This window comes from Oreochromis niloticus, linkage group LG17 (assembly GCF_001858045.2).
Source record: "Oreochromis niloticus isolate F11D_XX linkage group LG17, O_niloticus_UMD_NMBU, whole genome shotgun sequence".
Taxonomy (NCBI): Eukaryota; Metazoa; Chordata; class Actinopteri; order Cichliformes; family Cichlidae; genus Oreochromis; species Oreochromis niloticus.
Genome location: NC_031981.2, coordinates 27,982,719 through 28,054,615, shown reverse-complemented (window position 1 = coordinate 28,054,615; position 71,897 = coordinate 27,982,719). Strand labels below are relative to the sequence as shown.

Below are 71,897 nucleotides of genomic sequence, written 5' to 3'. Positions count from 1 at the left end.
TTTTTAGCAGATGAAAAAATTATCTATAATGGATTCTGTGTTTTTAGTTGGTTTAAAATCAGCCTGTTAAACTTTCACCTCTGTCTTTTGGAAAAGATAAAATTAACACAAACTGATGATGTGTACTTGTGCCATAAACACCATCATAGGTCATTTGCGTTTGTCCCCACCATTGATTGCTTTCTTTTTTTTTAGACCCCAACTCTTCATCAGAATTGAATTGAACTGGACTGGATTGATTTTTTTTTATCAACAGCATCAGATGGATGCTTCAACAGTTCATGTAACGTCATACCCCTAGGTAGTGTACCACTAGTATACTACAGTGCACTAGTGGTAGTGGTACAGCTTAAAAGAAAAAAAGTACCATTCCCGGTCAACAGGAATTTTGTTGATGAGCAATCGGAATTATTTCACCAAAGATGATAGAAAATTCTAAAGTGCAGAGATATTTCAATCTTAGCACAAAGCAGTGGTTCCCAAACTTTTTTTGCTAGGCCCCCGTTTGTTTTACAAGAAAAGAAAACTCAGTTTTTGCGTTTACGTGTGGACGAGGAATACGGAGTTTGTCACACAACGTCAAAGGTGTGTGCCTTTTTCACGTCACGCTGTGCACCACATTGTCGTTTACATGAGATGAATTTTTACAATGGCGGATAGATTCAAAATACTGTTACTTTTAATCATACTATCTGCAGTTTTTACACTCTTACATATACACACGCAGTTACTGTCCCTCCATTTAGAAAGGCAGAGGTGTCCTAGTGTAATTATTTTACGTGTTGTGGAGGTACGCACAGACCACACGGAGCTCTTAGTTCTGACTTCTGCTTTATTCCTCTCCTCATATCAACTGAACACATCGCGCCACAAAACACAGCAACACACTTCCTCAACAGTGGGTGTGAGTGGAGCCCTCTAGTGGTCCAACACACGTGCCCCCCACCCCCACCCCCGAATACCCAGCAGAATTAGTCCAGGATCCGGGTTTAAGTAAATGGCCAGAACGGCTGCACTGGGGGGGTGGATAACTGACTCAGGGGAACCCAGCCCGGGAGCAAGGCTGGCACTGGCAGTCAGAAAAAGCTGCAGACAACTCAGGCTCCGTTGGTTGTGGGGTGCTCCTGGAGGAAAAGGAAGAATCCATCAGCCCAGTGGTAGGTGGGCGGCCGCGGCGGGGGGCAAGACCAAAGCTCCGAAACAAACTGGGGGCCCCTGTCCGAGGTAATGTCAGCAGGGGGACCGAAATGCGAAACCCACGTTGACAAAAATGCCCTGGCCACTGCCTCTGCTGTCGTGGATGCCAGAGGTACTGCCTCTGGCTGGCCACCTGGTTGTGCGGTTCACCACAGTTAAAATGTGCGTGTGTGGTGTGGAGGTTAGTCGGATAACTCGAAGCCAGTCAGTTAACTCAAACAACAGACCTTTATTCGTTGTCAGCAACATAAGACCATACGGGCCAGGTCTCCACAGCTCTACTCTGTCCGTACATACATGTGCGGGGATCGGTAGTCGCCGGCGGCAGCCCGTTGGAACAGTGAGGTTTCTCCTGAGAACAGAACACGAGCAGCATGTAATGGCTGCCGCTATACTTACACACCCACTAGGAGACTCCCACAACTACTACAATAGTAGGGCAGCTGGCCAGCAATATATCGTCCAGGTACACGAAAACGAAAGTCAGCCCGTGCAAGACAGAGTCCATCAGCCACTGAAAGGTCTGGGCGGCAGCTTTCAGGCCAAACGGCATGCGCAAAAACTCAAACAAGACAAAAGGGGGTAATGGCAGCGGTTTTAGGAATGTCTTCGGCGTGCACGGGAACCTAGTGATAGTCAATTTTAGAAAAATTTTTGAAAAAATCGAGGTCCCAGCGAGATGGGCAGAAAAATCCTGAATGTGAGGGATGGGGGTAACAATCGTTCTCCGTGGCATTATTTTAACTGCAAAAATCTCCGCATGGCCGCCACTGACCGTCCGACTTGGGCACCATGTGAAGCAGAGAGGCCCAGGCACTGTTCGAACACTGTACAATGCAAGGCGCTCCATGGCTGCAAACTTCCCTAGCGACGGACAGCTTTGTGGAGAGGAGGCGGCACGCGCGCGTGCGAACACCGGGGGCCCAACTGTGGGAATATAATGCTCAATCCCATGCTTCGTTACCGCATTAGAGAAATTAGGGACGAAGGAAACTCCAAAAGCAAACGCTGAAAAGCATCCCCGGAGGTCACTACATTAGGGTAGCGAGAAAACAAGAGAGCATCAGAAAATCAGCGCCTACGATAGGCACTGAGCTAGCGGCAACAACAAAGTTCCACTGGAAATCCCAGTGTTCTGACAAACCATCCTACTTTGGCAAAACGTCCTACCGTAAGTAGTTTATGCACATTTCTGCTGTCACAGAGTAATTCCAGCACCAATTTAAGTAGGTATGACAGTTTGCCACTTAACTTTGCCCATCAGAGTATACTTGTAGCTCATATGCATACAGCCAAGATGGTTTGCCACTTCATTTTACCCGTTAAAGTATGCTTGTAGGTAACATTCACAAAGGTAGCATGGTTTGGCACTTAATTTTACCCGTCAGAGTATGTGTGTAGCTGTTATTAACAAAGGTAGGATGATTTGCCACTGAATTTTACCTGTTAAAGTATGCTTCTAGCTCGTATTCACAAAGGTAGGAACAATTCAGCATACAAAAAAAAACCTGACCGATCTCAGTGCATCGCGGCCGAAGACAATGGTATGGTGTCTCTCGGTCGGAAAATGCGGGGCTCTTACTTCTGGAAGCAGATTGAGATGAACTTTCAGGCAGTTGATAACAACTAGAGCTAATGAAGGCTAACAGTTTAGCTCCACGCGGTACTTTCTAAAGTCGCCAGAAAACTGCAGCATTCGCCTGTTTACTCACTTTGGCTAGTTTTAACATGAAAGGTAGCTGATAAACAGCGAACTTATGTGCAGCACAGTTGGTTGCAACTTATATCTAATACTTTTTCCAGCTCAAAAACTTCAGTTTCTCAGGGATCAAAGTTTTGCAGTGCAGCTCTCTCTTTCCCCTGCCAGCACGTGACTACACACGTAGCAGCAAACACAGAGCAGGTGGGTGGGACATACAGCGGCAGGCTGCTTTCCCATTGGCCAAAGCATACTAGGACCTGTGCATTTCAATTGGTTGGGCAGGCTGTCCATCTCTCCTCATATCTATCACTCCTTAAAGTGGTACCCTAATTTTATGTGGGTTACAGAAGCGCGGGGCGCACGGCCGGAAATAGAGTTGAATTCAACGATTGTATAGGAACTGTGTGTGTATTGTTGCTAAGTGTGGAAGGAAGAGTTCACTCCTCGGTCTAGAATGGGGAGGAACATTGTAGTGTGAGAAATGCTTGTATGTTGCTGCTTAGCTAAAAATTGTTTTAACTGTGATAAAGGATTGTCTCAATTTTGCTATTGTGAAAAAAATAGATGTGTGTTGAGTTCTGTCGAGTTAGTGTGAAAACAGAAAATACTAAGATAGAGAAAGGGAACTGTGTGTGTGTGTGTGTGTGTGTGTGTGTGTGTGTTTGTGTCTGGAGTAGAAGGTGACGAGCACCACGTCACCTTCTACGGGGGGAGAGGCAGTCGGTGTGACTGCACGGAAAAAGTGCCTAGAAAGTGAAGAGACAAAAAAGGGAAGTAAAAGCAAATGCTGAAAATGGCAAGGGGAAGAGGATCATTAAGTAAAATCAATATGACAAATGCACAAATTAAAAATAAAAATAAAAAATTCAAAATTTTAAAAATTAAAAGAAGAACTGGAGGAATTGGAAAAGAAGGCACGGGAATATGTAAATTAGGAACAAAAGGAAATGCAAAAAGAAGGGTAAAGAGGCGGCTAAATGGGCAAACTGGAGGTAGAAACTGAGGAAATGCAGTGTAATGAGGAGTGTGTGTGTAAGAAGTGCTGGGTGAGTGTGTGTGTCTGTGACAGGAATGTCTGCATGCAGTCTGAAGGAAACTGGCTGAGGTGAGTGCAATGAATGACGAGAAAGAGACGTTTTAAAATGTAGATAGAAGAATCAGAGAATGAAAGTGTTAATAAGTAGTGATGAAAATGATATTAAATAAATGTCCTAGTGTGTTAGTACTGGTGATGGTCCTGGATCAACCTCCTCCATGAGCACAGCGGCCAGAGCAAAATGATAGATTAACATAATTGGAACGACAAACAGGCCAGGTTTTGGCTGAAAATTTTACAGCTTCACCTCTCATCCTGTTCTTATCCTGAGAAGAAGCTCCGAGGACGGTCAATCTCTTACTGAAGACAAAAGGCAGCTCCAAAGCAACAGCGTCGACTTCAAGAATCAACAGCAGGTGAACAGACAGCAGCATGCACAAATACCATCGTTGATGGAAGCATGCGCTCTTAATCACAAGCTGGGAGTTCACCAGTGACATCATTGTGTGAATGGACCTGAGGGGACTGTCTTAGTTTCACATTTGCCATGCTGGGAGTGAAGCAGCAAAATAAGAGACTGAAAAGAGGAAGAGAGGATGAACAGAGAAGAAGAAATAGCTCATTGGGGCTCTCATTGCTGCAGATGTTGGGGAGCAGGAAGCAGCTGTGAGAAGTGAGGAGACGAGGACATGGGTGAGAAATGAAGGCTGGTGTTGTTAAAGTGAGAGCATATGAGAATTGGGTTGAAAATCGAGGCTGACCGACTTGTGGAGGTTGGGAAAGTGTCCAGAGCATCGCAACAGAAAGGTAAATAAAATAAATAAATAAACAAATAATTAAATCAATGAATAAAAGCATACATACACAAACAGAAACAAGTGAAATTCCTTTTGGAGAGAATCAGGAGCTGGGGGAGACAGTTTGAATCCACAGCTCCACGCCAAATGCATGCATCAGTCTGAATACAAACTGTAATATTTAAAGAAATTAGGTCACTGCTGAACTGTATATAACCACCATCCTTAACATTGTATTAATTATCATTTCATCAAAGTGTTTATTGAAGCTGCTGGCATTATGTTATAATTTATATTATAGGGGTTATCATAATCAAATATTAACATGTTTATTACAGGTGCAGTTATAACTACTTTAAAATGATTGAGTTAAATATATATGTATCATAACTCATATGCTGAGTATATTGGTATAGTAAAATAGTAGCTGAGCAAAGGCCTGAATGTATTCAGCTTCTTGTGGTATTTGAGTTTGCTTAGTTACAGGTGACGGAAGGATGTCCAGTCCATGGTGACCTCAAAGGCCTTAGGTCATCACCATATTCGGAAGAGTATGCCACAAGGAGGAACCTCTATGTTGCATTTAATTCTTAAAATACATGAATGTTCTGTACATGCAAATTATGTGTTTGTAAACGCAAGAAGGGGCGTTACAATACCCTGATGTTATAAAAGCAATCTAGAGTGTATTTTGGGTAGAGATGTACAACTGTTTGGCAGTTTACACCTCTCCACGCTGCGTGCATTCATTAAAATCAATTGTTTGATTGACCTCTTCTGGACCATCATTGTTTTACTCTCATCCTCAATTTCGGACCCGTAACATCTGGTGCATTGGCCGAGGGTTGAGGGAGAAAAGTTGGAGGTTGAGACTGAGAGGGTCCAAGGTGCTCAAACAGGCAGACACGAGTCAGTGGTCGAAGTGAGTGGACATAAGCCGGCTTATTCAAAGGTAAGGCACTACCTGTTGAATTATTTCCAAACAGTGCTGAATTGGTTCTGACAAAATTGAAAGTCTACTCACTGAAAATTACTGGTAAAGGTCTGTTTTGATTTTGGTGAAAATCTCATGAGAAGTTGAAGTTGAAGTAATGATAAGTTATAAGTAAAAGTGAGTTAGAGTCTCACTAAAGGTACCGGGTTAAAGTCCCAAAGGAATAAGAATAAAGAGGATTTAGAATAAAGAGGATTTAGAATAAAGAGAATTTAGAATAATAGGTAATTGGTGAAGTTTGTGACATTAAAGTCTCAATTGAATATAAAGCCGGGCTTGGACACCGATATGGTGGGTTTGTGATTTTTGGGGTGTCTTCAAAATAATTAAATTGTATAGAACGAGACTCTGGGAGTCTAACAAGTGCATTTGTCGGAAGGTGACGCTTCCAATTTGTCGGTGACGATCGACATCTTCCTCGGGGAGGGATAGTTCACTTGGCAAGTGTGGAGAACAACGACGCTCCAAAATAGCCACTGACTGGGTCAGTTTACCGTCCGGGACGGTGGTTTGCACTTTTTTGGTCAGTAGAAACCGGGTTTCGGGCGTGTAACTTTTAACTTAAAACTTCGGGGAAGCCTGGGATGTGAAATGTCCCCAAAACAGAGCTTTTCGGCAGGGGTTGAGTTGGTTGACGCTTTTAAATTGTGTAGGGTCTTAGATATGTGACCACGGCCCGGGGCCGAGACTGGTTAAATTGATGACAAAAAACTCAGGGAGTTTATCGGTCGGACCGTTAATTTAAAAATTGTCTAAATTGTGTAGGTTTTGAAATGAGAGGCCTAAAATCTGTGCAGTTGTAATCATAGGACGTCTGTGTAAATATATTAAGAGACTTGTCTGAGTCTGAGAGTCAGGCTGGTATTATTTTTAGATTGTGTGTGTGTGTGAGAATGCAAATAAGGCAGCTGAGAGGTCCATAGAGTATGAGGAAGTTTATAGAGACTGCTAGACATTGCTGATGCATGTACTTAAGACGCTGGTTTTGTTTATTACAATATGTAAGTAAAGTTTTATTTCTTGCCACGACTGTATGACTTTTTGCGGGGTTTTGAGATAGGATACATAAACTGTTGATACTTAAGACCGTTACCTGGGTTCTGAGAACTGAAATTGAATTTGAGATAATTTAATTAATAAAGATGTCTGTAAGCGATGTGTGTTTTGGGGTGTCGAAGTAAGATGTTTTAGGATTTTAGATGGGTTTTGTTTCAGTTTGAGATAATATATACAGTTACATTTTCTGTGTGTGTGTTGTTGAGTGACAACATGTGCAGTTTAAATTGGGCGCTGTTCCTTCCTCTTTTAGTTTCAAAACACAAAGGCTGTTAGATTAAAAATTACTGTGAGTAACGGTTTGACTTTTGACTAGGGAAATAATATGCTTACTTTTGGGTCTATGAAGATATTTGACCTTGAGTGATGGTATGAGAGGTTGAGTTTATTTTATGTTTGAAAGAGCTCTATTTAAAAGTGTGTATGAAAGGAAGGTGTATTGTTTTTAGACCAAGACTTAGTAAAACTAAAGAGGGTTTGTAGACTGTAAATATGAAAAAACAAGTGTTTGATTAATCTGTAGAAACAGGAAAGAGAAATAGGAAATACTGTGCTGCTGTGTGTGTGACAGGAAGGTGTGTGTGTGACTGATGATGTCAGGGGAGCACCCAGAGAAATGGACAGAGTTAAATTCTAAGAAGATGAAGCAAATCGAGGTTTTAAGATAAAAAATGAATATAATACTAATTGTATGCTTTAGTGTGCCAATACAGGTGGAATTCTCTCAACATTGAACCTTGAGTAACCGGCAGAAAGTATAGAGGAACAATTGGGAAAAACAGGCCACTTTTTGGCTGAAATTCTACAGCTTCACCTGTCACTTTGTCCCTAAACTGAGAAGAAGTTCAAAGGACAGTCAATCGCCTGATGAAGACCGATAGAACATCGTGGACGTGAAGAAGTAACGGAAGCTAAAAGACAGTGCAGGCGAAAGCAGTAACACTGACAACGACTGATGAGTCCAGCAGCATGGAAGAAAGCACGTGATGCAACATGCATGCTGGTGAAGAACAGCGTGATATGTCTGCTTGAAGGCACTGACTGTCATATTTGCCAAGCTTGGAGCAATCTTGGAAGAAAAGACAGAAAAGATGAATGGAGAAGAAAACAGAGCAAATGAAAATAAGACTGAAGGAAGAGGAAATACTGAAAGATCAAAACAGAGGAGAAACAGACTGTGTTTGCTGGGGCTCTGAAGCCCGAACAGGACACTGTGAATGGAAAAGGACCAGTGAGAGATGAAGCTGGACGAGTTTGACTGCGAGAATATAGGATATAATTGGAATAAAAATTGAAGCGGGAACTCATGATTGTTTAGTGATGTCCACCAAATCACGTTTAAAAGAGGTAAACACGAATTGAAAATACACATACACAAATTGTTCCATGTGAGATTATTTTTGAAATGAATTAGAAGTGAGATAGTTTGAATCTAAACCTCAGTGAAAAATGCATGAAGTAAAACTGATTATAATTTAAGATGCAATGAAGAAACAGCTTACACGTAGTGCACATTAACATGAATACATAGAAATGCAACGAAGAACTCAATGAATTGATTCAATGAAGAAGCAGTTACACTCAATTAACATAAAATGCAAGGAAGAACACGCTTACATGCATGGCATAATTGGTATTTCTGACCAGAGATAGAGAAATGGGTCATTTAAGCACTTGTGATAATAATGAAAATGTCTTAGTTTTGTTATTTTCAGGAGTAAAGCAGACCCGGATCAATTCTCCACAGCAGCAGTCGGAAGAAAGTTAGAGGTTAACAGCAATGGATAAGTTAAGGCAAGTTTCTGGTTGAATTGTTCACAGAATGATGTGTCCATGAACTTGAAAAGCAAGCCCTAACTCCTGGCTGAAGACCAGGAGTGCTTTATTTAAGGTGGGAGATCAAAAGTCTGGGTTAGTAATTCGGGGAAGGAGAAAACTGACTGTTTAACTGGAGGATTGGAAAGGTGTCTGACAGACTGCGAAGCCATATATGCAAAATAACACGTACACATACACATACAAACAGAGAATGTATTAACCTTACAAAGACAAGCTCATGAGGATTAATGCATAAGATAGTGATTAAAACCTGGCTAAGAACACAAGCATACGCAATGAAGATCAGCTTGCTAATTGTATGAGTGATAGAATGGTGTGAATGGTTAATAAAATAGACTTAAAGCTTGAGGTTGATTCAAAGAAGTTAGATGACAGGGGAGTGAGCTATGGAAAAAAAAAAAAAAAAAAAAAGATAAGTGATTAAAGTAGTTTAAAAAGAGTGACTTAGCAGTGCTTTTGCACTGAGTGATCAAAACAAGTGATTAGTATAGAAAGAAAATGAAAATAATTGAATAATGGCATGAGGTTTAAAAAAAAAAAAAAAAAAGTATTTCTCTTGCCAAGTTAAATTGTTGAGATATGGCTGAGTATGCAAAAAGTTTGAGAGCTCGTGTGAATGTGGACAGAGGAGCTTGCTGTGTGTGTGTGATTGAGGCCTTAAAGGAGGGGTAGATTGTTCAGAGATGCAAATTTGGTTAAGAGGTTTATAAATTAGTGTTGACATATTGTGAGAACGTGCTTATAGGTAAGGTTGAATGTGAGTTTGGTAAAATGCTTAAAGGGGGATATTGTGTACGAAACGGTGTAGCTTTTTACGTTTTGGGTGTGTTCTATGGGTGAAATTTAAGATTGTTGAAGATTTTTGAGGTTGTTGTTTTATTTTTAAAGAGGGAGTTTTAATAAACATGGACATGTTTAAGGGGTGTTGTAACAGTGCACTTATAAAGAAAAAACCTGTCAGGTGATTTTGTTTGGTACTTTGATGAGCTAATACTCAGCTCTCTTTTTTTTTTTCTCATTTTTGTTGTAAGCAGGCCTGCAAAAGAAAACAATGGATAACGGCGCTGACAATAGTCTCAGGAGAACAAAAAGTAAGGTGACCTTGTCCGAATTACAAGGGGACAGATTGTGGGTCCCTGTCTAAAAGGATTGGAGCGAGCCAATCCAGTCCAAAAGTATAAAGAACTATTTTCCTAGAAACAACTAAAAAGAAAATAGAGGAGTATATAAATTAACTGAGTTTACTGAAAGTGGAAAATGTGATTATTTGTGCGGACGTCTACCACTACCAGATGTTAATGCGAGTGAGTGAATGTGTGGGAATGGACAGGTGAATGGACGGACCAGGCAGACCATAGGTTGGACCACCTGGACACTGACAAAAGACTGGACTAAGGTTGGACACATGACTGATAATTGTTCTGTTTTAACTTTTGTTTTATAACACAGGTTGGATCATAAGTGGAGAAAGTGAGTATAAAAGGTGATGTTCTGGTTAACACACAGGCTTTTGTTTCTAGGACGTTTCAAGGATGCAGGCTGTGGATGGAGCCAAGAAAGGATTTGACATGATGATTAATTTGATTTCATTCCTTAAATACAGGTTTGAAGCTCCGGAGCATTTATACATAATATGATAGGACTAAACTTTTCTTTTAATTCCCTAACCTGAGTGAAGGATTTTGAGTTTGTAACACATGAGATGTGTCACAAAAAGGGGGGTGTTAATATATGCGATTAGCTACATGAAATGTGCTGTTTTAGGGTTACTAAGCAAATGTCTACGTGACCTTTACCTAATAACCTTTGTGATGATAAACTTGTTTACCGACTTGCTCTCTTGTAGAACATACAGACTTAGAAAAGGGGAACCTCAGCTCTGAGTTCTGAGAATAACTCTGTTAAGTTGACAGGAAACACGTCGAAACAGCAATATAGGGCAAATGTGTTTGAGCTTGTAATTAAATGTGGGACTTGAAAAGAGGAAGCAAATTGGGTACAGGACGTACTTGAGATGATCAGACGAGAGAAGGAGAAGGTCAGGAATAGTTTAAACTAAGATTGAGAAAGTAAATGGGGTAAAAGGGGGTGTAGCTTCAGGGCAGCTCACAGCCCGGCGTAAACGCAAGGTGCTGTCACACAGCCTAAGTTATTTGGGTGATTTATTTTATGACAAAATAATAAGGAGATATTGAAAATATACAACACGTTGAGAAGATCTCTTTTGTTATATTTTAGTGTTTAACATGGAAGATGCCTCTCTGGAGCTTCTCTCCTGATGCTACTCCACCAAAAGAAGTTCATTTATAGAGACTATGTCAGCTCCCAAACAGACAACAACAAACCAAGACTAGCAAAAAAAAAAACAATCTGAATATAAATAATAACAAATAAAGAACAATACAGAATCCAAATCTGAACCAAAGAACAAAATAGTGAAATGTGGATTATTGGGTTTTTCTCTGTATATATGAAGCATTTGTAATGTCTATCGGCTCATTATCTTGTTTCATGTACTTTAGTTGTGAAGGCTTGTAGAGGCCAGTTTTTACTCACAAACAAGTGCTCAGCCAGACTGAAAAACAGGAAGTTTTAGTGCACAAGGCATATTAATAAATATAGACACAAAAAGAGGAACTCCCCATATAAACAACGTTCAAAAATGTGTGAAGTATAAAGTACCGAAATAACACTATATAAGTCACAGTTGATGATTCTAATGTTAGAGAGCTCTTGCAACTGGCGTCTGAGCTGTGCAGAGGTCGATGTTGGTCATAACAGTGACATCTCTATTTACAGGTTGAGTTCATTTTATACACAATGCATATCTGTGCTTGTTTAGAGTTGATGTTCCGTCCAAAAGGGTTTTAAGCTTCACTGGTGAGAGTGTCCAGGTGATACATGTTGAGGGAAGATGAGAACATAGCAGGTTAATTGCACGCACGCTTACAAACACACATGATTTATATATAGGCCAGGCCAGAGGCCTGGACTTGATGCAGCTTTCAACTTTACAGCTCCTAACTTGCAGGAATGGCGGGGAGTGTAATGAATGAATGCAAAACATGCTTACAGACACAAACATGACAGGGGTTTATTTTACAGGGTAAAGGTGGACCACAGGTTGCTTTGTTTCTGCTTAGCAACTACTGAGGTAAAAGGTCTTAAAGATAAATATGCAATAAGTGAACAGGAAACGTGTGAGGGTGAGCCGGGTGAAACAAAATGTTGTAGATAATGGAAACTTGTCTAACGGGCATTAACAGTAACCTTTGCATGTTATGTATATGCTTGAGGCCAAAAGAGGCGTAAATCCAGATAGAAAACTTTGAAGTGTGCTTTTTAGCGGAGATTTAGGCTGACAGGGGATGGTGTGTATTTTACTCGGGTTGTGTTTAATAAAGCTAAAAGCGTTGCTCACACACATAAAGAGTATTGAGATTGAATAAAGTTAATATAATGGATAGAGCCCAGAACATGATAATACATAAGTGAAATCAAATGCAATGTTCGATTTCACTTTTATTGGGAAATAATCAGGTTAGAAATGTGAGTAACCTATGTTTAAACTGTGAAAACACCTGGGTTCATTTCCATAGAAAAACTGTAGAAAAAACAAGAACTCATGTCAGGAGGACCAAGTTAGAAAATGCACCTGAAGATGGTCTCATGAAGAGATCTGCTGTTGGTGTGTGCTGAGACTGGACGAGTATTTTAAACAAGTGAAGGAGAAATGGTTGAGTGTGTGTTTAAGTGTAGATATGCGCTTGATATGGATATATATATGTAGAGATAGGGAGTTTTGATAATTATTTTAAATGGCACCTCAATAGTTTCAAAATATAGAAAAATAAATAATTTTTAAAAAATAATTAGCCAAGAAATGTGTATTGAACTCTCCACATACATTAAAACTGTGCAACTCTGAGTGGGCCAGTAATCAAGCAACTGTTACATATCTGTATTAAACTAGCCAACATAGACTCACCACCACATGATGTTGCCCTGCAGCGGGGGCAGAAAATCATTTGCAAACCAGGGATCTTACGTTGATTATCATATCCTTACTTATGTATACACACACACACACAGAAGGGAAAAATTTCAAAACAAAACAAAAAACAACTTCCCTTATCCTGTCAAGCACAGGAGCAAAATAAAAATCTCTTTGGGCTCTGTTAAAATTTCTTTAGTAAAAGTGTAAAAGGCCAAACCTAAGAGGTTGGGCAAACAGGAAAGTCCCTCCAGTATCAGGAGTTTATAGACAGGAAACATTTTTCACTTTAACGCCTTTTTTGTGAAAAACCACTGACTCATAGATGCAGATAGACACACAAGTGCACATACATCCAGATGTGCATTTAGACATTAAAAGTGTAGAGGCATGTACACACAGATTGGCAAACCGGTACAGAGTCTAACTGAAGAGCTTAACAAAGCAGACGTGGCAGTAGGGTTTATCATTTGGCCTGATATGATATTGTGAACCAACTTTGAATAATGACAGGAACCTTAGATGAACACAGTAGGTTAGTAAGGTGTAGCAGAGAGAGGCTGTTTGTTGTTATCCCTTACAGGAGAAGATTTCCACTAGAGAGGGTAAGAGCGACATAGTGGACTTGGGAATGGTGGTTTCGGCGCCCATGGTGCCATTAATGGATGTAGAGGTGACAGAGTGGGTCGAGCGGTGACACAAGACACAGTATAGTGACCTCTTGTGGGCAAGAGGTCAAGAGAGGGGATTGTAATATTTAAAGAAATTAGGTCACTGCTGAACTGTATATAACCACCATCCTTAACATTGTATTAATTATCATTTCATCAAAGTGTTTATTGAAGCTGCTGGCATTATGTTATAATTTATATTATAGGGGTTATCATAATCAAATATTAACATGTTTATTACAGGTGCAGTTATAACTACTTTAAAATGATTGAGTTAAATATATATGTATCATAACTCATATGCTGAGTATATTGGTATAGTAAAATAGTAGCTGAGCAAAGGCCTGAATGTATTCAGCTTCTTGTGGTATTTGAGTTTGCTTAGTTACAGGTGACGGAAGGATGTCCAGTCCATGGTGACCTCAAAGGCCTTAGGTCATCACCATATTCGGAAGAGTATGCCACAAGGAGGAACCTCTATGTTGCATTTAATTCTTAAAATACATGAATGTTCTGTACATGCAAATTATGTGTTTGTAAACGCAAGAAGGGGCGTTACAATACCCTGATGTTATAAAAGCAATCTAGAGTGTATTTTGGGTAGAGATGTACAACTGTTTGGCAGTTTACACCTCTCCACGCTGCGTGCATTCATTAAAATCAATTGTTTGATTGACCTCTTCTGGACCATCATTGTTTTACTCTCATCCTCAATTTCGGACCCGTAACAAAACCCACACATGCAATGAAGATCAGCTTACACCCACGAACATGCCCCTATCTCACATCAGTGCTAAAATAGTGTAGAGTTAACAGACACTTGCTACAACAGGGTGACTTTTGTGAAAAAGGAAAAGGAGACTGGTATAACCAACCAGTGATCAGATAATAAATGTAGTCTTAAAAAAAAAAAGTAAATTGTGAGATGTTTTCTGCCGATTGAGAAACATAAGTGATTACTGTATGAAGAAAATTCTATTTTGTGGTAATATTTTGAATATGCACTTGTGTAGTCATGCCAACTTGGTGGTCGATATGCAAATTAGTTGAGTGTTCTTAGATTAGGGAAAGATGATTTGATTTCACAAGTGAATAGATTAAAACAGAGGGCTCAATGAGTGGAAACAAAAAAAAAAAAAGAGTTTCCTGTTTTGGATGTATGAGTGAAGCTTGCATTGAGAGAAACATATCTCTGACCATGTGAGAAGAATTGTTTGGTAAAATACATGACAGCATGGTACAGGATAATTAAATAAAGTGTTTGGGTCTGTGACTAAAATGGGTGCATCCGTGCAGACCTGGAGAAGAAATTTATAATCTAGTGATGAAACCTGGTCAGGTAGTGTAGAGGAAGTGGTTAATGGTGAACATTAGTGTTGTGTGAATTGCGTAGCTGCTAACAAAATTCTCTGTGTATTTAGCAGGTGGAACTATGACAGTAGACCCCAGACTCTCCAGGATTCTGGAGCACTTGTGGGCAACCGGTAAATATGATGTGGGGAAAATGAACAGATTTAATGACACTTAAGTCTGAGTTCAGACCAGATAAGCATAAGCAATTAATTAAAGCTAGAAGCAGTGACCACAGCACTGAATCTCATGGTACCGGAAGTTCTAATGCCTACATCATATTGTTTTATTGGGAGCAAAAGCTTTTCTGGTTTGTTTTCCATTTTTAAGAGAAAACAGTTGAAATTTGGACGTGTTGTGAAATCGGCCTAATATCTTATATATAACAGTGCACTTAGAAGAACCTGTCAGGAATCATCCCTTGAATGGTGATGTTTTGTGTTTTGATGATTTAATAATCAGCTATCGTTCTCTCTCTCTCTCTCATTTTTTTTCTAAGCAGGCCTGTAAGGTTGGAATTAACAGCGCTGTAAAACATTTCGTGAGAGAAAATATAAGGTGAGCTTTTCCAGATTACAATGGGCTTCGGAGAAGGTTACCTATGGGGGACCCGATCAGATTTGTAAGTCCCTGTCTAAAAGGATTGCAGCGAGTCAATCCAGTCCAAAATCATAAGGAACTCTTTTTCTTTTTAAAAAAAAAAAGAAACAAATGAATGAGCTCATATTGCTGCCAGTAGAGAATCTGATCATTTGCGCGTGAGACTCCACTATCAGCAGTAACTGGTATGAATGAGTGTGAAGGAATGTGTGTGACTGTGATGGACTGACAATGTGGACTAAAGTTCTGACTGACTTGATACTGAGACAAAGACTGAACCAACTTTAGGATTAGTAAATGTTGAGAAACAATTCACCACGCTGGTAAGAAAAGGGTGGGTGCTTTGCTTTGTTTTGTTTTTTGCAGGAGCAGGACAACAAGAGAGACCAGAGGGGGAGACTGTTTCACATGAGAGAGTGGAACTGCAGACTTAACCCTTTGGCTGCTAATTTGAGTTACTGATGTTTGCATTAAGAAAATTCTGTCTTATTGGCTGTGTTTTGATTAAGGTGTCACATTATATTGTTGGGAAAATGCCAAATGCTACAGTAAAGAAAACTTTTTATATCACTCATGACTGGAATATGTTACTATTAACCATAGCAGGCCACTGTAGAAGTCAATTAAATTTTATAGAGGAAAATAACCAAAACCAAAACAATATTTATGAATTACATAGGGGAATGGTAGATTTGTCACATTCAAAATACAGTTATTATAATAACAAACGCTGGTCCACGTGACCGAGGTTTTTGCCCGTTAAAATAGTAAATTATTAAAAATAGAGCACAACCAATAGGGGCATGTGATAGGACGTGGTACTGCAGGAAAAAAAAGAGCAAAGTAAAGAAAACCTATTTTGTTTAGCTTTGATAAATTCAAATTAAAATGTACCACTACACTCAGAGGATCAACATGAAATCAAAACATATGCAGATTTTGTATGAAGCACGTGACTGATAACTGTTCTGTCCTGAGCTTTTGTCTCTTATAGCACCCACTTGACCATTCCACCAGTTTTCACGCCAAAGGAGGGTAATTGCAAATGTTAGAGGGAAGAATATCACCAAAATTGGATAAGGTAAGCCCCGATGGGGGTGATAACACAATAAATTTAATTTATGGTCAAATTCTTGAAGTTTGACACTTGAATAAATTCTCAAAAAATTTAGAGACAGAGAGGAGTTCTGGATAAACATAATTTAGCAAACCCTAGAGGGATGGAGGTTTGGAATTTATAATGTTTTGAGAAAACACCCAATAAAATGTTGACCATGTTGATTATGTTTATACTAGTGTGCAGACATTGGCTAATCTGACCAGGGAATGCAATAAACAGGACTGTCAGAACAGACAGCGTTAAAGTCACCTTTGACAGTCCAGACTAAGATGGCGTTGGACATCCTCAGGGTGGAAAAAGGGTTGGTGTGACCAAGGTGTGGTTTGGCCTGTTTATGTACATTTCAAAATGATACAGCTCTGGATGGGCCAGTTACCAGGGCATGGAAGGATGACAGACTTTATTAAATGAGGAGAAGGAATTTTCTGGGATTGAAGATCCTCTGGGTGAGTGGTTGACTGAAACATGCAGAAAATAAAAGCTATTATTTTATTATTGATTGGTAACTGACTGATAAGTGGCCACATTCACAGCTGTATTGACTTGTGGACGCGGTCTATTTCATGTTTAAGGACTCTAATTGACAGATTGAAAAACAGTGACTAAGGGAAGAATATGCAGTGCCACACTATCAGATGCCAGTTACGGTTGGGCTCAGTGATGAATCAGGTGAGCTGGATTCATTGCTGAATCAAGACATAAATTCCCCTGCTGTGGTCAGTGAGGGAAGGACAGTGGGGAAAAACTGAGTTGAAAATGTGAAGTTCATGTTAACACAGGTTTTGTTTCTAGGCAGTTGTGCGGATGCAGGCTCTGGGCGGAGCCAGAGTTCAAAAGATTTAACATGATAATTAAATTGATTTCATTCCCTAACACAGGATGGCAGAGCTGGACCAAAGTTACTCGAGAGGAGAATTGCTGATGTTTTCTGAGAAATGAGGTGAATTGACACATGGAAGTGTGTCAAAAAGGGAGGGAATTTCAGGTTTAACATGGAACAATGGTTTCTATGATCATTTTTCTATGACTTTATGGTGATGGGTGTGATTAACAATTCAGGTACAGGTAAAACTTAAGATTATAATGAACCATAAGTTCCCAGATCTCCAGATTTTTTCCTAGAGAACCAGCGAGAAGCACAAATCATTCCAGGCATAGCAGACGGCCCAGCCAGTGATTTAGGTGAAGGGTCATGCAGTTTGGGCTCCTGCTGGTCACCTTGAGAGGATTCCAGAACCACAGCAATAACCACAAAGGGGTTGGCGAAAATCCAGGAAGCACCAGGCCGAATGCCTCTGGCCAAGAAAGGGGGACACGGCTGTGACCCCAAAAGGAACATAGATCCCAGCCAAGGGACAAAATAAATCCCCTGATCTAAGCAACGGGCCGACTGGTAGTCCACCCAGAAGGCCGAAGAAGGAATTGGAAAAGCGCAGAGAATCGCCCGTCCCGGAAGATTAGTTGTTAACTGTAAAGAAGGTCAAAAGCTCCTTAGACAGAGGTTCTAGTGTAAGCACAAAAGTAATGAAAAGTAATGGGAGGATTAGCTTTAGTAATAACCAGTGGGATTTTTATGTTATGTCAATTGCCCGAACACAGTGGTCATTGCACATCTGGTCCAGACGTTAAAGGGGGACAGACTGTCAAGAGAGGGAAAAAGCACGACAACAAAGACAAATGACAGGTACTGGGTATAGAAATAGCAACCTGCGGTTAGATTGATTAATTAAAAAATAAAGAAACTAAAGGTGTCAGACTATGTGGCGTGCGTAGCTGCCGCCGCGACGTGTTAACCGAACCTGGCCCTGTCTATTCAAATGACACTTGGGGATTTGGTTGTGTGCTTAAAATAACCAGAAGCGCTGTTTAAATAGGAAACTGCTTAACTCTGTCTAGACTGTTTCCACAAATTGACAATAAAACTAATCCAGGACTGTTAAAGTGAATTGTTAAATGTTGTCATTTTTATGCTTACCATCTCTACATTGTTTCAAACTGTGTGATCAAAGACATTCCTTTGTCTCTGACCACCTCTCCAGCCACTCTGGTGCTGGGGGAGGTTTTATTGTAGATACATCCTATCTGAAAGATCTGTTTCTTGTGTTGTAAGCTTCTTGCTTTTATGATCCTTTTCGGTGAGCATGCATACACGTGCACACACATACACATAGTGCCTTGTCTTTTGTAACCATTGGGGGGTTTTACGGTGGGAGGTGCTTGTGTTGTGTTGTGTATTGTAACAGTTTGTCAATAAAAGCTACGAGGAGGGCTGCTCTTTGAAGGACTTGGTTTGAAGACAGGTGAGGAGTGTTGCTCCACTGCCTGGTTCTGACCAAGCTCTCCCTCGTTAGCGCGTAAAAGACCGGTTGAAGATGTTCTGTCTTGTTTTCGTTCTTCATGAGGAATAAGTCTCTGAACTAGCGGAGCCTGCGGAAGCACAGACTCAACAAGGACCTTTTACCCGAAGAAAAGCTAACTATATCTGTTTTGATTTTACAGTGAGCAGCGAGGGAAGTCAGAAGCGGGTTTGTACTATCATGCTGGGTGAAAAGGGGGTCTAAGGAAATAAGGCAGGACAGTTCACAGCCTGGTGTACACGCAAGGTGCTGTTTTAAAGGTCCACTTACTTGTTTGACTTATTTGTGGGGTTTTTAACATATATGGACGCCATAGGGGTCCCTAGGGGAGTCGCATTAATCACATAGATCGCATTAATTATGTACATTACCATCTCCTGAGGTCCTAGGGGTGTGTGTGTGCAATATTTAGAGATATTTGTTGCATTTCCATTCCAAGAATACTGCTCCAGACAAGTCTGTAATCAGAGCCCCAGAAGGCGTGCATGATATCTATGTTGGGGCAATGGAAAGGTTTTATTTTGTCTAGTATGGTTTCTCTTGCTACATTCTTAGTTTTTATTGTCACATGCGTGCAAGCATACGGCGTGTACAGCCCTTTAAATAGTGAAGCCTGTGTATTTCCTCTTTGAGATCTACCGGACTGCACTTTGGGTGATGTTGGGTGGATCTACCACATATGTGTTTAACAAATAATTGTTGTTGACTGGACCTGCTCTGAGTATTGGTTATTTATTCTCAGCACATCAAAAAAGAATCGAGACATTGCTCACCTATGATCAGTGTTGGGAAGGTTACTTTTAAAATGTATTCCACTACAGATTACAGAATACAATCCCTAAAATGTAGTTTGTAATGTATTCCTTTAAGTTACTCAATGTGAGTAATGTATTCTGAATACTTTGGATTACTTGATATATTGTCATGCTTTTTACAACTACATGAATGTACTATTGCTGTGTGATTTATTACTATTACTGAAGGCTACTCGCCACCAAGCTAACATTGTTAACTGGTGTTAGCTCAGGTTAGTTCATCAACCGCAGACTGTTAGAGTTGATGGATAGCATTAACAACCTGCTATCTGCGAATAATCATGTGCAGTCCTGAAAGCAATACCAACTAGTAGGGTGGACATTAGGTAAGACTGCACTTTTTGCAGTCATCTCGTATAGAAAACTATTTCTGTATCAGTAGCATGTTTTCTTTCTTTCTTTCACTTCTGCTTTCAGAAGTGCATGTGATTGTTAGCGGGTTGTAATGCAGCCTTCAGTAATAGTAATAAATCACACAGCAATAGTAAATCAAAGATACTGAAGTGGCACATAACCCAGGTAGCTACCACAACTAAAACGAGGTACTTGCAGTAGGCTAACGTTAGTTTTTAAGAAAGAACCTACTTCCAGATGTTTCAGATTTCACCCATCCCTTCTTTAAATGTGAAGTGGTGTCAGAATTTCCAAGTAAGAAATGCATTCCTGCCCGTGCACTGCTGGCTCTGTTGTGCTGGCTCCGGGCCCATTGTGTAACTGACGCCACCAACATTAACAGGACGCTTACATTAGAGAGGGGAAATGGATTCTAATTCTCACCTATTTAAGCGGTAACTGTAACAGAATACAGTTCCGTTACTCCCCAACAGTAGCGGTTTTTGATACGGGCGACACGGGCGGTTCCCCGGGGCTGCATCGTGGTGGGGGGCGGCATCACGGGCATCGGCAAAAAAAAAAAAAAAATTGCTCATACTCATGCTGCTCCGACATCAGCCAGCGCATATTGGGAATGGCATAGGCACCTATCGGTTTTCTATCGCCCATTTGCTGGGTGTAAAGGCGCCCTCCACTTGCGAGGTGCGCCTGCTGCTTGCGGCACTGGGAGGAGAGGGCGGGGCGGCGGGGGATCATGTGGCTGGCTGGAGCAGCATCTAATAACCAACCCGCAAAATAAAGCAAAATAAAAACAAACTAACAAACACGAAAACACCAGACATTATGATACAGACTTATAATTTGCACCGATGTTTTTTCGAAATTCTATACGCGAAAAGTGAGCGCGAGAGCCCTCGGTGCGCCTGCTCGCTGCTGAAGTCAAAGTAAACTTTATTGTCATCTCCGCTACATACAGTCCAGTATATAGAGAGACGAGACGACGAGGCTCCAGTTACAGCAGTGCAAGTAAACAAACAATAAATATAAGAAGAGTAAGAAAATAAAAATACACTTTAGGAATAGGCGTAAAGGGATCTATAACAATTTAAATTTTATAATTTACAGTTTGCTGATTTAAAGTCTCACACACAGCCTGTCGAAAGGGGAGGGGGGCCTGCTGCTTCCAAATAGAGCACATTTCATTCATAATGTTGTAAATCCAAGCCCATTATTAATGTTGAGTCTCAGTTTCTAAATGTATCCCTTTCCTTTTTTTCTTGTGTTTTTAAAAACTTTGCTGTTGGATTTTTTTTTTTATCTATTCATGATTTGAATCCTGGGTTGTGTGAAATCCTAGAAATACATCTTAGACAAAGTGAATCTGTGAACTAAGGTGTAGGTCTATTAGGTTATGTTGTGGCGATCCTCGAGTTGGGGGATTTGTGTTCATACTGGAGTGCAAAATTAAAACCAGGAAGATGGACAAGAAAAGTTCAAAGCCATCAGGTGCTCAGTTTAGAAAAAATAGGCGCCAGAGGGAGTGTTCGCCCGGGGTGCCAAACAGGCTAGGACCGCCACTGCTCCCCAACACTGCCTTAAATATACTGTACACTCTTTAATGTACTACATTGAAAGGGCAACAATCTCTAAATATCACAATGCTGTTAAGAGATTAGTAAAAGGGAATAATATGTGATTCTTTTAAACCAGTCATCTGACAGACTGATGTATATAATGGATATGAACTTTATTTTGTTTCATGGTCTGTTAAAGGCCACAAGGCCACAAAACATTACCATCGGAGAGCAACTTGAGGTTAGTATCTTGCGCAAAGATATTTGCCATGCAGATTAGAACAGAGGGGGGAATCAAACCCAGCAACCTTCCGATTAGTAGGTGACCTGCTCTACCTCTTGAGCTACAACCATCCCAATTAAAGTGCTGTATTTGAGTTTTGTGTATGTGCAACCTATCAACCTATGCACATTGGATTGTGGGTCTGCAACCTGAGCATTCAGTGTTGGAGAATAGAATAGTTTGGCTCCACTGTTGTTAGTCTCATTAGCTGAATTTCTCAGTTAAACTATCCATCCATCCATTCTCTTCTGCTTATCCTTAGTGCAAGTGGGCTGAAGCCTATCATGGGGTATGGTAGACCCTAAATATGAGTATTTATGTATTAAAAATAAACAACTGTATTTTTTTAGTCCATTTTCCCTGTTCCCCAGTATACTATGACCCCTTAGTTTGTCTGAAGTAGAAAAATCTGGCCAGACAGCCGTTTGTTTGATCATCCTTATGGGAAGTCTAGCATCACAGTGCCAACAGGCCCTGCAAAGGAAAATTATCAGACTACCACGTGTTAATATTAATTTATCTACCAGCATAGGCTTGTGTGTGTGTGTGTGTGTGTGTAGAGAGAGAGAGAAAGCATGTGTACCTGCGCTGTGTCTGGCTTTGCTGCAGCAGGGAGCAGAGCTCCATCAGAGCCACCAGGCTGCAAGAGCCCTGATACAGTAATAGTACAGAAGAGGTCTGGAGTGCATCAACCAGGATAGGAAAAATGCGTACTGACCTTTACAATCAAGAACGGGTAATAGTAGTGATGTCATGCACAACATAATCAGAAGAAAATGGTAAGAAATGAACAGATCAAAAAGAGATCTAGAGATCTCAAGAAGAGTAGACCAGTACTGTAGGTGTAACTGTGTTGAACATTGAGCTCCAATACATCACTCCCCCTCTCTCTCTCTCTGAGAAAGTGCTTATATAGATTACTTTCTCTGGCTGGAAAAGTTACATGTTCAAAATCAAAGAAATGCAGAGTGGCAGGAGAACCATGTTTACCTTCATAATATTCTCCGAATAACTGTTTTCATGTTTTGAAATATGTTGAGTGCTGTCTTTGTTCGACGAATATAAGCTTTTAAAGACTGTTAATATAAGCTGTTGTTATTACGAGATTAGGAAAAATGATTACCTTTTGATTCTTTCAAACCAGTCATCTGACAGATTGATGTATAGAAATATATATGACCTCCAATTTGTTTCATGGTCTAATAAAGGCTAAAAGAATGAAACATTCGCATCTTTGTTGGCTTGGCCAAATAAATAGGTGTATTTGAGAGTTGTCAGCTATCAAAGTTTTATGTGTGTGCAACCTATTTCCTTTGAGTATTCAGTGCTGGATTTTGTCAACTGAATTTGTCAGTGACACTAACTATGAGGATTTCTCACTATTTAGGTATTAAAAAATAAACATACCCTGTTTCCCAATGCACTATGACCTCTCAGTTTGTCTGAACCAGCCTTTGGCCTGCAGAGCAGCAGATACCAGCTGTTTGATCATCCTTACTGGAAGTCCAGCATCAGTTTGCCAAAAGGCCCCACAAAGAACATTTTCAGACTCGCATATGTGTTAATATTAACCCTGTAGGTACAAGGGGATAATTATCTGTTTTTAGCTACTCTTGATTTTTCCTTTATATTTTATTTAAAATGTTTAACAAATCATTGTCTCAATGTGTAAATTTCAAAAACCTGTGTACAAATTTAGCAAACAACAAAGGTTTATACAACTATTTACATGAAAAGTCAGGTAGTGCCTCCGGCATTTTTTGTACATTTAAAACTCTTTACAGTACAATCAGGTGTTTGTGTCACTCCAAAAAATATTCCTGTACACCAAAAGACAGATGGGTCCATGGCAGATTGACCAAGAGCCTTGTTTTTAGAGCTTTGAAATATAAGAGGAAAAAGAAAGCAAATACAGAAAGAATTGTTTTTTTAAATGTCCAGATGTGTCCAGGAGAAAGGTGGATCTCTTTACAAACACTAAAGGAGACAAGTTAACCAACTTGGAACTTCCACTGTTGGACGAGGAGAAAGACTCTAACTACCTCGCTAGCATCAGGTGATTTCATACTGTATAGTGCAGAATCACAACTACAGTATGGTCACCTCAAAGCACTTTATATTGTAAGGTAAAGACAATAATACAGAGTAATTGCCAACAATCAAGAATGTACTTGGAAACAGTGGAAAGGCAAAACTCCTTTTTAACAGGAAGAAACCTCTGGCAGAACCAGGCTAAACCAAGTTTAGCATCTGGAAAAAGATACTTAGCAACATTAAATTAAGAAATAACAAAGTGCTTGTAGATGATTTATGGGTACACTACCCACATAGCAAAATTGGTATGGCCGGGATCTGGCCCACACAATGTGCTTACACGTGGCCCACATACTGAAAGAATGACGGCCCTTTGGTGTCCCACACATGGGCCAGCACAAGGCAGGCTGCAGACACACTGGTGGCCCTGTGCTGGCCCAGAACAGCTTCAGCTCTGGCCCTCAGCTCAGCTCAGCCTAATGTGTACCTTAATCAAGCCATGTAATAACAACATGTGTCAGAACATAGTAGTGCAAAGGTAACATGACGAAACTCTGTTCAAACAGTGAATCTTAAATAGTGCTTTTCTACTCTAGCGGATTACTTAAAGCACTCTATACAACATGCCACAGTCACCTAATCATACCTGTAGCTGTCGCATTGAAATGTAATTATTATGTGATTGCAATGTTCAAAAGTTGGGTGTTTAATCTGTATTTGTGTTGTGTTGTCGCCACCTACTGGTGGACCTGAGTGTGGCGCTTTGTGGTGCGCATGCTTTGGGGTGATGCTCAATTAAGCGCACACGTCACCAGAGACTGAAGGCTCGAGCCAGAAAGAGAACGCTGGCTTGTGTAAAGGTGGAAATATAGAAGATATGGACTACAATTGCTCATTGAATGTTCAGTAGAAAGGCGCACACGGTATGTTGGTGCATTTACTTTGTGTGTATGTTTTATTTGAATTGTAATTTTTGTTCTGCTGATGTAATATCCGTGTTTTTCATTGATCATTTCACCATAGTTTTTCACGGTGTTTGCTGGTGAAAAGAGGATTAAAATACTGGCTAAACATCAGTTGGAGCATGGCCCTTTATTCTACTTCGAACATGAAGAACCTTCAGGAGCAGTTACAGTGAAAAACGTGGCCTGTTATGGAGTGAGCAGCCAGAGCCCTGCACGCCATGCTTCCAAGAAGACAGCCCACGTGGAAGAGTAGACTGTGAGTTCTTACATCAGAGAAACGTTTGAACTGCATAAAGAGATCTAAGAAAAAGCCAAAAAGAAAATTGTATGGTGTAGATATTGTACATTTGTTCATTTATTGAAAGTGTATTACTGTGCTAATGTTTAATATTTAAGGTAGTGTACTCTAGTTAAGTTTCCTTTTATTGTTCTAAGTTGTTGGTTCAAAACATTGTAATGGAGCAGAGTACACAAGAAACTTATAGCCTTGAGCAAATACTTATAGCCTTAGAAGAAGAAAAGGCACAGTTAGAAAAGAAATTAGAAACTGAACTTGAAGATGCAGAAAGAGAAGAAATTGAAGCACGCATAGGAGAAATTCATGGAGACCTTGAAATACACAAAATAGGGCTGCCTCAGCCATCATCTCAACCTGACGCAGAGGTGAGACGAACAGACCGTCAAAGGCAACTAACAGAAAAAATGCGTGAGTTTAAACAGACAGAGATAACAAGCAAAGAAAGAAAGTTTATGTCAACATATTTAAACTTTAAGGCAGAAATTCAGCTCACTAGGTCCAAACTTAAAGAAGAATGTTCTAAAGCAGAATTAGCTGAAATGATCAAGTCAGTAGAAAAATGTGAGTTGGACCTACAGCAAGATTATGTGGCTTTACGTGCACTGACTACACCATCTCAAGATATGAGAAGAAAGATGGATAGCTGTACTTCAGTTTCTGCTGAGATGATGATACTTCTGAAAAGGCGTTATGCAGATGTTGACAAAGAGTTTGATGCATTAGCTGTAAAAGAATCACTCCTTCAATTACTCCAAAGAGAAGGTGCAGAATCAATTTATGGCTCAACTGTGTCTAGAGCTGGAATAAATAGCCAGCACAGCCATAGTCAGCAAGGAAGTCATGTATCTGCAAGGAAAGCAGAAGCAGCAGCACGACTGGCATCAAAGCAAGCTGAAATAAACAGAGAAATGGAGATATCTGCCCGGAGAAAGGAGATATTAGCTCAACAAGAGCAACTGAAAATGTTGGAAAATCAAAGAGATCTTGAGGTCATTCAGGCAGAATACAATGTATATGCTGAAGAGGAATCAAAAATGAATGCTGAAATAAGAAATTGTGAAGTAAGGAGTACTTTGTCTTTCAGTCAGCTTCCTAAACCACTTAGCAGTCCTCCATGCACCCAAGTTCCTCAGAGCACTGCACCTCCTCACTCTGAAGGTAAATTCATTCAGACCTCACAAAGTGTTCACGCCCCTCACTGTGATACTCAAGTGGGTCCAAAAGAAAGTGAGCTCTCTCTGGTGCAGGCATTAAAAGAGTCCTTAGCAATGTCTAGACTTCCAGTACCAGAGCCTTTTACATTTACAGGAGACCCACTGAAATTTGTTGAGTGGAGCACTTGCTTTAAGGCGCTTGTCGAGACAAGCTGCACAGATTCAGCCCATAAGCTGTTCTACTTGAAGAAGTACATTGGTGGAGAAGCTCTCTGTGTTTTAGAAGGGACATTTTATCGAAGTGACGAGGAAGCTTACAAACAAGCTTGGGATGCTCTGAAAAAACGCTATGGACACCCATTTGTAGTTCAAAGAGCCTTTAGGGGAAAACTAAGCAGTTGGCCAAAGATTGGACCAAAGGAGTCACTTAAATTAAGAGAGTTTAGTGATTTCCTCATTTCTTGCAAGAATGCTATGCCCCACGTCCAAGGCCTCAAGGTTTTAGATGACTGTGAAGAAAATCAAAAAATATTGCTGAAACTTCCTGATTGGGCCACAACCCGCTGGAATCGTTATGTCACAAAATTACTGGATGAAGAAAAGGCATATCCAGGGTTTGCAGAATTTGCAGACTTTGTGGCTGAAGAGGCGCGTATAGCATGTAATCCAGTTTCTTCTCTGTTTGCCTTAAAAAACACATTTGAAAAACCTGAGAAAGAACAAAAACGTCTGAAGGCCAGTGTCCTGGTGACATCAGCAAATGTCAAGGATGTGAAAAACACTACTACAGTTCAGAGCAACAGAAAATCAAAGCCCAACCTTCCCTCAACTCAGAACAAAAGGCAACTTGAGTGTATCTGCTGCAAGCAAAATCATTTTATCTATAAATGTGCAAAGTTTACAGCAATGCCGCTTGAAGAAAAGAAACAGTTCATTAGGGACAACAATATGTGCTTTGCTTGTCTGCGAGTCGGTCACATTTCCAAAAACTGTCGACAGAGAGCAACATGTAATGTCTGCAGACGAAGCCACCCTTCTCCTCTCCATGAAGATCCTCCACTGGGAGACGAACCTGAAACACCATCAGAAGAAGAGAATGCAGCCACCGTATCGTGCAGTGTGAGAGTGGGCAACAATGATTGCACTTCAATGATCGTTCCAGTGTGGCTTTCTTCATCAGCGAAGAATCAAGAGACATTGGTTTATGCTCTGCTAGACACCCAAAGCAGCAACACATTTATTGACCAAGATATTTGTGAAAAGATACAGGCAAGCAGGGAACCAGTGAAGCTAAAGCTGACAACAATGACTGACAGGTGTTCGATTGTACCTAGTCAAAGAGTAGATGGACTGAGGGTAAGAGGGTACAACTCAGAAAAGTACATTGACTTGCCACCAACTTACACTCAAGAGTACATTCCATTGGAGAAACACAGTATTCCAACTCGAGAGACAGCAAAAAAGTGGCCCCATCTACTCAGCATTGCAAATGAAATGCCAGATCTCTTGGACTGTCCTATAGCTCTTCTCATTGGTTACGACTGTGCAAGAGCTCTAAAACCAAGGGAAGTCATACCAGGAAATGATTATGATCCCTATGCAATAAAAACAGACTTAGGGTGGAGTATCGTGGGAGCCATTAAGCCATGGAAAAGTTCGATGGAAGCAGCAGGGATCTGTCATCGTGTCACAGTAAAGGAGCTGCCATCAGTCACACCTGCTTCTGTGATTAAAGCACTTGAAAATGACTTTCTGGACACAAACCATAAAGAAGAGAGTGTATCTCAAGAGGACATTCAGTTTCTAGAGATGCTGAATGAGAACATTCACTACAATGAGGAAGGCCATTTAGAAATGCCTCTGCCTTTTAGAGAACACCCAGAGCTTCCAAATAACAAACAGCTTGCAATGTTTCGCTTGAAACGTTTAAAAGGAAAAATGGATAAGAACCCAAAGTACAAGGAAGACTACATAAAGTTCATGAATAGTGTCTTTAAAGATGGTGATGCAGAGGAAGCAGATGGCACATCAACAGGTAATAACACATGGTACATTCCGCACCATGGCGTGTATCATCCCAGGAAGCCGGAGAAAATTCGAGTTGTTTTCGACTGCTCTGCTAAACACGAAGGCATCTCTTTAAATGACCACCTACTCACAGGCCCAGACTTGATTAATGCTCTGGCAGGGGTTTTGTGCAGATTTCGAGAGCATCAAATAGCAATTATGTGCGATGTGGAAAAAATGTTTCATCGCTTCCATGTCAACCCAGAGGATCGAGACTTCTTAAGGTTTCTGTGGTGGAAGGACGGGAATACAGATACTAAGCCTAAGGAGTATCGCATGCGAGTACACATTTTCGGAGCGGCATCATCACCAGGATGTGCTAACTATGGCATGAAGTATCTCGCCAGGGAACAAGAGAAGGACTACCCACTAGCAGCCAGATTCATTCACAAAAACTTTTATGTGGATGACGGGCTAATCAGCATTGATTCAGTCAGGGAAGCCAAGCAGCTGGTCTGTGAAGCACAAGAGGTCTGTGCAAAAGCGAAACTGCGCTTGCACAAATTTGCATGCAATAATAAGGAGGTCATGAGCATTATCCCAGAAACAGAAAGAGCCAGCAATACCAAAGATGTAAACCTGAACTATTCTGTAATTCAAATGCAAAGTGTGCTGGGAGTAAAGTGGAACATAGAGGCTGACGTGTTCTCATTCAGTGTAGCCCTCAAAGAAAGGCCAGCCACACGCCGAGGAATTCTAGCAACAGTTGCTAGTGTGTATGACCCGTTAGGATTTCTCTCACCCTACATTTTGACAGGGAAACAAGTACTCCAGGAAATGTGCAAACGCGGAGTGGGATGGGATGAACCTATTCCCCCGGCACTAGAGACCAAATGGAAAGCATGGCTCGGTGACTTGGAGAATCTGAAAAGGATTGAAATACCAAGATGCCTTGTTCCTGAGAACTTCGGCAAGGTCAAAAAAATTGAGCTGCATCATTTTTCGGATGCCAGCAGCTGTGGCTATGGACAATGTTCATACATCAGGATTGTTGCTGATAAGAACGTGCATTGTGCACTGGTCATGGGTAAAGCCAGAGTGGCACCCACAAGAATAATCACTATCCCACGCCTTGAGCTCACTGCAGCTGCAGTTTCTGCAGCTGTAAGTAACTTCCTCAGGTCAGAGCTCGAGCGGAAAATTGACGAGGAGTTTTTCTGGACAGATTCTAAAGTGACGCTTGGATACATAAAAAATGATGCTCGTCGCTTTCATGTCTTTGTGGCAAATCGAGTTCAGAAAATAAGAGACTCTACTGATCCAAAGCAATGGTTTTACATTGAATCTGATCAAAATCCAGCTGATCACGCATCTAGGGGCCTCAAGGTGGCAGATCTCCTAAGCTCGAATTGGCTCACTGGACCTAAATTCCTATGGGAAAGGGAAATTGTCACAAACCAACATTCCCCTGATCTTCTTGTTGGGGACCCAGAAGTAAAGGTCCTGAAGACAAATGCCCTTGAAGAAAACAGCTTTCTTGAGAGGTTCTCAAGATTTTCCAATTGGGATACAGCTCTTAACGTTGTGGCGAGAATTAAAAGACTTGCAAGGAGAGATAAGTCAGGACCCATTAGTGTAGAAGAAAGACAAATGGCTGCTTTTGTACTCTTCCAGGCAGCACAGAGGGAAGCCTTTAAAGAAGAGCTCAAATGGTTCAGTCAAAACTCAGCTGGACTGCCAAAAACTCATAAAATGTATCAACTCGATCCTATTTTGGTAGACAACTTGCTTAGGGTTGGAGGAAGGTTGAGAAAGTCCTCAGCATCAATTGCATTGAATCATCCAGTAATCCTTCCAAAGGAAGGCATTGTCACACAACTCGTTCTTGACCACTGTCACAAGAAAACGCAACACCAAGGCCGAGGCCAAACTCTGAACAAACTCAGGGAAAGTGGCTATTGGATCATAGGTGGCAGTAAGGTAGTGGCCAAATACATTAAAGGGTGTGTCAATTGTAGACAAGTGCGTGGGCCAGCTGAAGAACAACGCATGGCTGACTTGCCATTTGACAGAGTGGATCCTTCGCCCCCATTCACCTACACTGGAGTTGATGTTTTCGGCCCCTTCTATACGAAACAATGTCGAAGGGAATGGAAGAGGTATGGCCTGTTGTTTACGTGTTTAAGCTCGAGAGCCGCACACATTGAGATGTTGGAAGATCTCTCCACTGACGCATTTATAAACGCTTTAAGATGCTTCATAGCAATCAGAGGCACAGTCAGACAGATTCGTTCTGACCAAGGCACAAATTTTGTCGGAGCTAAGAACGAGTTCAAGAAGGGTCTATTGGAATTAGACAAGGAGATGATTTCTACTTATCTAGCTAAAAACCAGTGTGACTTTCAAATGAATGTTCCTGAAGCTAGTCACAGAGGAGGCGTTTGGGAACGACAGATTCGCACTGTTAGGAATGTCATGAGTTCTGTCCTAGCCCAAGCTACAGGAAGGTTAGATGACACCTCATTGAGAACTTTCTTCTACGAGGCCATGTCAATTTTGAACCATCGTCCACTCACTACTGATACGATCAACGACCCCAACAGTGCTGAGCCTTTGACGCCTAATCATTTGCTCACAATGAAAGAGTCTGTGCCACTTCCGCCTCCTGGTAGATTTGTAAGAGAAGATTTGTATGCCAGGAAGAGGTGGCGGAGGGTGCAATATTTAACAGAGTTGTTCTGGAGCAGGTGGCGCAAGGAATACCTAAACAGCATTAGTTTAAGACAACGATGGCATTCTCCTAAACAAAATGTACAGGTTGGAGATGTAGTGATTTTAAAGGAGGACAATATTCCAAGAAATGAGTGGAAATTGGCAAGGGTGGTTGAAGCCAATGAAGATGATGATGGTTTAGTGCGGAAAGTTAAGATCCAAATAGGGCAAAAGGAGCTGGGGAAGAAAGGTGAACGTTTGAAACAAGTCTCTTTTCTTGAGAGACCAGTTCAGAAACTAGTGGTACTAGTTAAAGGGTCTAAACTACAGTGAAGTAGTACAAGGGTTAAGAACACAAGCACAATATGTATAATATGTATAATATAAGTTTATTTAAGAAGTGATTTTTTGTAACATAAGTTGATGTTTGATTGTCAATTTATTAAAAATTACAGGATTTAATTTTGTTTAACTCATGTAAATAGAAATCCTTTGTAATTTTGGTGGCAGTGTAGCTGTCGCATTGAAATGTAATTATTATGTGATTGCAATGTTCAAAAGTTGGGTGTTTAATCTGTATTTGTGTTGTGTTGTCGCCACCTACTGGTGGACCTGAGTGTGGCGCTTTGTGGTGCGCATGCTTTGGGGTGATGCTCAATTAAGCGCACACGTCACCAGAGACTGAAGGCTCGAGCCAGAAAGAGAACGCTGGCTTGTGTAAAGGTGGAAATATAGAAGATATGGACTACAATTGCTCATTGAATGTTCAGTAGAAAGGCGCACACGGTATGTTGGTGCATTTACTTTGTGTGTATGTTTTATTTGAATTGTAATTTTTGTTCTGCTGATGTAATATCCGTGTTTTTCATTGATCATTTCACCATAGTTTTTCACGGTGTTTGCTGGTGAAAAGAGGATTAAAATACTGGCTAAACATCAGTTGGAGCATGGCCCTTTATTCTACTTCGAACATGAAGAACCTTCAGGAGCAGTTACAATACCTAACTGCATTAATACACATTCACACTCTTGACATGCAGACTGAAGGAGCCAGGATCGAACCACTGACCTTCCGATCAGTAGGTAACCTGCTCTCATCTACGCCAGGCCTGGCCCATATCTGGATGACATACCACTTACCATGCCAGAAGTCAGCCAGCAGTGCTGGCTTGATATCAGATCCGGCCTGTCCTGTCTTCTATGTGGGTATATACTGTACATAAAATACAACTGAACCATGTCAAATCAATTACTTATTAGCAGTCAAACTAATGTGCTGCGTGAAACCAACTTTCAGCATTATAACCATGGGTTATTCAGCTTTAAGCTAATGGAGATAACTCAGGTTCTGTGTCATTTAAGCTGGGCAAAGAAGCAGGTTGTACAGCAGTGTTGAAAGCAGCTTGAAAAAAGTTGCAGTAAAAAAAACATAATAAACTTTAATTTAAAACCATCATAACTGAATCACTGTGTTTATGTCATGCATGTCAAGACTTTATTTACATATGTAAACTTGTACACAAAAGAAAATGTGCGTAAGAAAACTTATTATCACGTGTGTGGTCTTACATTTTGTGTGCTATGCGTGTAATGCATCCAGTGTTTTCTGGCCACAAGCAGCTTCCACTCCCAAGTGGTAAATCCAGTCTCGGCTCTTCTTTAGGCAGTCTTCTTCAGAGAGATTGGCTGTGGCTCAGGATATAGAGCAGGTTGTGCAAAAAGTTGCTGGTTATATCCTTGGTGCCTCCAAGCTGCCTGATGACGTATGTGTGAACCAGACATCGAATCTTGAGTTGCTCCAGATGCACATTGGATTGTGGGTCTGTTCATGAATATTAGACACAGTGCTTAAATAATAGTGCCCTATGAATGTGTGTTCAATTGGGTGAGTGAGGCTTGTAGTAAGAAGCCCTTTGAATGTTCAGTTAGAGAAAAAAAAAAACTGCTATGTAAGCGTTATAGAAGTGTAAAAGTTACAAAATAGCAATACTAAGACAGACATTATGTAAGACAAAAGTGCAAAATGCATTAATAACTAATATGTACCATTTAAATCCAAGAAAAACAGCTTCATGAAGGTATAATACAAAAATACAATCATGTGACTTCCAATTCACTGGTTGCGCCTATTGATCCAAAAGAAGAGAGAGTGTACAGCCTGTTTGTTTAACAACTGATAGCTTTATTATGCAAGTGTGTGTGTGTGTGTGTGTGTGTGTGTGTGTGTGTGTGTGTGTGTGTGTGAGTTTGTGTGTGCACGTGTAGGTAGCAGGATATAAAATGTGACCTCTCCATCTTTGCACAGCTCTTCTAGAAGTTCAAGTGTGACAGTGTGTAAGAGAGTCGTCCCAGGCCTTTACCATGAAGACCTGCGTGCTGTTATCACTGCTGCTGGCGTTGGGTTGTGTGACCATCAATGGTGCACCAGTGGAGCATGGTGGCATGGAGCCAGCTTCATGTGAAGACGCATCAACAAAAGCAGCTGCTGAACTGGCTCTTACCAAAATCAACCAGGACAGGAAGGAGGGCTACATCTTCAGCCTGCACCACCTATCCAACGCCCACATAAACAGACATGTAAGCCATGCTGCTGAGCTTGCAGTATTATAACTGTATGAAAGACCAGTGCTGTTTAGGGTGGAATTACTTTCTAACAAAGTGCCAGACCAGTTCAGTGCATTGTTGTTCTGTTTGATTGTAGAAAAGAAAGGATTATAGAAGATTATAGAAAACAGTTTGCATAACGTGTTCCCTGGAATTCTATTAAATCTGGTGAAACAGAAATGAACCACATCCACTTTTATGAAGGTGGACTGAGTCAGCCTGTTTATTGAAAATGATATGATTGACTAGCCTCAAAAATAGTGTTTGTATTTTGCTAACACTACCTGGTTGAAAAGGGTCAAGATTGAAAATCAGAAGAATCGGGCGGAAAACAAATTATCACTACACCGTGAAATATCACGGATTACTCAAACTCAAACCAGTAACCACTCATGATAAATTCCATAAGAGTTTCATTGACTGTAAATATTGTTTGATAAAGTCTGTGTGTGTGTGTGTGTGTGTGTGTGTGTGTGTGTGTGTGTGTGTGTGTGTGTGTGTGTGTTACAGGGTGAGAATGGTGAGGTCTTCTACCTGACTCTGGATGTTGTGGAGACCAACTGCAGCGTTCTCAGCAAGAGGGACTGGAAGAGCTGTGACATTCGTCCAAGGGAAAACATCAAAGTAAGAGCCCACACACCACACACACACGTGCGCACACACAGAGAACACGGGGTCGAGGCTTTCTTAAAATCCTATCTGAAATCCTATTTCAGCATAGTGAGCATCTTAGGTTTTTGTTCCGTAAGCATTACTTCAGAAGTTGGAAGGGGAATAAAGTCATTTGGTGTATTGATATATTGTATTTGTGTTTGCAGGTATATGGACAATGCAAAGCTGCTATCTTCATCAATAAGGTGCATAGAGTGGAGCGCCTCTACAAATACAGCTGTGTTATCAGACCAGGCATGAAAAATATTAATTTAACCATTAAAATTTAACCATCATATCTACAATGACATTCAAGTGGCCGGGAGAGCTCAGTAAGTAGTGTGGTCACCCCATGACCGGAAGGTTGGGGGTTCGAATCCACTGAACGGCTACTCTGAGGAACCGTCCCTACACACTGCTCCCCGGGCGCTGGCAGATGGCTGCCCACTGCTTCACTAAGTGAATGGGTTAAAGCAGAGACTAATTTCCCCATGGGGATCAATAAAGTATACATGACATATGGTTCTAAATATACAGCCACATACTTTAGAGGAAAAATAAAAACAGACGATTTGTTAAAATTACAGGTTTTGTGCAACACCAACATTTAAAACCACTTTTTTGTTCTGCTCAATTCCTGCAGGTAGGTCCCGTGAGGGCTGTCATGGCTGTTCATTTTTACCTCGTAGTGATGAAGAAGCTGAAATTCAGAAGACTGTGACCCACTCTCTCGAGAAGTTCCACAACCAGAACAGGCCGGCCAATCGTTTCACTCTGCTTAAAATCTCCCGTGCTACTGCACAAGTAAGATTACCACATATCCGAAAAGAAACATCAAGATATGTGACATACAAACATGCTGTCTAACCAAACACTTACTGTGGATGATTGCTAAAATTTAAAATTAAAAACATCCTGTCTCTGAGTAACACTGAAAAACTAGTGCACATAGTCATAGTTCTGGGCTAAACTATTGTAAATCATTATTGTCAAAACTACAAAGCTCTCAATCAATCTGAAATACAACAGTGTGAATATTAACAGGGATAAGAAAGATTCTTTATTCATCATGGAGTCTAATTTAGATTGACATGTTATTATGCTTTTTGTGTTTGTGTGTCCAGGTTGTAGCAGGTTCAGTTTACCGTGTGGAATACACAATCCAGGAGACCACCTGCCCCCACACCACAGAAGCAGTGACAGCTGAGAACTGCCCCCCTATGGACTGCGAGTTTGCTGTGAGTCAGGAGAAAGAAGTAATCTTACTCATGTCAAGTTGTAAACACGTGGGTTGATGAGATCACTGAGGGCTTCTCTGATAAGGGGGTCATTTCAGTAATGCTGCAATTAAAGACCTCTGCTTTCTGCTCAAAACTCCGAGCCAGTGTCACAGTCTGCAGCAGCACACTGTATGAATTTGAGGAATGGACCCAAAATGTACGTAGACACGTAGAACAAAACTTGAATGTAAACAGGAAGCCAGCCGTTTATTAAGGTTGGAAAAATCTTTACAAAACAAATGGCAGAGATGAAGCTAAACAATAACATAAACTGGAGAAGCTAAAGACAAAAATAAGAAACCCAAAACATGAAACCGGACGTGGATACAAAGATACCTAGCACATGGAACATAGAAACATTGCACAAAGGACAACAGACAGCCTGACAATGAATAAACAGAAACACAAAGACTAAATACACAGAAGGGTGATTAGGGGAAGTGGAAACACAACGGGAAACAGCAGCTAATCGGACATGACGAGATGAAGGAAGCAAAGCCGACTACACTGACATAGGACACAGACCTTCAAAATAAAACAGGAAACATGAGACGCAGACATGACAATAAAACTTCACAACATGGACAAGAAGACAAGAAACATGACAGACTAACACAGAAGACGTAAGTGAAACATAACTAATACTAAACTAAAGGCAACGAAAAGATAATCCGATTACTCAACATAATTAAAAGGATAACTTAAAAACTCAAAAGGTAAACAGAAAACGATGGGTCAGAGACGCAGGATAGCCAGGACACCCAGTGTGTTCTAGGTTTGTGTCACTGACTAGTTTGTGACAGCAGAGGATTACTTTTTCATTCAGTATGTGTAAATTGTTCAGCCGTAATAAACCACACGCATCCTTAATCCTCTGCTCTCTTAAGTTTTTTATATATTTTTTTCTGTTCTCAGCACAAGGGCTTCTGTAAGGCATCCCTCTTCAAGCCTCTTTTTGATGAGGGGCGAATTAATGTCGACTGTGAGATCTATGAGCCTGAGGTAAGACTCACTAACATGTCATGTCTGTCTTGTTCAGATACCTTTCAGTCACATAAAGCATATGTGATGAATACTGTGATTTGAATTGGACTTCATCCATCAGCTCGATGCTGCAGTAGTTAACGCATTCATCTCACATGTGAAAGTCTCCGAATTCAAGATCAGAAGAAGATCCCAACTCCCAATCTCAGGAGGTCACAGTGAGCATGCTCCTTGTGCCAGTTCCAAGCCTGGATAAATGGGAGGTGGTTATGCACTACACCTCTAATGAGGAAAAACTACGCCAGTGGTCATTTGGATTTTTTCTCGCAATGAAAGGCTTAATCAGCAACACAGCTTAAAATTTTAAATTTACATTGAAAATTGCACCATCTAGCTGACAGGCTGAAGTAGAGTTGAGCAGGCAGTGATCTGCAACACAAGCCTATGTTGTCAAAATGGTCTGTCACAGTTAACACATCCTTAAGCTGTAACAGTATCCAAATGGATGAACTGAAAGATAAAATTTCATACCCCTTAAGAAGGGGGGACATAGCTAGGGACCCCAAAGCTGTTCTTTGTTGTTTTCATTACAAAGATGGCTGCACCAAAGCACATTCTTTAAGCACATACTCACATCTCTACTCAAGGTTGCTTAACTACAGTATTCTGCACATGCCTTAATATACTGCTATCTCTATCTCTCCTTCAGGCATCTGAGAGGGAGAAGCAGCTCCACCTGCTGGGTGTAGGGACTGAACATACCCATGATGACGCACACTCACACAGTCACCTGCATGAACACGAGCACAGCCATGGGCACAGACTTGGGGCCACACCCCACAAGGATCCAGAGGGAATAGTAACAGTCTTGCCTGCCCTGGGCCAGCCTGTGACCCTGCCTTCCTTCCCTGATGTCCCTGCCGGTGGGCCTGGAGTTGCAGTCACTCTCCCACTTAAGCCCGACCCTCAGATTCCCGGAGAAATGGAACCCATCATCGAGCCCTTCCCAACCTCAGTCTCAGCCCAGTGCCCCACCAAAGTGGGAGGGGATCAAGGTGTGGTGAATCTCTTCGCCAATGACCCCATATTCCAGCCAGCTGCATAGTGTGGTGCATGAAACTGATCTCAGAAATACACACAAAGGCTCAAGTGTGATGAAGTTATATTGCACAGTGATTGTCAGTGATTGCTAACTTTTTCTGTCACTGTAATAAAGACATTGTGCAAAACATATTGAATTATTGAACTCTCCAATATGTAGTGTGTGTGTGTGTGTGTGTGTGTGTGTGTGTGTGTGTGTGTGTGTTCAAGTACAGTCATTCATTGTAATTATGGGGGTCAAATGTGCTGTACTTCCGTACACTTTTTGGGGTTTGTCCAGAATGGGCCCTACATGGGTCAGAAGAGCCATGTTTGCTGGGAATACAATGGCAGTTAAACCATCTCCATCGGTAAAGTTAGTCATAAGAAAACAAACAAAAGTCAGAAACTACAACGGACCACTGAAAGCATGCTTACAGATTGTCCAAAATCATGAACAAAAGCAAGAGGATGATATTGCCATAACTGTTTATATTAATTTATATATAACAAAACTGAATTTACTGAAACCAGAATGAGTTCATTTACACCTTCTAATGCCATTAAGGAAATGAGTCAAATCTATTTGCAAGATTTGTCAGTACATAAAGAGGTATATAATACCACAAGTTTGATTTTTGATAACTTGGCATCTATATGTTGATAGTTATATTTTATAATTAGACAGTGTAGTAAATGGATAATGTTTCTGATCGGGAAAATGACAAGAATACCGCCTGGGTGAGGTGTTCCTGAGAAGCAGAAGAAAATTGATTGAGGAATGGTCTAAACATTTATACAAGGATCTATGGCAAAATTGCTGTATTGAATTCATCAGCTAAGAGTGCCAAATATTCTTGCAGTCAATATTTCTACCATATTTATCTTTTAAATTCTATTCTAAATGCTATTGGTCATTATACTCTGGGCTTAATATCTATACAGCACAAAAAGAAAGTGAAGAATGGAGAACAGTATAGTTAATGATATACAATGTTCAGATGTGGGAAGTAATGAAGTAAAAATACTTGTTTGAGGTACTTAAATAGAATTTTCAGGTAACTTGACTTTACTTGAGTACTTGTTTTTCTGACAACTTTTTACTTTAACTCCCTACATTTTAACACAAATATCTACATTCGACATTTTGAAAACAGGCTCCTATCATTTATAGCATTTATCCTCAGGGTTAAAGTGGGGTATCCATAAGTTGTGGTCGGCACAGTAGCTAGCTACTGAAGAGGTGTGAGCATAAAGGGATTAAAATTTTATAAGTGGGAGGGGATTTCAAACATACTAGCAGGCTAAAAATCCAACTGCAATATTTTCAGGGACAGAAAAGAATGCGAGCTAACTTTAGTCAGAGAAGAATATTTGTTGTTTATTTGTTGTTTGGTATATATCACCTTGTTGCTTTGTCATCGTGAAGTGGTCATGTGATTGGCTTACCCCAACTACTTTATTCTTCCTCAGTCAAACAGCAGCATTCATGCGATTGTTTTGCCCCCTTAGCTACAGGTGTTGTGCCAAAAAGTGATCATATGCTAGAAAGTGATTGCTGTCCGCGGGAGCGCGCGCAGCTGCTTAAAGCTGTAGCGCCCATATTACTTACGTAGACAGCTACTTCAGCCGCCTTCTTTCAGTCTCTGGAAACTGATATAAGATGACCACAGCTTCAACCGTCTGTTTGTTGAAAAATAGTAATGCGACCGCACCGCATTTTCTTGTTAGTAACGGTAACAGCGTTAAAACAATAGAAATAGTAATTAATTAGATTACTCGTTACTGAAAAAAGTAAAGGCATTAGTAACGCCGACTGCTTGCCTTTTATGTGTGTGTCTGGACCTGGCAACATTGAAGCAGTTTTGAGGTCAGGTGGCAGACCCTCAAGAGCCCGACAACAGTGAAGGGGACCCTTGGGAGGCTTGGGTGGAGGACAACAGTGCAGATGTAGACCCTCAGGCCCTCAGCATCAATGAAAGAGATTTAACTTCTCTGAAATGGCCGGAGGCCAGTAGTGGCATACAGTATGGAGTCCATTTGGGCACAAATGTTGATGATGCAGATGAAAGAGGAGGAAAACCACATGATGGTGAAGAGAAAAGGGACCCCTTCTGGCTCAGACTGGTGGCAGCTGGACTGGTTTAGGTTCCTCCAGGGGTCATGGGTTAACTTAGGCCTCTAGCAGAGTCTCTGGGTAGGCCCTGGGCAGAGCTACAGACCCAGAGGGAACCAGAGTTATAAAACATCAAATGATTTCCTTAAGAAGAGTGAATGTACCAGATATAATGCTATTTTGTCTGATTTGTGAAGCCAAGTCTGCCTAATTCGCAAAGCTCCTCTTTTCTGCAGACTGGTCCAGAAAGACCTAAATCAGATTGTTAGTTAGAGGTTACTAACACTCTGACCTTGGTAGACTAAGAAAAACTAAATTTCATCTCTACATGAACTGACTCATCCAATCTGCTATCGAGCTGGTGGGTAACAGACGTCTCCGAAAACATCGGAGCACTTTTGCAACCTCAAATATATATTTGAGGTTTACACAGCTACATTCTCGCCTGAAAATATGTTAAAAGTTTATTTTGTGACCCAGAAAGAGTTATATCTCAAACTCTTTAAATACTCAATTAATTAATAAAGTATTGCAAAGAGTAATTAGAGTAATATTACAACTAGGTAGCTGCCGCCATTGTTGGAAACTGGAATTGGCCAGGCCACGCTATGAATTCTGGGATAGGTTGGGCCACGAAGGATACACCTGACCCGTCCTTCAAACTCTGGGAAATGAAGGGCGCATTTGGAGCAGCCTTCGAATTGGGACAGCCTTCGTCATGCAGCTGACATAATCGGCCTTCAAATGCGGCCTCCGAAGGATGAAGCCCCTGAATTGAGACACAGCCTGTTAAACTGTAGCAAAGCCACGGGTATAGTCAATCCTCTGCTTTCTCTCAATTTTTCATTTCTTTTTCTCACCTCGGCACAAGGGCTTCTGTAAGGCATTCCTCATCCAATCTTTCACTAAAGATAAAAAAATTGATCTGCAGTGTGAGATCTATGAGCCTGAGGTAAGACTCTCCAAAATAGGATCTCTGTATTCAATTTGTATTACAATAATGACATTTTTTAAAAACTTCATTGTTTTTTTAGCAGATGAAAAAATTATCTATAATGGATTCTGTGTTTTTAGTTGGTTAAAATTCAGCCTGTTAAACTTTCACCTCGGTCTTCGGGAAAAGATAAAATTAACACAAACTGATGATGTGTACTTGTGCCATAAACATCATCATAGGTCATTTGCGTTTGTCCTCACCATTGATCACTTCCTCTTTTTTTAGACTCCAACTCTTCCTCAGAATTGAATTGAACTGGATTGGATTGATTTTTTTTTTTATCAACATCATCAGAAGGATGCTTCAACAGTTCATGAAACATCATATACCTAGCTAGCTACAGTGCACTATTGGTAGTGGTGTGGCTTAAAAAAACAAAACAAAACAAAACAAAAAAAAGTACCATTCTTGGCCAACAGGAATTTTGTTGATGAGCAATCGGAATAATTTCACCAAAGATGATAGAAAATTCTGAAGTCCAGAGATATTTCAATCTTAGCACAAAGTATTGTGCTAAGTGGTGTATGGCATCAAAAATCTCAGTCACAGCGAACACACCTCTAATTTTGCGCAGTAACATTGTCCAGATGGAAGAGTTAAAAAATTAAATTCAAACCCTATAGTGTTGTGAAGAAGGGGGACCATAGCTAGGGAGTCCAAAACTGTTTTTTTGTCATTTTTATGACTGACGTAGGCCATGACAAGCACCAGCACACATTCTGCATATATTTATTCACATGGCCATTAGTTTGTAATATATTTCTTTCAGTTACTCAATGTAAGTATTGTATTCTGAATACTTTGGATTGAACTACATGAATGTACTATTGCTGTGTGATTTATTACAATTACTGAAGGCTACTCGCCACCAAGCTAATATTGTTAGCTGGCGTTAGCTGAGGTTAGTTCATCGACTGCAGACTGTTAGACTTGATGGATAGCATTGCTATCAGCTGCAATAATCGTGTGCACTTCTGAAAGCAATACCAACTAAATTTTAAAATCTTAATGTAAAATAAGTAAAAGTAGGGTGAACATTAGGTAAGGCTGCACTTTTTGCAGTGATCTCGTATCAGTAATATGTTTTCTTTCTGTCTGCTTTCAGAACAACATATGATTTTTCGCGGGTTGTAATGCAGCCTTCAGTAATTGTAATAAATCACACATCAATAGTACACCAAGGACTGTTAAAGCCCACAAGGCAACAAAACATTAGCATCGGAGAGCAACTTGAGGTTAGTATCTTGCGCAAGGATATTTGGCATGCAGACTGGAACAGACGGGGCGATCAAGCCCAACAACCTTCCCATTAGTAGGTGACGTGCTCTACCTGTTGAGCTACAGCTACCCCAATCAAAGTGCTGTATTTGAGATTTGTATATGTGCAACCTATCACCTTTGGGTATTCAGTATTGGAGTGTTCATATAATACTTTGACTCAACTGTTGTTAGTCTCATTAGTTAAATTTGTCAGTTACACTATCCATCCATCCATCCATCCGTTCTCTTCTGCATATCCTTATCGCAAGTGGGCTGAAGCCTATCCCAACTATCATAGGGCAGGATACACCCTAAATATGTTGCCGGGTCAATTACACCAACTATGAGAATTTCTATGAGTATTTAAGTATTAAAAATAAACAACTGTATTTTTTTAGTCCATTTACCCTGTTCCCCAGTATACTATGACCTGTCAGTTTGTCTGAACAAGAAAAATCTGGCCAGACAGCTGTTTGTTTGATCATCCTTACGGGAAGTCTCGCATCACAGTGCCAACAGGCCCTGCAAAGGAAAATTTTCAGACTAGTCATGTGTGAATATTGTGTGTGTGTGTGTGTGTGTGTGTGTGTGTGTGTGTGTGCAGGGCTGCAAGAGCCCTGATGCAGTAACAGTACAGAAGAGGTCTGGAGTGCATCAACCAGGATAGGAGAAATGCGTACTGACCTTTACAATCAAGAACGGGTAATAGTAGTGAAAAATGAATGTAAAAAAGTCATGCACAACATAATCAGAAGAAAATGGTAAGAAATGAACAGATCAAAAAGAGATCTAGAGATCTCAAGAAGAATAGACAAGTACTGTAGGTGTCACTGTGTTGAGCATTGAGCTCCAATACATCACTCCCTCTCTCTCTCTGAGAAAGTGCTTATATAGATTATCTTCTCTGGCTGGAAAAGTTACATGTTCAAAATCAAAGAAATGCAGAGTGGCAGGAGAACCATGTTTACCTTCATAATATTCTTCGAATAACTGTTTTCATGTTTTGAAATAGGTTAATTGGATAATCCAAATTGCCACTAGGTGTGAATGTGTGAGTGAATGTGAGTGCGAATGGTTGTCTGTCCCTGTGTGTTAGCCCTGCGACAGACTGGCGACCTGTCCAGGGTGAACCCCGCCTCTCGCCCTATGACAGCTGGGATAGGCTCCAGCGCCCCCCGCGACCCTGAAAAGGATAAGCGGAAGTGAATGGATGGATGGATGGATGTTTTGAAATATGTTGAGTGCTGTCTTTGTTCGACGAATATAAGCTTTTAAGGACTGTTAATATAAGCTGTTGTTATTAAGAGATTAGGAAAAATCATTACTTTGTGAGTCTTTCAAACCAGTCATCTGACAGACTGATGTATAGAAATATATATGACCTCCAATTTGTTTCATGGTCTAATAAAGGCTAAAAGAATGAAACATTTGCGTCTTTGTTGGCTTGGCCAAATAAATAGGTGTATTTGAGAGTTGTCAGCTATCAAAGTTTTATGTGTGTGCAACCTATTTCCTTTGAGTATTCAGTGCTGGAGTATTTATAAAATACTTTGGCTCCACTGTTGTTAGTCTCATTAGCTGAATTTGTCAGTGACACTAACTATGAGGATTTCTCACTATTTAGGTATTAAAAAATAAACATACCCTGTGTCCCAATGCACTATGACCTCTCAGTTTGTCTGAACCAGCCTTTGGCCTGCAGAGCAGCAGATACCAGCTGTTTGATCATCCTTACTGGAAGTCCAGCATCAGTTTGCCAAAAGGCCCCACAAAGAACATTTTCAGACTCGCATATGTGTTAATATTAACCCTGTAGGTACAAGGGGATAATTATCTGTTTTTGGCTACTCTTGATTTTTCCTTTATATTTTACCTTTAAAAGGGTCCGCATTGTTATTTGGTATCATTCTTTTCAGAACAATCTCACGTCTAATTTTGCATTTATTTTTTTTCGTTTTGGCCTAAAATCACACAAACATAAAATAAGACTAGGATATGGATTTTTTTTCTGTGAAAACCACAAAAATGTTTAACAAATCACTCTATCAACTTCAAAAACCTGTGTACAAATTTAGCAAACAACAAAGGTTTATACAACTATTTACATGAAAAGTCAGGCAGTGCCTCCGGCATTTTTTGTACATTTAAAACTCTTTACAGTACAATCAGGTGTTTGTGTCACTCCAAAAAATATTCCTGTCCACCAAAAGACAGATGGGTCCATGACAGATTGACCAAGAGCCTTGTTTTTAGAGCTTTGAAATATAAGAGGAAAAAGAAAGCAAATACAGAAAGAATTGTTTTTTTAAATGTCCAAATGTGTCCAGGAGAAAGGTGGATCTCTTTACAAACACTAAAGGAGACGAGTTAACCAACTTGGAACTTCCACTGTTGGACGAGGAGAAAAATTCTAACTCCCTCGCTAGCATCAGCTGAGCTGCAGTGCCCCCGCCATTTCATACTGTATAGCGCAGAATCACAACTACAGTACGGTCACCTCAAAGCACTTTGTATTGTAAGGTAAAGACAATAATACAGAGTAAATGCCAAAAATCAAGAATGTACTTGGCAACAGTGGAAAGGCAAAACTCCTTTTTAAAAAAGAAAAAGAAAAATGCCATGTAAGTTTTATATAAGTGTAAAAGTTAAAAACAGGAAAACTAAGACGTACATTGTGTAAGACAAAAGTGCAAAATCCATTAATAAATAATATGTACCATTTAAATCTAAGAAAAACAGCTTCATGAAGGTATAATATAAAAGTATGTTTGGGATCTTGTGTATGACAAGTGTGTTCATTTATCACAGAATGAAGAGTTGCTATGCAGCTTTTTAGACATTGGTAGGAATCATTTCCTAAAGCGTTCTTTATGGCAGCGAGGTTGAATCGATCTCAGAGAAACAGGGCTCTGCTACCTCAACAGTGTGGAGTGGAGCAGGTGTGATGGGTTGTCCTTGATGGACAGCAGTTTGTTCAGTGACCTCCTGTCCCTCACTGAGTCAAATGCCTCCAAATTCTGACCAATGATGTCGCAGTTTTTTTCCTCAGGAAGTCAACCCCCATCTCTTCAGTCTTGCTAACATTCAGAAGGTGGTGACAGCCATCCTGAGCAGCTTCTCACTCAGAAGAAGTAGCTGAATGGAATTAAAGCACTGGAGAAATTTAAAAAAAAAACATGATTCTAACAATGCCACCTGTACCATCCAGGTGAGAGTGAGCACGCTGCAACAGCTGGATAATAGCATTATCCACCACTTCAAGAAGAAGGTTAAGCAAACTGAAGAAGGTCAAAACATTATGCCATGTCGTCGATTAGGCTCAACTGTGTGGCAACACTGGATCATGTGCCTATTGATCCAAAAGAAGAGAGAGTGTACAGCCTGTTTATTTAACAACTGATAACTTATTGTGCAAGTTTGTGTGTGTGTGTGTGTGTGTGGGTGTGTGTGGGTGTGTGTGGGTGTGTGCGTGCGCACGTGTAGGTAGCAGGATATAAAATGTGACCTCTCCATCTCTACACAGCTCTTTTGGAAGCTCGAGTGTGACAGTGTGTAAGAGAGTCGTCCCAGGCCTTTACCATGAAGACCTGCGTGCTGTTACTGCTGCTGGCGTTGGGTTGTGTGACCATCAATGGTGCACCAGTGGAGCATGGTGGCATGGAGCCAGCCTCATGTGAAGACGCATCAACAAAAGCAGCTGCTGAACTGGCTCTTACCAAAATCAACCAGGACAGGAAGGAGGGCTACATCTTCAGCCTGCACCACCTGTCCAATGCCCACATAAAGAGACATGTAAGCCATGCTGCTGAGCTTGGAGCATTATTACTGTATGAAAGACCAGTGCTGTTTAGGGTGGAATTACTTTCTAACAAAGTGCCAGACCAGTTCAGTGCATTGTTGTTCTGTTTGATTGTAGAAAAGAAAAGATTATAGAAGATTATAGAAAACAGTTTGCATAACGTTTTCCCTGGAATTCTATTAAATTTAGTGAAACAGAAATGAATCACATCCACTTTTATGAAGGTGGACCGAGTCAGCCTGTTTATTGAACATGATATGATTGGCTGGCCTCAAAAATAGTGTTTGTATTTTGCTAACACTACCTGGTCGAAAAGGGTCAAGATTGAAAATCTGAATGAATTTCAATGTTGTCAGATTGAGAATCTGGTGGAAAACAAATTATCACTACACCGTGAAATATCACGGATTACTCAAACTCAAACCAGTAACCACTCATGATAAATTCCATAAGAGTTTCATTGACTGTAAATATTGTTTGATAAACTCTGTGTGTGTGTGTGTGTGTGTGTGTGTGTGTGTGTGTTACAGGGTGAGAATGGTGAGGTTTTCTACCTGACTCTGGATGTTGTGGAGACCGACTGCAGCGTTCTCAGCAAGAGGGACTGGAAGAGCTGTGACATTCGTCCAAGGGAAAACATCAAGGTCAGAGCCCACACACCACACACACACGTGCGCACACACAGAGAACACGGGGTCGAGGCTTTCTTAAAATCCTAACTCAAGTCTTTCTGTTTAAGCATAGTGATCATCTTAGGTTTTTGTTCCAAGCATTAGTTCAGAAGTTGGAAGGGGAATAAAGTCATTCGGTGTGTTGATATATTGTATTTGTGTTTGCAGGTATATGGACAATGCAAAGCTGCTATCTTCATCAATAAGGTGCATAGAGTGGAGCGCCTCTACAAATACAGCTGTGTTATCAGACCAGGTATGAAAAATATTACATATATATAAAAAAAAAGGAGTTGCGATTTTTAACGATCATATCTATGACGACAACCAGTTCTACATATACAGCCGCATACTTTATGGAGGAAAAATCAAAACAGGCCGCACCTTATGAGACAATTTGGTGAAATTACAGGTTTCGTGTAGCACAAACATTTAAAACCACTTTTTTGTTCTGCTCTATTCCTGCAGGTAGGGTGCATGAGAGCTGTCCCGGCTGTCCATATTTACCTCGCAATAATGAGGAAGCTAAAGTTCAGAAGACTGTGACCCACTCTCTGGAGAAATTCCACAACCAGAGCAGGCCAGCCAATCGGTTCACTCTGCTCAAAATCTCCCGTGCTACTGCACAGGTAAGATTACCACATATCCAAAAGAAACATCAAGATATGTGACATAGAAACATGCTGTCTAACCAAATACTTACTGTGGATAACTGCTAAGTGATGGGTCTACCCTAGCAGCCCCGCTGGTTCAGAGCATCATCACCCGTTAACAAAGCAAGACAAACAACTTAACCGGTTTTAACTTGCGTGCAAGGGAAGCCTGGTCGGATCTCAGAGCAGCACCTCTGCCCTCGACCTCAGACGACTCCAAAGAACCAGTCTCCCCTTCAGCCTTTTATTCTGTGTCTCTATATACGTGACTTCCTGCTGGTCACCCTGTATGTGGCTTAACCCCTTTTTAACGGTCTCATGATACACAAGCACAGGTGAGGGCATAAAGGGCAGGAAGCAAAACATCCTATAAGGACATCCAGAACTTTACATGCAATGTCTGCAATTAAACACTATAGCTAATTGCCTCCCCCACCATCCTAGATGTGTAGGGGAGGAACAGGAAAATCTCTAAACATACAGTTTAAGATGAGGTTTACAAATTTAAGTACAACAATGACAACTATTATCAAAATCAACCTAACACTGAGTGACACTGAAAAACTAGTGCATACAGTCATTACTTCTGAGCTAAACTATTATAATTCAATATTGTCACATTGTGCGAAAGGTTCACTGAAAAGCCCTCGATCAATCTGAAATGAATGAGAATATTAACAGGGATAAGAAAGATCCTTTATTCATCATGGACTCTCATTTAGATTGACATATTGTTATGCTTTTTGTGTTTGTGTGTCCAGGTTGTCGCAGGTTCAATTTACCGTGTGGAATACACCATCCAGGAGACCACCTGCCCCCACAGCACAGAAGCAGTGACAGCTGAGAACTGCCCCCCTATGGACTGCGAGTTTGCTGTGAGTCAGGAGAAAGAATTATTAGTCTCACTCATGTAAAGTTGTAATCACACGGGTTGATGAGATCAGTGAGTGCAGTATGGCTTTTCTGATCAGGGGGTCATTTTAGTTTTTAATGCTGCTATAAAAGACCTCTGCTTTCCACTCAAAGCTCTAAACCACTATGTTCTAAGTTCATGTCACTGACTAATTTGTGAAAGCAGAGAATTACTTTTTCATTCAGTATGTGTAATTGTTCCGCTGTAGTAAAACCACAGGCATCCTCAATCCTCTCAAGTTTTTCTTTCTTTTTCTCTTCTTAGCACAAGGGCTTTTGTAAGGCATCCCTCTTCCAGCCTCTTTGGGGTGAGGGAAAAGTCGATGTCAACTGTGAGATCTATGAGCCTGAGGTAAGACTCACTAACATGTCATATCTGTATTGTTTAGATACCTTTCAGTCGCATAAAGCATATGTGATGAATACTGTGATTTGAATCGACTTCAGCCTGTCAGCTCGATAGTGCAGTAGTACACAATCATCTCACATGTTAAAGTCCCCTGATTCAAGATCAGAAGAAGAACCCAACTCTCAATCTCAGGAGGTCACAGCTAGCATGGTCCCTGTGCCTGTTCCAAGCTTGGATAAATGGGAGGGCTGTTTCACATCATATATGCACCAGAGCTGATGTGGGAATACCCTGGGAAATACAGAAGCAGACAAAATATCTCATAATTTGAACTTTTGTCACCCCATTCTAGCACTTACTAAATCAACACAAACTGTTGATGTGTACTTAAAAATCCAAATGACCACTGGTGTAGTTTTTCCTCATTAGAGGTATAGTGCATATCTTGCAATGAAAGGCTTAATCAGCAACACAGCTTTAAATTAGAGCCCCAAAAAATCATTCTTTAGGCTTGAGAATCAGGCATGAGTGAATTAAAACTTTTGTGAACTGGAATCTATGAGTAAAGCACTGACATTTACAAACATTTTAAATTTATATTGAAAATTGCACCATCTAGCTGACAGGTGAGTTGAGCAGACAGTGATCTGCAACACAAGCCTATGTTGTCAAAATGGTCTGTCACAGTGAGCACATCCCTAAGCTGTAACAGTATCCAAATGGGTGAGCTGAAAGATGGAATTTGACACCCTTAAGAAGGGGGGACATAGCTAGGGACCCCAAAGCTGTTTGTTGTTGTTTTCATTACAAAGATGGCTACACCAACACACTTTAAGCACATACTCGCATATCTACTTAAGGTTGCTTAACTACAGTATTCTGTACACGCCTTAATATACTGCTATCTCTATCTCTCCTTCAGGCATCTGAGAGGGAGAAGCAGCTCCACCTGCTGGGTGTAGAGACTGAACACACCCATGATGACGCACACTCACACAGTCACCTGCATGAACACGAGCACAGCCATGGGCACAGACTTGGGGCCACACCCCACAAGGATCCAGAGGGAATAGTAACAGTCTTGCCTGCCCTGGGCCAGCCTGTGACCCTTCCTTCCTTCCCTGATGTCCCTGCCGGTGGGCCTGGAGTTGCAGTCACTCTCCCACTTAAGCCCGACCCTCAGATTCCCGGAGAAATGGAACCCACCATCGAGCCTTTCCCAACCTCAGTCTCAGCCCAGTGCCCCACCAAAGAGGGAGGGGATCAAGATGTGGGGACTCTCTTCGCCAATGACCCCATGTTCAAGCCGGCTGCATAGTGCGGTGTATGAAACTGATCTAAAATATACACACAAAGTCTCAAGTGTGATGAATTTATATTACATAGTGATTGTCAGTGATTGATAACGTTTTCTGTCACTGTAATAAAGACAAAAACACATTGAATTATTGAACTCTCCTGTGTGTGTGTGTGTGTGTGTGTGTGTGTGTGTGTGTGTGTGTGTGTGGATGGGTATTAACATCTTTGTGGGGACCAAGATTCCTGACCCCACGAGTTTGAAGCCATCTTTGAGACTCAAAATGTGGTTTTAGTGTCATGGTTACAATTAGGTTACAGTTAGGTTTAGGGTCAGGGTCAGGGTTAAGCATTCATTTTTGATGGTTAGGGTACACGGCTTGGGAAGGCATTATGTCAGTGAGATGTCCCCACAAAGCTATAAATACACACGTGTGTTTGTATTCAAGCACAGTAATTTATTGTAATTATGGGGGTCAAATGTGCAATACTTCCGTACATTTCTGGGTTTGTCCAGAATGGGCCCTACATGGGTCATAAGAGCCATGTTTGCTGGGAATACAATGGCAACTAGAAAGCGAAATTTCGGAAGAAATTTTAAGTGTGCCTATGCCGCTGCTAATCAGTGTAGTTTGCCATTCATATGGCTACAGAGAGCAAAACTCAGCAGCGCAGCCATTCTCCACCATGAACTATGGTAAAAACAAACACCGCTCGTGCCTCACAGATAACAGCTTACAGTTTTGGGTAAAGATGAGGTGACTTCGTACAGCCCCGATTTGCAGACGCTGTGCACACAGGTTCATGAGCAGAAGTCCCATTGTACCATGGCAGACCTGACAATGTTTGCATGAACACGCTTTGAAGCATTATGTTATGGACCACTTTTCACACATGGTTGGTGTACCCACACAGCCGGCTGTAGCTTTTCAACTCACAGCCCAACACACACCCAAAAAACAGCCGAGAGAGCACAGATTTTACGCACGTGGGTCCACCTCCCCTGCAGCGGCACTGCAGACCACGCCCCGCCACACACATCAAACACGTAAAATAAATATTTATGCACGTTTGCATTCACTTTTTGTTTTTTGTTATTCTTACACAGTGTTCTGAATGATTAACAATGTCTTGTGTATTGTTATACAAACTTTGGTTGTAAGATTCAGATAACTATTTAATAAAAGCTAAATATTTTATATGAGAGTAAGAAAGAAAAGTATATCTTTGTGTCCACCTTTCTCTGTTAATGCCCTACCTGGCCCCCTGGCAAAAGCTTTGCTAGATCCGCCCCTGCACAGTTACCAGCTGTCAGCTACACAAAAAAGGAGCTTGGTCTTTATTTGTCTCTCAGAAACAGTTCATAACTTCCCTTCAACTCATTCATGTCACCTAAAAGGTAAACCTGTTTCTCCATCACCAGTTCAGCTCTGATGATTCAGTAAGGACATCTCCTGGTTTGGACCAGCCGTTTTTACAGCTGTGGCTCCAGCAAACATCAGCTGATACTAGAAATTAAAATCAAATGAATTCTAACAACAGCTGATCAAGCTTAAACGTGCTGCTGTTGTTTAGCGCGATAAACAAACAAGAGAGAAAAGCCGATCATTGATCAGTTTCATGACTGAAGTTTCAACAGGCGAGAGAATGACAGGGGAGGCTGTCATAAAGTTCAACATCAGTAACTTAGCGCGCACACAGCTGTATAGAAACTCCGTCGTGCTAGCTAGCATGCAGTACAGTTATTGTAAGTGATTGTCAAAAGTCAGCACAACGAAAATAAACTACACCTAAACTCGGGTTAGGCGGAAAAAGGAAAATAATAATAATAAGAATAATAAATCCGACGAATAGTAATAAGTGTGCCTCTTGGCATAGGCACACTTAATTAGACCATCTCCATCAGTAAAGGTAGTCATAAGAACACAAACAAAATTCAGAAAACTAAAACTGTCCCACCGAAAGCATGATTGTGCAAAAGCAAGAGGATGATGTTGCCATAACTGTTTATAACAATTTATATATAACCAGTGATGGGAATAACGGTGTTACAAGTAACGGCATTACATTTTTCAGTAACGAGTAATCTAACTAATTACTATTTCTATCGTTACAACGCCATTACTGTTACTAACAAGAAAATGCGGTCATGTTAATTTTTTTCAACAAACAGACGGTTGAAGCTGTGTTCAGCTTACCGCATCTTATATCAGTTGCACGGAAGTAGCTGTAAGTAATCTGGGCTCTACAGCTTTAAGCAGCAATCACTTTCTGCCCGACGATCACTTTTTGGCACAACACCTGGAGCTAGGGGGACAAAACAATTGCATGAGTGCTGCTGTTAGACTGAGGAAGAATAAAGTAGTCGTGGTAATCACATGCCAGTCACATGATCACTTCAAGATGACAAAGCAACAAGGTGATATATACCAGTTTTTAAATTGTGTTGATAGGCCACGTAAAACCAGAGTCATTATAAACAATATATATGCGTGTTTTTTTCTGAATAGTTTTGTCACGTTTACTGTCTAAGGACGGCACTAGCGAGCACTCTCTGCTTATGACCAAAAAAAAAAAAAAAAAAAAAAAAAAAACCAGCCTGTTCGTGTTGGTGGAAAAATGCACCATGTCAGCCAATCAAAAATGATATGGCATCATGAACGCCAGGACTGCCATAATGAATTAATTAAATACACCATTAAATAATTAATTAAATGTGGCAATAATTAATTACAATCGGAAATAATTAATTACATAAATATTTACGACACACGTAATTAATTAATTATTGACACATTTAATTAATTATTGACATATTTGATTAATTAATAACACATTTAAATAATTATTGACAGTTTTAATTAAGTATTTAATGATTTATTTATTTAATTTATTTTGGCACTTTTGTCCCCTTCATCTCTCTCCTTGAAATAATTTTATCTGTCAGCCTCACCCATCAAACTAAGTGGGCGGGGTTAACGCTGCCCATGCAGCTTCTCTAACATTTGATTGGTTGCCGTGCAAAGTAAGTCAAGACAGGTCGATCCTAGATAATCGATTGCTTGTGTGGACTTGGCAACCAGGTATCCCAGAATGCATTTTAAATCACAGGCAGCAATGGTGGTAAAGTTTTAAAATACCCCGTTTTTCTGTCACCAACTACGGTGTTTTAGCCGCGAATGTCGCGGCCTGTCTACCAATATCTTGTAACTCAGTTACTTACTCAGTTACTTTTTTGAAGAAGTAACTAGTAACTATGATTAATTACTTTCTCGAAGTAACTTGCCCAACATTGTATATAACAAAACTGAGAAGCGGAAGAAAATGGATTGAGGAATGGACTAAATATTTATACAAGGATCTATGGTAAAATTGCTCTACTGAATTCATCAATTTCAGCTAACAGTACCAAATATTCTTGCAGCCGATATTTCTGCTATATTCATCTTTTAAATTCTATTCTAAACGCTATTGGCAATTATACTCTGGGCACAAAAAATAAGTGAAGAATGGAGAACAGTATAGTTAACAATATACAATGTTCAGTTTTTGGAAGTAATGAAGTACAAATACTTGTCTAAGGTACGTAAATAGAATTTTCAGGTAACTTGACTTTACTTGAGTATTTGTTTTTCTGAGAACTTTTTACTTTTACTCCCTACATTTTAATACACATATCTCCGTTCTACATTTTCAAAAGAGGCTCCTATCATTTATAGCATTTATCTTCAGAGTTAAAGTGGGGTATCCATAAGTCGTGGTCCACGCACTAGCTAGCTACTGAAGAGGGCTGGGCATGAAGGTATTAACATTTTGTAGCGGGTCATTTCAAACACGCTAGCAGCTGCAGCATTTTCAGGGAGAGAAAAGAATGCGTGCTAACTTTAGTCAGAGAAGAACATTTGTTATTGTTATGGCCCTGGCCATAATGTGTTTTGGTAACTGTTTCTTGTTCTGTGTCTTTAAGTCTCTGCAGGTCCCTGATTGGATAAGCTGACGGCAGCTGACGGCTGCTGATATGGTTGCTTCAAAATCTGTCACCAGCAGTTGTCCCGAGGCATCAACTGACAGCAGCAGCGGACCTGACCCTGGCCTCCAAACTCTGTGATATTTGTGATTCTCGTGACCTATTGAGCTTGTATATAGTGTGTAAATTAGCCTTCTCTTGTAAATAGCACCTTGTAAATAGTCACTAAAGCCGAAGGTGAGCTGCCTTGTTGTTTTCTGTATTGTTTCCTCCTGTTTATTCAGTTAGGGAGTTAGGCGTAGCATTTGTCTTTTGTTTGTTCTTTTACATTACGTAGGGTTTAGGTAGCACCTCCTTGACTGATTAAGCTGGTTTTGTTTGTTATTTTGGCCTTTGTTCACCCCGGAGTCACACTTCAGCTTAGACAATAAACCACTGTTCACTAAGAAATCGTTTTTCCCCTGTCTATGGTTTTGGGGACCTGGGCGGGGTCAATCTTTTCAACTCTTATGTTACGTTCCTGTACCCCTAGACTGGGCCGTAACAGTTATCCAAATGTTTCGTGAAAGATTAGCTTGCAGTACTGCCCTGAATATAGAGTAAAGGATGATGTTAAATTGGTTCACTGCATCTGTGGTGCTCATGGTCAGTTTTCACATCAAATGTTGTAGATTAAATTGCACTTAAGTTATTGTTACGGGTCCCAAGGATGAAGACCACGATGACAAATATGTTACCTGTAAAAGCAGGTGAAGAGCGGAGTAAGGAAGACACGATGCGTCTCTGCTTTCCTCCAGAACGTGTCTGAGGAAGCAGCGGAAGGTGGGCTCCACTCACTGCACCCCGAAACCCTGGAGCAACCACCAAAGTTCCGCCCTCACTGCTTTCTAACATAAAATGAATCCCTTTTTCATGGATTTTCTATCCTTTTAAAGAAACTGAAAATAAATACATATAGTAATGAAAAAATGTCCCGTTACATGAGTGCTTTACACAAAATAATATCAATGTGGCCATTCCCTCACAGGGGTGCCACACGCTCCCCTACAACAAAAGTGGCTCCTGACACTTGGAACGAATTTGCACTTACAGTCTCTGTATTCTTATCAAATCTCACACAGTGAATAATCAAAACCCTTAAATTAAAACTTGAAGCACTTAGGAATGTTTGGTTCTCTAGGATTAGGTAACCACCATAGTTTATGGCTCCTTCCTAATAACTACATATGGGGTAAAGAAGAGATAGATATGGGAACTGGACGACCGGTGGGCCTTGGAATGAAGATAAGCTTGGTTGTGGGGGCCACAGGGTGGCCGAAGGCACGAGGTAAGTATCTACCACATTTACAGTGGGCCGTGACTGGTATGTTGGATGACCTAGAGATGAATAGGTGAGCATTTGGCCTGGACGCCTCTGTCGGGTGGATCGCCTCAGTGGGGCAGGTGAGTTAGACGGAGAGTCTGCTGCCTGCTCATCACAACAGTCATGTCGAGAGGACTCGGGTTCTACCCCTGACTGAGGCAAGTTAAGGGCTGCCGAACTGTCACTCCCCTTGCGGTCGCACTGGTGAGTCTCAACTTCATCTCCAGCCTCAGTTGCCATGGGACCCTCTCTTCCTAATCGACCTCCCTTGTGGGCTCCAGCCATCTCTGGCAGGTTCTCAGCAATGTCCTCGGCATCTGTTACAGGTGTCCTTTGTTCTGGCTCTTCATGATCCCCCAGACTCTGAACAGATTCTTCGAACCGAGCCTGCGTCTGCCTCCCCAGTTCCATTCTGTCCTGGCTGACAGCCTGTTTCTCGGAAGGGACGGTTGTTCTGAACTCAGCCTGGGTCGGTGGAACCCTCAGCCAATAGCCACTGCCCGGGTCATCATCTGAATCAGAGGTCTCAGCATTTTCTATCCGTCCTTCCCTGTCTTTACCCCTCACTCGATCATTGGTCTGTTTGTGTGTCGATCTTAAAGTTAGTTTAGTTGGTTGTGGTGGGAACTCTACTGGCAAATCATTGACCAACAGGAGCAAGTTTCGGTGCAGGGTCCGAGTTCTTCCCTGGTCATTACCCTCTGGATGGACGACATACACTGGGTTATCCGAAACCTGTTCCTTGACCACATATTTCCTGTTCTCCCAGTAGGAGCGTAATTTGCCGGGTCCACCACGCTCGCCTAAGTTCCTCACCAACACTCTGTCCCCTGGTTTCAGTACCACTCCCCTCACCTTCTGATCATAGTAAGACTTCCCCTTAGCACTAGCTGAGAGGCTATTTTTGGTGGCAACCTGATAGGCCTCTGTCATTCTCTTACGCCACTTTTCAGCATACCCCCTGTGCGACACTGGTTCAGTTTCCTCAACCAGGCCGAACAAAAGATCCACTGGAAGGCGGGGATGACAGCCAAAAAGCAAGAAATGTGGGGAATAACCAGTGGACTCATGACGAGTACAGTTATATGCGTGTACAACCTGCGGGAGATGATCTTTCCATGTTTCCTTTTCTTTGTCTGTCAGGGTGCGCAACATCTGCAGCAAGGTGTGGTTGAATCGTTCTGCGGGATTACTCTGGGGGTGGTATGGGGATGTCCGAGAATGACCAACCCCTGAGAGCTGCCCAAGAGTTCGGAAGAGCTCATTTTCGAACTCTCGCCCCTGATCGTGATGGACCTTGTTGGGGAACCCGAAGCGAGGTATAAAATCATTGTAGATCCGCTCTGCTGCAGTCCGCCCGGATTTGTTCTTGGTCGGGTAGGCCTGAGCGAACCATGTAAAGTGGTCGACCACCACCAAAATGTATTCATACCCGTCTTTGCTTTTCTCGAGATGTAGGTAGTCTATACAGACAAGTTCAAGCGGTGAGTTGGACTTCAGGTTGCCCATGGGTGCACGCACATGAACTGTGGGTTTGTTTTCTTTAATGCAACAGCATTTCTTAGTGACGTAGTCCTCTATGCACCTCTTCATGTGAGGCCAATAGAACCTCCCTCGTGCAAGATGAAGGACCCTCTCAGTACCGACATGACCCATCTGGTCATGAAGATGTTCCAATACCATAGGCTGGTACAGGAGAGGTAGGACTAGCTGTTTCCGTTCAGGTGTTCGTCTGTACAAGATTCCATTTTCGAGGTGTAATCGGTCCCACTCACGAAGCAGTTTACAAGCAGATCCTTCTAACGACCTCCTGATACTCTCACTGAGTCTGACATTAGACTCTTTAAGTTTGATGACCTCCTTCATCGTGGGGTCATCCCTTTGTGCCTGCATCAGGTCATCAGGTTTGACTTCCTGGAGAGCCGCGCCTGGCTGCAGCATGACGTCCTGAGAGGAAGCCAAAAGGACAGCCGCCCACGCAACTTCTTTCTGCTGGGCTACTCTTGCTCCCTCCCAAGCCGCTCTTACCACCTCCTGTGACAACTCTTCGATACACACTGACGCGAGGTTGTTCACATCCAGAGGAACGCGGGACAGCGTGTTGGCATCTACGTTTGTTTTCCCTGGCCTGTATTTGATGGTAAATCGGAAATCCGACAATTCCCCGACCCATCGATGACCAACTGTGTTCAGCTTAGCTGTGCTCATGATATACGTAAGCAGGTTATTGTCTGTGTAAATGGTGAAGTGTGGTGCGTAGAACAGATCATCTCTGAACTTTTCGCACACTGCCCATTTAAGAGCCAGGAACTTCAACTTGCCACTGTGCAGGTGGTAGTTCCGTTCAGCAGGCGACAGGGTTCGTGACCCATAGCCAATGACGCGCAACTTCCTGCCCTGCTGTTGGTAGAGCACAGCGCCCAGTCCCTGCTCGGATGCATCAGTGTGCAAAACAAAGGGCTGGTCAAAGTCTGGATATGCTAGCACTGGAGGATGGACTAGCATGTCGACCAGTTGTTCCAGTGCCCTCTGATGCTCAGGAGTCTAGTCTATGGGCGCCCTCGATGGCATTTGGGGCCCTTTGGTTTTACTCTGACGGCCATGAGTGGGCTGCTCTGAAGATTTGCTCTGGAGTAGCTCGTACAGTGGCTGAGCTATCCTCCTCGAAAAGTTCTGTATGAAAGAGCGATAGTAGCTAAGGAAGCCCAGGACCCGCCTAAGATCACCTACTGTCTGTGGTGACTTGGTCTTCAGAGCCAAGACAGCCTCCAGATCCTTTGGGTCAATCCTGACGCCCTCAGCGCTAAGCACCCCACATAACGAACTTCTGCTTTAAAAAGCTCACACTTCTCAGGCCGCAGCTTCACACCATGGACCTGTAGGACCTGAAGCACTTTGCGGACCACCTCGACATGGGCTTCAAAAGACTGTGAGTAACAGAGGATGTCGTCAAGATATGGTACGCAACAGTCATCCCTCAGCGAACCTAAGATCTCTTCCATACTTCTCTGGAAGGCGGCAGGTGCATTAGTGAGCCCGAACAGGATTCTCACCCATTCGTATAAGCCCCAGGGTGTGGTGAAGGCAGTGAGATGGCGGGAGCCTTCATCCACAAACCCCTGGTGGTAAGCCTTGCCTTGATCAAAGATGCTGAACCAGGAGTATCCCCCTAAGGTGTCAAGCAGGTCGCGTAAGCGAGGTAGTGGGTGTTGGTCCGAAACCATTTTCTGGTTCAATAGACAATAGTCTATGCAAAGACGGAGTGAACCGTCTTTCTTCCGCACGCACACGATGGGAGGAGCATAAGAGGACTTGGATCTTACTATCCATCCCTTCACCAGGAGGTCTTGCACATACTCTTTAACCTCCCGTAGCAGCGGTTTAAGTATGGAAGTATATGCTCTCTGCACTGGTATGTCATCCTTTAGGTTTATCACTATTTTCAGATCAGGATTACAACCAATATCATTCCCATCCCTCGCAAAGGCCCTGCACTCATCAAACAACATTCTCTCGACAATCTCCTTTTGTTCCTCCTCCAAATGATCAAGGTTCACTGGCGGATGCCACGACACTGGGGGAGGTTCAGCTGGCTCCACTGTTACCTCGCGAACTGTTACAGCAGGTCGGGACTCGTTTGGGGCCTCGGCCTCCACAATACGTTCAACCGGCTGTAAGGTGCCCAGGGCTGTCTTCCTTGTCAAGGTGATATCATGTTTGGTGTCATTACTCAGAGCAATGGTGACGTACGGCTTAGCTGGATTCTGTATTTCAACTAACCCCGTCAAGACATCCAACTGCTCTAGGGCCTGGTTACCCTCATCAGCCTCAAACAGCACCAAACAATCAGGCAGATTCATGGTTGATGGAACCCGGCACTTTACCCAGGTGACCTGTCCAGCAGGGATAATCACATCCCTTTGACCTGTTCTCAAGCGCCCTTGCGTCATGTTTGGCTCTACTGTCTGGATGAAGCTTACGACCACCTCAGCTTTCTCAGGGGGAAGACAGATGGCATTACGCAGCAAGGTAACAAGAGTAGGTATCAACCGCTCTGGTTGTCCCTCAGTGATCTGTTCCAAGACATTGAAACCGATCAATGGTTTGTCCATAGGCAAGGTACTGACGAGGACCGGAGTACTGACGGAGAGGCTGGGGTCTTCACCCCCCGGTAAGTTGATCATGATGGGTACCCAGCCATCAAATGGTATGGTTTCCCCATTGACTGCGCACACTTTCAACTCATCAATTTCCTCAATGATCTCTGACAAAGGTCGCATGACTAAGTCAGGCAAGTATCTGTCTTTCCAATCTTGACTTATGATGCTAAATTGAGCACCTGTGTCAAGTAGTGCTTTCACTGCTAAGCCATTCAAATTACACTGTATGAGAGCTTTCTTACCGATTAGCTTAGCAACTGCCCCACGTTTAGTGTGGGGTGCCATAACACCAGACGTAACGAGTGCCTCACCCTGCTGCCAGTTAACCACTTCTGATGTGACTGGTGAGGGGAGACTGGGTTTGCTACTGTTAAGGCTAGGTTGGGTCCTCACCTCCCTTAAGCACTCACCGTGGGGCTCTCTTTTGGACTCGGTCACTGGGCGCCCCGCTGCAGAGACCGATTCACATTTCCCTGGTTCTTAGATTTTTTTAAGCAGCCATCCGCCCTGTGACCCTCTTCCCCACAAATGAAGCAATGGCGACAATCTGGACCGTTCTGTTCAACACAGTTTGGACACCCAAAGGTTTTGTCTTTTCTGTTTCTTGACCTGTTTTGTGAGTATGGGTTCGCTAGGTCTGAGGGTCGTGCTAGAGTCTGTTGTCTCATCGCCTCCACCAGCCCAGCGAGCTCATTAACTTTAGCTGTGAGTTCTTTAATCGGGTCAGTCATGGTCGTGTCAATTGGTCGGTCTTGCTTACTACATTCCTGGATGGTGTTGAGCTCAGACTGAGCACTATGTGCACTAGTTGTGTTCTGTCAACGGGATGAGCCTATTCTCTTTTGCCTCTCACTTTCCTCGCTAGTGATTCTCATTATGTGGCGCAAAATTGTTTCATCACTCACCTCTCCGCTTGACAACAGAGGTTTTAACTCTCACCTAATGTCACTGTGCTTATACCCAAGCCCCTGGTAGACCGAGTGCAAGAAAACATCCTGAACAGTAGCTGGACTGTACTTTATGCCTGCATCAGACATTTTGGATGTGAAGAGGACCCGCTGCTTCAACCCTATCACCCGGTAGAGAAACTGCTGTGGTGTCTCACTCTCATCTTGTCTGGCACACATTAATTCCTGAAAGAGTTCTGTACTATTTTTCTCTCTCAGGTGGGCCTGGAGAAACCCCTTCAGTTCAACTACAGTCAAATTGTCTTTATTGATTAGCATATCTTTAAAAGTTCCAGGCTTTATTATCCCGAGCACTCCACGAACTATATCTGCGTCAGGGAAGCCTTCTCTAATCCCCTCATCCATCTGTTTGCAAATGTTGTTGTAGCTAATGTCGGATGAATGGTCACCAACTTGACCCCCTTGTACTCTAAATTCTCTTCTCTGGAGATAAGAGAGGTCTCTAAGAGAGATCATACCCTCACGAGTGGGCCGGGCCCTTGGCTGCCCGGGTGGGTTGGGTTGAAGTGGGTCGCTCTGTGTTAGGTTAGCTTGAACTAGCAAATCCATTGGCTGTCGAGGTGACTGTTCAGTGGGGACCATTACCCTTTGTCTTGGTCTTTTACCAAGCTCCTCATAGCTATTTAACATCTCCTGCAGCTCAGCGTTAGTGATATCAGGGATAGAGCTGGCTAGGCCAGTCGGACTAGTTGTACCTGCAACTGGCGGCCGGTTAACCATGTTAGCTATCATGGTCACCGCAACAGGCTGTGTAGGACTATCGCCCATGCCACCTGAGGGGCGAGCTGGTTGCACAGTTTGTGTAACTGTCTGTGTAACAGGTGAATCTACGTCCTCACTGTCATCACATACTTGTCGATTTTCAATCACATCATCAGTGAAGTCCTTTAACATTAGCAAGTCCACCATCCCACCATCTTCTGCCTCAAGCAATGGCTTACTGTACATGAAAGAACTGATGTGGTCAAAGCAGCCCTCCTGGTCTGTCGCGTCGAGGTCTGGCTGACCCGGGCCCGCTGGACCCACCTTCTTAGCGACCTTGTAGAGTTCTCCCGCTGACAGGGTGAGTAGGCTTCTCCTAATGTTCCACACTAGGCTCTTCCTCCCGCCCTCGGCCATGGCTGCAACTCCTTGCTGTCCCTCTCAATGGGCCACTCAGCACGACGATTGATCAGTCTCAGCTCCAACTCTCAGCTCGCTCAGCCGGCATCAGCTCGCAGCCTGGTCCCAGATGTCATTTATGGATCAGCCCCAGCGGCAAGGTGGCGCCGATCCCGGACGAGCCCCCAAGATTTGTTACGGGTCCCAAGGATGAAGACCACGATGACAAATATGTTACCTGTAAAAGCAGGTGAAGAGCAGAGTAAGGAAGACGCGATGCGTCTCTGCTTTCCTCCAGAATGTGTCTGAGGAAGCAGCGGAAGGTGGGCTCCACTTACTGCACCCCGAAACCCTGGAGCAACCACCAAAGTTCCGCCCTCACTGCTTTCTAACATAGAATGAATCCCTTTTTCATGGATTTTCTATCCTTTTAAAGAAACTGAAAATAAATACATATAGTAATGAAAAAATGTCCCGTTACATGAGTGCTTTACACAAAATAATATCAATGTGGCCATTCCCTCACAGGGGTGCCACATTATGATACTTACATTATTTCCACCTTTACACCAACTTTATACATCTAATTAAGGAGAATATACAGTATACGTTCAGTGTGGAAAATGGACAAATCTGCCAAGACAGCTCGGCAAACATCTTGTTGAATTCAATTGTGCAAATCCACACAAAGGCAAGGTGAGCGGATCACGTGTACACTAAGATAACCTACAGGAGCTCACGGTATATATTATTGTAACTTGTGATTGTTTTTCCCACACTGAACCACTACAACTGATCTTAGTGTTTCCCCACTTGCTGAAGTTCACTTTAGCCCCTGAATGTTCTCATTTCCCCGTTTAGATATACAGGCAAAGTCAAACTCTGCGATGTAGGCAACAGAAAATAGTTGGGGGTTTTCACTGTTTGAGTACATTTTAGAGACTATATTTTTCATTCTTACTTGAGTAAAGCAGTTGATTCAGAACTTCAATTTTTATCAGTATTTTTTAACACAGGTATCTGTACTTCTACTTAAGTAAAGAATGTCTGTACTTTTGCCACCTTAGGTAATATTAATCTTGTATATATTACTAATTTGCACTTTGTTCGTATAATATGAAGATCTTAGCTCCTTCTAACTCTGTACCTTACATTCCCTTTCATCAGGCTGTAAGGGCTGAGGGTAGCTGGGCATCCATTCTTTGATTCTGTGACTATTTGAGGCTTTTCGTTCCATCTGCGATATTTATCTGTGCCAGCTCAAACCTTTTCAATGCTGCGTTAATAACAAGCTTTAAAATGACACTCCATCTTTTGACAGTGGAAAATCTGTGGCATCCTATTTAGAAGAAATCTCATGATATCACGTTGCAGCTATTCCTTGCCATCTGTAGGGGCACAAATTTTGGTACAGGAACAAAAAATCTCACATCATTGTTTGTTTTGAGGACTTTTTGCATCTGTTGTTGAATATGAAAATGTTTGGCTTGAGCTCTAAGGTACTTGTTTAAAAATGCATAGATAACACTCAGATTGTTATGACAAAACTGGAGACTCAAGAGGGAGTTTATATTTTTTTATTGAATTTTTTTATGGTCATGTGTCTGGTTTTACCTTTTGTGTGAATTCTGTGTGATGTATATATTCTCTTCTGACCCCAAACAAGATCAAATCTTCTTCAGGGAGATATTAACTGTGGCTCAGGATATAGGGCAGGTTGCATGGAAGGTCAGTGGCTACATCCTCAGCTCCTGCAGCCTGCATCTTATCTCTGGACAACATATTGAACACTGAGTTGCACTTAGCGCACTCAACAGACAATGCAATGTCACGACAAGGCATGTAACAGACACTCCAGTCCACTAGGGGTGGGTTTTAATAATCGATTCATCGATTAAAATCGATTTTGGCTTGGATAACGTGAAATCGATTCATTGAAATCCTGAATCGATTTTTTAATATAAATTTATTTTGCCCGAAACACCAGAATCTCAGGTGAAACCTCACAAAATTTCAACAACCACCAAACAGCTAAGACAGTAAATGAGAGCAGGTACATGGATTCTGCACAAGGACGTAAACACACAGCGTGGACCCGCGGATCAGAATCAGTGAGATGTCGCCTTTCTCACCCGACGGGCGCTGCAGCTTTAAGCGGCTGCGCGTGCTCCCGCGGACGGCAATCACTTTCTGGCAGACAATCACTTTTTGGCACAACAACTGCACGGACACGGTCGGGGCTGAAAGCCGACAGCTCGCTGATTCTGAGCTGTCGTCCGCGCTTTGTGTTCACGCCCGTTTTGCGCTGATTCTAAAGCTGTTAGTTTTATCTCTCTCCAAACAATATTGACCGAACCAGCAGCAAAAGAAGATACAAACTACGCTTCACATAAACATCGTCATGAAATCACTCTGACTTTTACTGTTTTGCTTCCACCACGATAAAAATCACACTTCATGCACAGCTCTCTCTCTCTCTCTCTCTCTCTGTACTTCAAGAACAGTTTCCCGTCTAAAAATCTGTTTTCTGCATTATTCGCTTGCTTGTTACGCACAAGCAGGTCCGCCGCTGTTTTTTTTTTTTCATTTTACATACTTCCGAAAAGAAAACCTAATTTCTGTCGTTCAATACTGAACAAATTTAAACTTTTTAAAATTATGCAAAATGCAAAACGCTTAGCCGTGTCTCTAATAAAACCGCTGTAACGTCAGAGGTAACGTTCATATGTTGATTAATGGTTTTCTTTCGTTTTTGATGTACTGCAGAATATTTTTATAAAATCCCAGGCCAGGAAAACCACCTTCATGTTTTTCTGTGTTTTATCTTTAGCTACTTTGACACAAAGGCATCTGCTGTGACGCTTACACCTTTGATAAAGTCTTGCGTGTCAGCTTCCTTTTTATAGGAAGCTGACACACGCAAGATGTACTGACACACGCTTAAATGTACTGATCTGAATTATAATATTTCTGACTGTCAAAATTTCCCAGATTCAAATCGAATTTAATCGAATCGAATCGAATTGAATCGAATTGTGGATCGAATCGATTCGGGACCTTGTGAATCGGAAACGAATCGATTCTAGAAATCAGTGACGATACCCAGCCCTACAGTCCACCACATCCATTTCACGCTTTGCCTCTCCAAACCATGAAATGAACACACATGCAGAAGTTGCATTGCCATTAGGGGAGATAATATATTTAAAGCCAAGAACTCAGAAGGTGGGTCAGATGACAAAATGTGTGAATAAAGGTGCCGGTATTCATTCATGTGTGATTGGGTGAATGATATCACCCAATCACACACGGATATCCCTAATACGAGCACCTGCACTCAGCCACACCCAGCTCCAACATCATATCTCCAATGTTAAGTTGTACAGTCATCAGCAGCTGCTCTGATTCTTTTACTATCATTCTTTATCTTAGATTGTGACTATGTGGTAATGTGTGGTTTGTGGTTCAGCTACAGGGCAGGGGTGGAGCGTTGGGTTCAGGGTGTGGTGTTAGGGGATGCTGGTTGTCACAGCCAGTGATCATCATCTAATCATGCCCCCTCTCCAATTCAATTCAATTCAATTCAATTCAATTTTATTTATATAGCGCCAAATCACAACAAAAGTCGCCTCAAGGCGCTTTATATTGTACAGTAGATAGCACAATAATAAATACAGAGAAAAACCCAACAATCATATCAATTCAATTCAATTCAATTCAAGTATTTATTGTCATTGTCAAGAACAATGAAATTGTGTTTGGAGCTTCTACAACAAATAATAATAAATACTAAATTCCCCAACCCAGTGTGACTTCAGTGCAATGAGACGATCCTTAGCAAAAACATGAGAATATGACAGGTAATGTTCATGGGACATTCAGACAAAGACCTGAGAAATATGACAAAGTGCAACAGTGCCACCCGTTCAATTATTGTACTGTGAGATATGATAATTGTCTATTTTTCAGACCAGTTCACTGCTATTAATAAGTTGGACATGGTTATTGTCCGTGAGAGGGGGGGGGGGGGGGGGGGGCAGAGTTCAGGAGCCTCACAGCCTGTGGATACAGGCTGTTGGCCAATCTGGACGTTCTGGCCTGTATGGACCTGTACCTTCTCCCTGAGGGCAGCAGGTGAAAAAGGTGGTGCGCAGGGTGATGTTGGTCCCGCAGGATACTGTGCACCCTCCTCAGACAGCGAGTGGGGAAGATGTTGCTAATCTCTGGCAGAATCGTTCCAATAATTCTGCCAGCTTCTTTCACCACCCGCTGGAGTGCTTGCTGGTCGGCCTTGGTGCAGCTGGGGAACCACATTAGAAATCCGTACGTCAGAACGCTGCTGATGGCACAGTTGTAGAAGTTCAACATCAGAGGTCTGGGAATGTGTGCGCTCCGCAGTCTCCTCAGGTAGTAGAGGCGCTGTTGGGCCTTCCGTACAGCTGAGGTGATGTGGTTGCCCCAGGACAAGTCCTCAGTCACAGTTACCCCCAAGAATTTAAAACTGCTCACCCTCTCCACCGCCTCACTGCCAATGAAGAGAGGCAGGTGGTTGTTGTGACCCTTCCTCTGGAAATCTACAATAATCTCCTTGGTCTTTTTGGTGTTTAAGACCAAGTTATTGTCGCGGCACCATGACTCTAGTTGTTGCACCTCTGTCCTTTAGTTTGTCTCATCGTTGTTGGATATGACCCCCTATGAGCAAGCACTTTGGCGACAGTGGGAAGGAAAAACTCCCTTTTAACAGGAAGAAACCTCCGGCAGAACCAGGCTCAGGGAGGGGCGGCCATCTGCTGCGACCGGTTGGGGTGAAAGAAGGAAAACAGGATAAAGACATGCTGTGGAAGAGAGACAGAGATTAATAACAGATATGATTCGATGCAGAGAGGTCTGTTAACACATAGTGAGTGAGAAAGGTGACTGGAAAGGAAAAACTCAATGCATCATGGGAATCCCCGGCAGCCTACGTCTATTGCAGCATAACTAAGGGAGGATTCAGGGTCACCTGGTCCAGCCCTAACTATATGCTTTAGCAAAAAGGAAAGTTTTAAGCCTAATCTTGAAAGTAGAGATAGTGTCTGTCTCCCGAATCCAAACTGGAAGCTGGTTCCACAGAAGAGGGGCCTGAAAACTGAAGGCTCTGCCTCCCATTCTACTTTTAGATACTCTAGGGACAGCAAGTAAGCCTGCAGAGCGAGAGCGAAGTGCTCTAATAGGGTGATATGGTACTACAAGGTCATTAAGATAAGATGGGGCCTGATTATTTAAGACCTTGTATGTTAGGAGCAGGATTTTGAATTCAATTCTGGATTTAACAGGAAGCCAATGAAGGGAAGCCAAAACAGGAGAAATATGCTCTCTCTTTCTAGTCCCTGTCAGTACTCTTGCTGCAGCATTTTGGATCAGCTGAAGGCTTTTCAGCGAGTTTTTAGGACATCCTGATAATAAAGAATTACAGTAGTCCAGCCTGGAAGTAATAAATGCATGAACTAGTTTTTCAGCGTCACTCTGAGACAGGATATTTCTAATTTTAGAGATGTTGCGCAAATGGAAGAAAGCAGTCTTACATATTTGTTTAATATGTGCATTGAAGGACATGTCCTGGTCAAAAATGACTCCAAGGTTCCTCACAGCATTACTGGAGGCCAAGGTAATGCCATCCAGAGTAAGAATCTGGTTAGATACCATATTTCTAAGATTTTCAGGGCCGAGTACAATAACCTCAGTTTTATCTGAATTAAGAAGTTAGTGGCCATCCAGGTCTTTATGTCTTTAAGGCATTCCTGCAGTTTAACTAATTGGTGTGTGTTATCTGGCTTCATGGATAGATAGAGCTGCGTGTCATCTGCATAGCAGTGAAAATTTATGCTATGTCTTCTAATGATGCTGCCTAGGGGAAGCATGTATAATGTAAATAGAATTGGTCCTAGCACTGAACCCTGTGGAACACCATAATTGACCTTAGTGGGTGAAGAGGACTCTCCATTTACTTGAACAAATTGGAGTCTATTAGACAGATATGATACAAACCACTGCAGTGCAGTACCTGTAATACCTACAGCATGTTCTAATCGCTCTAATAGGATATTATGATCAACAGTATCAAACGCAGCACTAAGGTCTAGCAGGACAAGCACAGAGATGAGTCCACTGTCAGAGGCCATAAGAAGATCATTTGTAACCTTCACTAAAGCCGTTTCTGTGCTGTGATGAGCTCTGAAACCTGACTGAAACTCTTCAAATAAGCCATTCCTCTGCAGATGATCTGTTAGCTGTTTGACAACTACTCTTTCAAGGATTTTTGATATGAAAGGAAGGTTGGAGATTGGCCTATAATTAGCTAAGACAGTTGGGTCTAGAGATGGCTTTTTAAGTAAAGGTTTAACTACTGCCAGCTTAAAGGCCTGTGGTACATAGCCGATTATTAGAGATAGGTTGATCATATTTAAGATTGAAGCATTAATTAATGGCAGGACTTCTTTGAGCAGTTTTGTAGGAATGGGGTCTAAAAGACACGTTGATGGTTTGGTGGAATTAATTATTGAAGTTAACTCAGAAAGATCAATTGGAGAAAAAGAGTCTAACTTAACATCAATGGTACTAAGAGTAGCTGTAGATAATATTACATCTGTGGGATGATTATTGGTAATTTTTTCTCTAATGGTTAAAATTTTATTTGTGAAGAAGTTCATGAAATCATTACTAGTTAACGTTAAAGGGATTGTTGGCTCAGTAGAGCTCTGACTTTTTGTCAGCCTGGCTACAGTGCTGAAGAGAAACCTGGGGTTGTTCTTATTTTCTTCAATCAGTGACGAATAGTAAGATGTTCTGGCTTTGCGGAGGGCTTTCTTATAAAGCAGCAAACTATTTCTCCAGGCTAAATAATGATCCTCTAAATTTGTGACACGCCATTTCCTCTCCAGCTTACGAGTCATCTGCTTTAGGCTACGTGTTTGAGAATTATACCACGGAGTCAGGTACTTCTGATTTGAGACCTTAGTTTTCACAGGAGCTACAGTATCCAGAGTCGTACGTAGTGAGGAGGTAAAATTATTAACAAGATAATCGACCTCTGTTGGAGTAGCGTTCAGATAGCTGCTCTGCTCTATGTTGGTACAGGGCATTGAAGATGATAACAGTGGGTGGATTATATTCTTAAACTTAGTTACAGCACTTTCAGAAAGACATCTACTTTGATAAAGTCTACTCTCCACTGCTGTGTAATCAATTATTGTAAATGTGAATGTTATCAGGAAAATATCAGACACCAGAGGGTTTTCAGGAAACACTGTTAAATGTTCAGTTTCTATGCCATATGTTAAAACAAGATCTAGAGTGTGATTAAAGTGGTGGGTGGGTTCTTTTACATTTTGAGAGAAGCCAATTGAGTCTAATAACAGATTAAATGCCATGTTGAGGCTGTCATTTTTAGCATCTACATGGATGTTAAAATCACCCACAATAATTATTTTATCTGAGCTGAGCACTAAATCAGATAAAAAGTCTGAGAAATCAGAGAGAAACTCTGTGTAAGGCCCAGGTGGACGATAGATAATAACAAGTAAGACTGGTTTCTGAGTTTTACAGCTGGGGTGGACGAGGCTAAGCATCAGGCTTTCAAATGAATTAAAAGTCTGTCTTGGTCTTTCGTTAATTAATAGACTGGTGTGGAAAATTGCTGCCACACCGCCCCCTCGGCCTGTGCTTCGAGATTTCTGGTAGTTAGAATGACTCGAGGGTGTTGATTCATTTAAACTAACATACTCATCCTGCTGCAACCAGGTTTCTGTAAGGCAGAGTAAATCGATTTGTTGATCAATTATTAAGTCATGTACTAACAGAGACTTGGAGGAGAGAGACCTAATATTTAATAATCCCTCCCTCTCCTCTCCTCTATTTCAGTAAGATGCTAGAACTAGAAAATAGAGCAGACAGTCAGGAGGAGAAGGAAGCACTGAAAAGTGACTCAGTCAAAGCTGAAAAAACACACAACCTGTGTGCGTGGGGTCCTTCCATTCAGAAAATGCTCTGTTGCTGCAGGTTCACTGTTTTTCTTCAACAAGTATGAAGTTTGCCCCTTTATTAAAACTCCGCCCAGTGACATGAGCCGATCATGTACTTTAAAATCATTTATTGATCCAAAAGAAGTGAGACTGCAGGGCTGCTTCTCTAACAACTGATCACCCCATTGTGCAAGTCTGTGCAGCATCTGATTGGTTGGCTGATAGGTAAGCAATGTTTTTCGAAGGTTTGGGGTCAATGGTTATATTTGCCACTGACAGGAGGTTTAGTGATTGTGTGTGGGTGTGTTTGTGAGTGTGTGTGTGTGCGTGTTAGCAGGCTATAAAATGGGACCTCTCCATCTCTGCACATCTGATTTAGAAGCTCAAGCGTGGCAGTGTGTAAGAGAGTCGTCCCAGGCGTTTACCATGAAGACCTGCGTGCTGTTATCACTGCTGCTGGCGTTGGGTTGTGTGACCATCAATGGTGCACCAGTGGAGCATGTTGGCATGGAGCCAGGCTCATGTGAAGATGCATCAACAAAAGCAGCTGCTGAGCTGGCTCTTACCAAAATCAACCAGGACAGGAAGGAGGGCTACATCTTCAGCCTGCACCACCTGTCCAACGCCCACATAAAGAGACATGTAAGCCATGCTGCTGAGCTTGGAGCATTATTACTGTATGATAGACCAGTGCTGTTTAGGGTGGAATTACTTTCTAGCAAAGTGCCAGATTTGGTGAAACAGAAATTAATCACATTCATTTTTATGACAGTAAGTCAGGCTGTTTACTGAATGCATGATGCTTGGAAACCGTCATAAATACTGTTTGTGTTTTGCAGACACTACCTGCCTTGAAATGGTCAAAATAAAAACAAGAAAAACAAATTCATGCGACTTGTGTGAAAGTTTAGGAGGTACCATGAATCACTGGAAGTGACCAGTGAAAGCTGTTAAATTCAATTAGATTTTTATTGACTGTAAACATTGCTTGTGTGTGTGTGTGTGTGTGTGTGTGTGTGTGTGTGTGTGTGTGTGTGTGTGTGTGTGTGTGTGTGTGCGCATGTATTGCAGGGAGACAATGGTGTGGTCTTCTACCTGACTCTGGATGTTGTGGAGACCAACTGCAGTGTTCTCAGCAGGAAGGACTGGAAGAGCTGTGACATTCGTCCAAGGGAAAATATCAAGGTTAGAGCACACGCACACACACACACACACTGCATGTGCACATCAACAAGTACACCAAAAGACCATATTTGTGCACACAGAACACAGGGTTATTTTGTTAGCTTCATTTTTTCATTACTGTCTCTTGTCTTCTCCTTAAGCTTACAGTCCTAACTAAAATCTTTCTGAGCATAGTGAGCATCTTAGTTCATAAGGTGTCAGATTAAGAAAATATATTTGGTTTCACAAGTTATTGTCACTGTTGTTTAGGCTGACAGTAGAAAAGTTAATAAATATTTAATAAATGTTAAAAGAAAATCTAAATAAAATCTTTTGTGAATGTGATTATGATCTACTTATTAGCAGTACAGTAAAATAATTTATTGTATTTGTGTTTGAAGGTATATGGACAGTGCAAAGCTGCTATCTTCATCAGTAAGGTACACAGAGTGGTTCGTCTCTACAAATACAAGTGTGCTATCAGACCAGGTATGAATATTATTACATATATCCAAAAAAAGGAGTTGCGGTTTTTACATAGAGCCCACCATTTTATGTAAATTTAACCATCATATCTACAGTGACATCCAGTTCTACATATACAGCAGCATACTGTATAGAGGAAAAATAACAATTTGGTGAAATTACAGGTTTTATGCATCACCAACATTTAAAACCACTTTTTTGTTCTGCTCAATTCCTGCAGGTACGGTGCATGAGGACTGTGATGGCTGTCCATATTTAGCTGACAATAATGAGGAAGCTGAAATTCAGAAGACTGTGACCCACTCTCTGGAGACGTTCCACAACCAGAGCAGGCCGGCCAATCGTTTCACTCTGCTCAAAATCTCCCGTGCTACTGCACAGGTAAGATTACCACATATCCAAAAGAAACATCAAGATCTTTTATTGTTTGTGTCTGTGTGTCTGTGTGTATATCTAGGGCTGCACAATATCTCTAAGATGAAAGATATCCTGTCTCAGAGTGACGCTGAAAACTTGTTCATGTGATCATGACTTCTGGGCTAAACTATTGTGATTCATTATTATCACATTGTCCTAAAGCAGGAATGTTAAACTAATTTTACATTGGGCCACATACAGCCCACTTTGATGTTAAGTGAGCTGTACCAGTGAAGCTCCCCTTTCTGTCAGTGTAAAGACATTTAACTATATATTTACTCCCTGATATATCTTAGTGTAACAAAGGACAATTTCAACAATACAGTGGCTTGCAAAAGTATTCGTCCCCCTTGAACTTTTCCACATTTTGTCACATTACAGCCACAAACATGAATTAATTTTATTGTGAAAGACGTGAAAGACCAATACAAAGTGGTGTACACGTGAGAAGTGGAATGAAAATCATACATGATTCCAAACATTTTTTACAAATAAATAACTGCAAAGTGGGGTGTGCTTAATTATTCAGCCCCCTTTGGTCTGAGTGCAGTCAGTTGCCCATAGACATTGCCTGATGAGTGCTAATGACTAAATCGAGTGCACCTGTGTGTAATCTAATGTCAGTACAAATACAGCTGCTCTGTGACGGCCTCAGAGGTTGTCTAAGAGAATATTGGGAGCAACAACACCATGAAGTCCAAAGAACACACCAGACAGGTCAGGGATAAAGT

The 71,897-nt window shown here is 41.6% G+C and overlaps 4 protein-coding genes across 4 annotated transcripts in view; all 4 read left to right on the top strand.

Moving 5' to 3' along the window:
• Nucleotides 1-28,510: 28,510 nt before the first annotated feature.
• Nucleotides 28,511-32,072, top strand: LOC106097094 (uncharacterized). Its single transcript, XM_019346984.2, has 2 exons — nt 28,511-31,674; nt 31,775-32,072. The coding sequence occupies exon 1, from the start codon at nt 28,513-28,515 to the stop codon at nt 31,219-31,221; it is 2,709 nt and encodes a 902-aa protein (XP_019202529.1). The 5' UTR covers nt 28,511-28,512; the 3' UTR covers nt 31,222-31,674; nt 31,775-32,072.
• A 1,118-nt stretch (nt 32,073-33,190) lies between these two features.
• LOC100712306 (fetuin-B) lies at nt 33,191-37,640 on the top strand. The gene is made up of 7 exons (XM_019346982.2): nt 33,191-33,465; nt 34,003-34,116; nt 34,311-34,398; nt 34,787-34,947; nt 35,268-35,381; nt 36,339-36,425; nt 37,117-37,640. The coding sequence occupies exons 1-7, from the start codon at nt 33,250-33,252 to the stop codon at nt 37,510-37,512; spliced, it is 1,176 nt and encodes a 391-aa protein (XP_019202527.1). The 5' UTR covers nt 33,191-33,249; the 3' UTR covers nt 37,513-37,640.
• Nucleotides 37,641-45,370: 7,730 nt separating this feature from the next.
• LOC109195206 (fetuin-B) lies at nt 45,371-49,693 on the top strand. Its single transcript, XM_019346983.2, has 7 exons — nt 45,371-45,652; nt 46,190-46,303; nt 46,499-46,586; nt 46,799-46,959; nt 47,745-47,858; nt 48,161-48,247; nt 49,167-49,693. The coding sequence occupies exons 1-7, from the start codon at nt 45,440-45,442 to the stop codon at nt 49,560-49,562; spliced, it is 1,173 nt and encodes a 390-aa protein (XP_019202528.1). The 5' UTR covers nt 45,371-45,439; the 3' UTR covers nt 49,563-49,693.
• A 19,758-nt stretch (nt 49,694-69,451) lies between these two features.
• The window catches only part of LOC100712571 (fetuin-B), a 7,008-nt gene continuing 4,562 nt past the window's right edge, over nt 69,452-71,897 (top strand). The window contains exons 1-4 of the mRNA XM_003453545.5: nt 69,452-69,741; nt 70,171-70,284; nt 70,665-70,752; nt 70,970-71,130. Coding sequence (XP_003453593.3) covers nt 69,526-69,741; nt 70,171-70,284; nt 70,665-70,752; nt 70,970-71,130 — 579 coding nt within the window. The 5' untranslated portion in view covers nt 69,452-69,525. The remainder of the gene's footprint in view (nt 69,742-70,170; nt 70,285-70,664; nt 70,753-70,969; nt 71,131-71,897) is intronic.

Bases quoted from the DNA above. Each gene is read 5' to 3' on its own strand.
- LOC109195206 (XM_019346983.2), top strand. From the start codon at position 45,440: ATGAAGACCTGCGTGCTGTTACTGCTGCTGGCGTTGGGTTGTGTGACC. The intron at 45,653-46,189 runs GTAAGCCATGCT...TGTGTGTTACAG, and splicing joins ATGCCCACATAAAGAGACAT to GGTGAGAATGGTGAGGTTTT. The intron at 47,859-48,160 runs GTGAGTCAGGAG...TTCTCTTCTTAG, and splicing joins CTATGGACTGCGAGTTTGCT to CACAAGGGCTTTTGTAAGGC.
- LOC100712306 (XM_019346982.2), top strand. From the start codon at position 33,250: ATGAAGACCTGCGTGCTGTTATCACTGCTGCTGGCGTTGGGTTGTGTG. The intron at 34,117-34,310 runs GTAAGAGCCCAC...TTGTGTTTGCAG, and splicing joins GTCCAAGGGAAAACATCAAA to GTATATGGACAATGCAAAGC. The intron at 36,426-37,116 runs GTAAGACTCACT...TCTCTCCTTCAG, and splicing joins GTGAGATCTATGAGCCTGAG to GCATCTGAGAGGGAGAAGCA.
- LOC106097094 (XM_019346984.2), top strand. From the start codon at position 28,513: ATGCGAGTACACATTTTCGGAGCGGCATCATCACCAGGATGTGCTAAC.